The sequence below is a fragment of the Sorex araneus genome, chromosome 9 (genome assembly GCF_027595985.1).
Source record: "Sorex araneus isolate mSorAra2 chromosome 9, mSorAra2.pri, whole genome shotgun sequence".
NCBI classification, from domain to species: Eukaryota; Metazoa; Chordata; class Mammalia; order Eulipotyphla; family Soricidae; genus Sorex; species Sorex araneus.
Window position 1 is genome coordinate 17,976,515 of NC_073310.1, and position 64,730 is coordinate 18,041,244.

The 64,730-nt window shown below is 55.0% G+C and overlaps 3 protein-coding genes across 3 annotated transcripts; 2 read left to right on the top strand and 1 right to left on the bottom strand.

Moving 5' to 3' along the window:
- Positions 1 to 257: 257 nt before the first annotated feature.
- On the top strand, positions 258 to 23,553 carry SEC14L2 (SEC14 like lipid binding 2). Its single transcript, XM_055147214.1, has 12 exons — positions 258 to 416; positions 2,188 to 2,263; positions 6,916 to 6,959; positions 7,327 to 7,386; positions 7,588 to 7,776; positions 9,458 to 9,553; positions 9,726 to 9,786; positions 10,116 to 10,199; positions 14,097 to 14,203; positions 14,290 to 14,429; positions 14,581 to 14,750; positions 22,046 to 23,553. Exons 1-12 carry the CDS (start codon positions 363 to 365, stop codon positions 22,174 to 22,176), a joined length of 1,212 nt encoding a protein of 403 aa, XP_055003189.1. The 5' UTR covers positions 258 to 362; the 3' UTR covers positions 22,177 to 23,553.
- A 3,071-nt stretch (positions 23,554 to 26,624) lies between these two features.
- On the top strand, positions 26,625 to 29,810 carry MTFP1 (mitochondrial fission process 1). Its single transcript, XM_004615549.2, has 4 exons — positions 26,625 to 26,905; positions 27,713 to 27,840; positions 28,315 to 28,547; positions 29,601 to 29,810. The coding sequence occupies exons 1-4, from the start codon at positions 26,839 to 26,841 to the stop codon at positions 29,671 to 29,673; spliced, it is 501 nt and encodes a 166-aa protein (XP_004615606.1). The 5' UTR covers positions 26,625 to 26,838; the 3' UTR covers positions 29,674 to 29,810.
- A 21,619-nt stretch (positions 29,811 to 51,429) lies between these two features.
- Positions 51,430 to 61,841, bottom strand: LOC101557367 (SEC14-like protein 3). Its single transcript, XM_004615550.2, has 12 exons — positions 61,730 to 61,841; positions 60,685 to 60,760; positions 60,493 to 60,536; positions 60,317 to 60,376; positions 58,636 to 58,824; positions 57,355 to 57,450; positions 56,758 to 56,818; positions 55,500 to 55,583; positions 53,843 to 53,949; positions 53,216 to 53,355; positions 52,935 to 53,104; positions 51,430 to 52,207 (listed from the first exon to the last, which is right to left on the bottom strand). Exons 1-12 carry the CDS (start codon positions 61,781 to 61,783, stop codon positions 52,086 to 52,088), a joined length of 1,203 nt encoding a protein of 400 aa, XP_004615607.1. The 5' UTR covers positions 61,784 to 61,841; the 3' UTR covers positions 51,430 to 52,085.
- Positions 61,842 to 64,730: the final 2,889 nt, after the last annotated feature.

The following is a 64,730-nucleotide window of genomic DNA, read 5'->3' on the forward strand; positions in this document are numbered from 1 at the left end:
TCCCACGGCACCTAGCCGGGGGAAACTGAGTCCCGGAGCGTCGAGGCGCGGGAGCCCACGGTGGCGCCGCGAGCGACGACCGGTCCGTTCGGGATGAGGCGCCGCGCCGGCCCCGCGCTGGGTGGCCGGCGGCGGGGCGCACCCGGGGGCGCGGGCCGGGCCGGGAGCGCGCGCCGGGGGGTCCCCGCGTCGGAGCCGCGCGCCGCATCCCGCCCGCCCCGCCCCGCCCCGCCCCGCGGGATCCTTTAAAAGGCGGGGCTTGGCCGCCAGCCCCGCGGCCCGGCCAGACGCCGGTACTGGACTCCGGCGCCAGCCCGCCAGTCGCTGCTCCATCAGCCGCCGCGCCCCGAGCTCCGGCCACGATGAGCGGCAGAGTCGGCGACCTGAGCCCCAAGCAGCAGGAGGCGCTGACCAAGGTGAGCCCCGGCCGCCCCGGGCCCCGCGCGCCGGGCCGTGGCCCTCGGCCCCCGGGCGGCCGCGGCGGGGGCGAGGGCTGGGCCGGAGGAAGGGGTCCGAGCGGCAGGGGACAGCCCCCCGCCGCACCTGGCGGCCGGCGCCCCCCGGGACCCGCCTCTCCCCTGCCGCCGCCAGCCGCGGGGACCCCGGGGAAGTTTGGCCACCCCAGCCCTGGAGGAGCCCTGGGTGGTGCCACCTGGGAAGAAGTGGTTGCTTGGAAGCCCTCGGAGGCAGCCGAGGGCACAAAGGCGGCATTTATTCTCGGAACTGGCAGCCGGGCCCTGGGGGAGGTCGCGGGGCAGGGCCCCAGGTTTCCTCCCATTTCCGGGAGGTTTTCCTCCTGGCCGGGCTGGAGGGAGAAGGTCCAGGACAGACCTCTGGGGTTCCTGAGTCGCACTGGCCGCCTTCTGCCCTTTGCCCCTGGAGGAGATGAGATGGAGGTTGGACCCGCCTGTGTGGAAGGGGGATACCCGCAATTGTGAGGTCTCAGAGTCCCTCGGGTTCCTGGGAGCTGACACCAGCCCCTGTGTGGCCGGGGACTCTGGCGGAGGCTCTGCGGAACCCAGGACGTCGTCAGCCCGGCTTTGCCTACTGGCTCCTGGGCAGAGGACAAGAGCCCCGTTTGCTTTCCCTCTGTGGTACGGGCACCCGGGAAGGTGAGCGATTCTTGGAAACGGAGAGCTGATCGGGACCCAGTTTGCCAGCCCAGAAGGAAGGCAGCAAGTGTCCGTGCCTGGGGCAGAGAAGGGAGTCTGGGGGCAGTGTGGATGCCATCCTGCAGTCCCATGAGATCCCTGCAGCAGGCCGGGCCTCCCCCATGCCCCGAGACCGGATGGGGAGGTTCCAGGTTTTATGAAGGATCTGCAAGTTAGGCAGGCAAGGGATTAGGTGGTGATTAAAGTGGAACCCAGGGGCTGGGAAGGGTCCTTGGGAATAGGAGCCTCGCCCTGGAAGCGTGGTAGGTAGGTGGGTAGGTAGGTAGATAGGTAGGTAGGTAGGTAGGTAGGTAGGTAGGTAACTCCGGGGCTAGGGACGGGTCTGGGGGAGGGTACAGTCTGAATCCTTGACTGACCTAAGCCAGGGGCAGAGGTGGCCAGTCCATGTTGGTTTGTGCTGCCGAAGTCCCCCAGGTCAGTGACAGGGCAAGGGGAGGTGACTGGGGCAGGAGGCATGGGCAGGACACGTGGTCACAGAGTAGTGCATAGCCGGGAGTGGGCGCGGCCATCACTTGGGGTCACTGTCCACCTCCCTTGTTTGGCACGCCCCGTGCTTCCCCATCCCCTCCTCCCCTCTCCCTGCACCGCTTTCCCCCAGCCCAGTTCCAACGAGTCCAGTTTCCCCTCAGAAGTCACCCTCTCTTATCTCTGCCCCCTCCTCCTCCGGCACATGGCTCCCTTTCTGCTACTAAGACCCACCCCCATGCATCGTGGGAGGGCCTCACAGACCCAGTCTGCATCCCAGCCCTGCCTCTGAGAACCTGTTTGACCTTCGGCATGTGGCTTCTCTCTGACTCCAATTCCTCCATCTATAAAATGAGATAGGGGGACCGGAGGGCCTCCTCCCTGCCCGCCCTGTCCTTGCATCCACTGTGCGCTTCCCGGGCTCAGCCAGCATCATCGGCAGTGTTGGCTTGCCTTGAACACGGTCCAGCCCTGCTAGGGGGGTGTGGGGAGCCCAGGACAGAGGGCGGTCGGGGGGATTGAGCACTCATGCAGCTGCTTCTCCCCACAGTTTCGGGAGAACCTCCAGGATGTGCTGCCCTTGTTGCCGAACCCCGACGACTATTACCTGCTGCGCTGGCTGCGAGGTGAGGGAAGGCCGGGGCAAAGGGGGCTGTGCCATGGGAAGTGGGGGCCGAGGGCTTGTGGCAGGTCACACAGGGGCACCCTCTGGGAACCCTGCCCTGGTCGTGGCAGAGTCTGGAGTAATCACTTTTCCGCCCAAAGGCTCTTGGCCGTTCTCAGTGCTCCTTGTGGACAGGCGATGCCATCGAGGCGCAGAGAGGCCAGTCCCAGAGAATGCCCGGGGCCATCAGCAGTGTCCCGTGCCTGCTGATAAAGCTACACTCCTGAGGGCCACGTGGGTCGTTAGAGGCACAGTTAGGTCCAGACCCAGAATCCCGACCCCTGGGAGACGCCTGGCGGAGGGGCTGTCTGCAGCCTCACTCAGGCTGACAGGACTTCCCTCATTTCACCCCCGGCTCCGGAGCCCCCTGGTCCAAGCTCTGCTCCACTTGGCAGTGGCACTGGGGTCAGGGGTGAGCATGTGCCATGTGGGCTGCTGGCTGGGCGGGAGAGAAGCCGGGAGCCGGGCCCATCACTAGATCTGACAGGAAGCTTTGCCAGTGCTGAGGAGCCAAATACGTCCCTACCCGTGTCCTGATTCCCGACACCCTGGCCTTCCTGGCTCCTCCTGCGATTCCAGTCTGGTGCCAGACACTTATTACTGTTTTTTCTTTCTTTCTGGAAACACGTTTTCCCAGACACAGAAATAAGAAAGTCCTTTGGGCTAGATGAGCAGAGATGAAATTGGATTTTTTTGGGTTTTTTGTTTTGCTTTTTGGGTCAGGGGTAACTGACCCCTGCGATGCTCAGGGGTTACTCCTGGCTCTGCACTCAGGAAACACTCCGAGTGGTACTCAGGGGACCATATGGGATGCTGGGAATCGAACCCGGGTCAGCTGTGTGCAAGGCAAACGCCCTACCCGCTGTGCTATCGCTCCAGCCCCAGAGCAAAGATGAAATTGTGATGTAGACTCAGAGCCTGCAAGATTCGGATCCATCAGGCCCGAAGCATGGGTGACCTGGGTGAGGTGACTGGAGGTATTTTCTCTTCCTGTGCAGAAACGGAAGAGAGAGTGCTGGCCCACTTTCAAGGGGCTGCTGGCAAACACCGGGACACTGCCTCCAGGAGGTCCGCATAGGTCCTGTACACACCTCTGGAGGTGCCCCCAAAAGCTTCAGATGGTCACACTCCCCTCCCCTGTGACTGTCACCCACCCAGAAATGGGGGAGTCACTCCAGGGCCAGGAGACATTTTTTTTCTACTTGATTTTAAATTGAATCACCGTGAATGACAAAGATATTTATGATTGAGTTTCAGGTGTAGATTATTCCAACACCATCCTTCCCGAGTGCCCCCTACCCTCCACCACTGTCCTCAGTTTCCCTCCCAGCCCTGAGCCTGCCTCTGTGGCAGGCACTTTTCCCCTCCCCAAGGGGACATATATATTTTGTTTCATTTTGGGTTTGGGTATTGGGATGACACTGGGGCTACTGAGGGCTACTCCCTGCTCAGTACCTGGGACTGGGTAGGGGCAGGGGGTCACTCCAGAGGGTACAGGGAAACCACTGTCTCCCCACCCCTGTGCTGCTGCCTTAAAGGGCCAGCTGCAAGGTGATCCAACAGACCCCAGAGCTGCCATGAGGTGAAGTGTGGTCGCGGAGAACTGTTCAACAGAAAGCAACTCTCTTTTATCAAAGAGGCCATCAAGCCTGGACAGTTCACCAGGTCTAGTGACTGTCACCTGCTCATAGAAATCATCTGCCAGAGGGAAAAATAGGCCCAGAGAGGGAAGGACATTTACTTGCAGACACACAGCCGCTACAAAGCAGAACCAGGGCAGGAAGTTGGGGTTCCCTATTTCCTGGCCAGCAGCCTCACCAGCAGGCCCCTTTGTGCCCGTTATTTGTGCCTCACATTTCCCAGGCAGGAGCTCAGCCTGCTCACATTCCACTATGAATTTCAATGAGGGTTTTGGGTTCTTTTTCTGTTTTTAAAGATGTCTTTCCTCTTCCTCCTGCTGATTCTAAAGGAAACCTTTGCAAGGTGCCAGCTGATTGGCAGACCCTCTGTTTCTCACCTAGGTGTGAGTTAGGGCTGGGCTCCCCCCTGTTACCCCTGTGGACTCACATCTCCTCCACCCCGAGACAGCAGGTCCCCAAAACCCTCTGTGCTTCCCACTGCCTAGGGCTGAGCGCTGGGCACCCCAGCAAGGAGGGGCAGGTGAAGGCAAGATGAAACGAGGAATTGGTGGGGGTGGAGGGCCGAGGGGAAGGTGGAGCTGACCTGAGTCTCCATTTTCCAGGACTAGGAATTGGGGGGGGTGTTTGGACTATACCTGGTGGCGCTTAGGGGTTCTTCCCAATTCTGTGCTTAAGGATCGCCCCAGTGGTGCTCAGGAGCCCCTATGTGGGGCTGAGCCCGGGTCGCCCGCATGCAAGACGAGTGCCTTCTGTGAGGTCCGGTCTCTTCAGCCCAAGCCTGAGTCAGAGCAGCTGCCAGAACGGCTGCCCTGGCGGAGGCTGAGCTGCGCTTCGAGCTGCCCCTCACACAAGCAGCAGATGCCCTGACTCAGTGGACAGGGAGGCCTAGCTCAGTGACCGGCCAGGGGCAAGTGGCGACTGTGGACAGGCCCTTCCTGGAAGACTTGGGAGAGGGGGAAGGCTGACTGGAGATTGGAACTCACTGGCACGCCTGTTGCCAAGGAAGATGGTGGACCCCACTACAGACTGTGCCACCCATGGGAGTGTTCTGGGCGCCCCCGCCCCCACCCCCACCCCCGGCTTCCCTGTCATGAGAGGAGTTGGGTATCCACCGTCCAAGAGTCCCAGCTCATTAGGGGGTTCTGCCAGAGCTGTGCAGTTTCTTGCCAAGCAGAGAGAAGGGGGGCTGGCCAGGGGGCACTTCCCAAGAGCAAGCGAGGGCTTCTCGGATCTGCAGATATGTGATAAGGGCTCGAGCAGTAGTAGAACAGGTAAGGCACTTGCTAACCCCAGTTTGATTCCCGGGACCCCATAGGGTCCCCTGAGCACCACCAGGAGTGATCCTTGAGCACTGGGCACTGCCGGGTGTGGTGAAATCTCTTTTTTTTTTCGCCTTTTGGGTCATACCTGGCGATGCACAGGGGTTACTCCTGTCTCTGCACTCAGGAATTACTCCTGGTGGTGCTCAGCGGACCATATGGGATGATGGTAATTAAACCCGGGTTGGCCGTGTGCAAGGCAAATGCCCTTCCCCGCTGTGCTATTGCTCCAGCCCTGTGGTGAAATCTCTTGATGCATCTCCGTGTCCACCTACTCTCAGTGATAAAGGTACTGGGGAGAAAGGACTCTTGTCTGTCTGGCCCCAGTCCCAGACTGGCACCAGATCCACAGAGGACATAAGGCAGGTCTGTTCATAGGTCAGCATCTGGATCTCAGAAGTTTTGGGGGACTGGGGAGACGGTTTAATGGTTCCACGTGCTAGGCAGGTGGGAGGCCCAGTATCCAATCTTGGTACCCCATGGTCTGCCGAGCACTGCCAGGAGAGAACCCTGAGCATGGAGCCTGGAGTAGACCCCCCCGCCCCTACCTCCAGTGCCACCTGCTATGGCCCCAACCCCTCCCTTCCAAAAACTGTGTGAAGTATGAAATCAAGCTGAACTGTAGGGAGATGAAATGCAAGAGGGATGGCTCCCGAAAGCCGCCTGTCCACATGCGGAGGGCGGAGAGGGGGCTCAGCAGCAGTGCAGGTGAAAGGGATTTGGGGGTTTCAGTTGCCCGTAAGCTCCGCCCGAGTTGGTGGGGGGATGGTTGCCAAGGAAGTTCTTAGGCTTCATGGGAGAAGCGTGGACACAGGTGCGGTGCTCCAGACCGCACACGCAGAGCTGGAAAAGGGCCAAAGGGAAGTTGGTCAGATGGGCTTGAACCCAGCGGTGAGGCCCGAGGTGGGGGCGGCATGGGGAAGGACTGGGACGCCTGCCTCCCTCTGGGTGCTGGGACAGGTGGCGTCTCGGGCTACCTTGGAGCAGGTGGTTGTGTGTGGGGATGGGGTGGGGGAGGCAGTGAAGTCTTTGTGGTTAAGCCTGGACAGGACAACTCGGGCGGGCCTTTGCAGGTTCGATCTTGGACTTGGGCCATCATTAACTCTGAAACTCTCCATCCGTGCCCTGGGGCAGGGCGTTCTGTGGCCCCAGAGGGGCTGCCGATGGGCCAGGGCAGGCTGTTCATTCTTCCGGGGTGCCCTGTTGGCTCTAGCCTAGGTGTGGGGTAGCTCTGTTCATCTTTGAACCATGGTTCAGTGCTCCGGGATGTCAGACTCTGATGTGGAGATTAACCCGGTGCCAAAGGGAAGGTTCAGTGATAAGGGGGACCAGGGTTCGCTCTTCCGAAGAAGAGATTGATAAAAAAAAAAAAAAAAAAAAACACTCCCTTAACCTGATTTCACCTTCTCGGGTGAAACTCTTTCACCCCTGAAGTGACAGTGCTGTCCAGACTGGCCTGAACCTTGTCCCCTGCGGTTGCCGTCTCTGGAGCTGGCGCTGTGGGGTTGTACCCAGACGCCCTCAGTGACTAACTTCTGCCTGTGAGGTGGTCTGAGAGGCCACTGGGGTGTGGCTGCAAAGGAGCTCATCCCAGCGTGGATCTAGGGAGCTCTTTCCCTCCCCAGCCTGACCCTGCCTTGGTTTCCCTGTTACAGCAAGAAGCTTTGACCTGCAGAAGTCCGAGGCCATGCTCCGGAAGGTGAGGTCCGCTCGGCACTGAATCCCACCGATGCCTCAGGAAACTTAGGACTTTTGCCCACCCCCTGCCACCGCCCTGGGCTTGGGCTTGTCACATATGAGCCGACCACTGCTGCCTGATCCCTTGGGGACAGAGTGCACAAAGTGTGTTTCCCCAGAAGCATGGATATTTCACAATTCTGGGCGCCCAGGAATGATCCTCTGTTCTGCTGAACACCTTACATGGGGCTGTCCCTTCTGGTGACCCTTGTCACCCTTGGTCTGTCCTTGTCACCTTTTTCTAGAAACTGGTCAAGTGCTCTTCCCCTCCCCTCCCACCACTCCTGGGCCTTGTGTTCTTCAAGCCCTAATTAATTATGTGTTTGCAGCATGTGGAATTTCGGAAACAAAAGGACATTGAAAACGTCATGAGCTGGCAGCCTCCAGAGGTGAGGAGAAAAGTACCCCCGCGTCAGGCTGTTCCACCCCCATCTGTGCCCCGGGAGCCGCCCAAACACCCAGGGGGCCCTAATGGTCCTCTGAATGGGTGTTCATTGACAATCAGGGGAAGGCGGTCGGTCAAGGGAGAGATGGACAAACCCAGAGCCGGGGCCCCGGGTGGAACTCACCTGCCGCCCTTTCCCTGCCAGGTGATCCAGCTGTACATGTCAGGGGGCATGTGTGGCTATGACCTGGAAGGCTGCCCCATCTGGTATGACGTCATTGGGCCTCTGGACACCAAGGGGCTGCTCCTCTCAGCCACCAAACAGGACTTGCTCAAGACCAAGATGCGGGACTGTGAGATGCTCCAGCGTGAGTGTGCCAGCCAGACTCAAAAGGTGAGGACCCGGCAGGTGGCCTTGAGGGTGGGAGTGCGGGCATTAGCTGCAGGGACCCAGGTCTACCCCCCCGCAACTGATGGACCTGACACACTGCAAGGAGCCACCGCAGGCACTCGGCTTGGGCTAGCCCCTGAGCACCAAGGCATGTGTGGCCCCAAATCAAACCAGATAACCACCACCCACCCACCACCACCCTGAAAAAATCCCCAAAAACCCAAAAATAAAGTGAGTGAAGTACAGAGAAGCATGTGAGCGAAGCTGGGGGCAGAAGTATGGCTTCAGAACTGAGGCCCAGACGTTTGGATTTCAGAAACCAGTAAAATAACAGTTTGGGGAATAACACCCAATTCCAGTTTTTCCAAGTAAGGACTGACAGAATATCTACTGGGCTCTTATTGCTATGATTTAGCTCATGTAGGCTGGCATGATCTCAGAATAAAGGCAGGCCTTTAAATCAACTCACTTCAGCTTCATTTAAAAAAAAAAATGGGGCCGGAGTGATAGCACAGTGTGTAGGGCATTTGCTTTGCATGTGGCCGATCCAGGATCAATTTCCAGCATCCTATATGGTCCCCCGAGCACCGCCAGGAGTAATTCCTGAGTGCACGAGCCAGGAGTAACCCCTATGCATTGCCGAGCGTGACCCAAAAAAAAAGAAGAAAAAATGTGCCCAGGATCAGGGAGATTGTTCAGTTGACTGAGTACATGCTCTGTGTGCTGGAAGCCCAGATTCTAGCCCCAGTGAGTGAGAGTGAGCACAGGGCTAGGAGTAGTCCCTGATCACCACCAAGAATGACCCCCAAATCCCTCAATACTGGCACCAGAGAAACATTTGTCATGGGCCACCCCACCCTTGCGGAGTGTTTGGGCACCTGCAGAGTGGAGACCCTGGGACCCTGCTTCTCTGCGGTGTAGTCAGAGAGAAGGACAGCTGAGTCCTTGCCTGAGAGCAGGTTGGCCCAGCCTCCAGGGTCCTTCTGGCCTCCTCAGCAGTTGTAAAGATGCAGCCAGCTGGGGCCCAGAGATAGTACCGTGGGTTGGGTACTTGTCTTGCCCGCAGCTGACCCAGGTTCGATCCCCGGAATCCCATATGGTCCCCCAGAACACCACCAGGAGTAATCCCTGAGTGCAGAGCCAGGAGTAACCCCTGGGCACTGCTGGGTGTGACCCTAAAACAAACAAAACAAAAAAAGAAAAAGAAAGAGGCAGCCAAACAGTAGAATGGGTTTGGAACATTCCACACCCATACACACACACACACACACACACACACAGGAATACAGCGAAGAAGCATGAGATGAGGATGTGACCCAAGGGTTCAGGCTGTTCAGGCTCGGCTGGGAGTATCTGGGCCCGGGAGATGACAGGCAGCGAGTGAGCCTGACCCGAACAGGAGGCTTTCAGGTCAGAGCGCTGGAACAAAGAAGCTCAGACGTCAGCTCCATCCACCTGCCCAGTCCTTTACTGGGTGAGAACCCAGAGGCCTGGGCAGGAAGCGTGGCTTTCCTGGGCCCCAATTCTGGCCTGGGCTGGCGATCTCAATGTGGGAAGCCCGAGGTATGGCCCTACTCCGGGTCATGTTGTTAGAGGCCTGGCACCGGGGGCATTTGCTGGTAACTGGGGTGGGCTTCTGTGGTGGGGAGCCTCGTGTGACTCGCTGTTCCTCTGTTCCCTGCAGCTGGGGAAGAAGGTGGAGACCATCACCTTGATTTATGACTGTGAGGGGCTGGGCCTGAAGCACCTCTGGAAGCCGGCTGTGGAGGCCTACGGAGAGGTCAGAGGCAGGCTGGGGAGCTGGGGGAGGTGGCGGGGAGTGGGCCCCCTGGGCTAGGATGCCCGTGGGATGGGAGAGGTGACAGGGGCAGCATCTAGCCTGGAGGAAGTAGGGTCTTTCCCCCCGACACAGAGGGCTGAGCCCACGGGACTCAGTGCTTTTGTTTCCACAGTTTCTCTGCATGTTTGAGGAAAATTATCCTGAAACACTGAAGCATCTTTTTGTTATTAAAGGTAAGATGGGAACTACCTGTGATGAAACCCAAGGGAACAGAGGGGCCACCACTGTCACGGGCAGATTCAGGAGAGTCAACAGAGGAAGCTGAAGGGGGCTCGAAGGACTTGGTCAGGAGACCGGTCCTTCACACACACACACAGACCCTGTGCAAGTCACAAAGCCGGGGGTGTCCTGTAGTCCCGGCCACCCGGACTCCTGCCTGGGGCTGCCCTTGTGGGCTCCGGGGCACTGGGGCACGTGTGGCCTGACAGGGGGCTGTGGAGGACACTGTTAGGGACAGCGTGCCCCTTGCTCTCAGCCTCACATTGCCTACTCTCTGTTCCAGCCCCCAAACTGTTCCCTGTGGCCTACAACCTCGTCAAACCCTTCCTGAGCGAGGACACCCGCAAGAAGATCATGGTCCTGGGGGGTGAGTCGCCAGCTCTCTTCTCCACTCCTCCCCGGCTCTGTAGCCCCAACGGGTCAAAGGGTGTAGTGGGTGTGGTCAGGCTCCCCCTGCTGGTGTGGTGGCAGCAGAACCCATGAGCTGGACCCTACTTGGGGGGGTCTGCCTGTTCTGGTTTCAGAACTCCTTCTGGAACATTCTAGAAGAAAGTGCTGGGCCCTGGGCCTGGAGAAACAGTGCAGGGGTTAAGCTGCTTGTCTTGCATGCCTGTCAACCCTGGTTTGGTCCCAGTGCTCCATATGTTCCCCCAAATACCATCAGGAAGGACCCCTGAACACACAACCAGGAGTAAGTCCTGAGGACCACTGGGTGTTCTGGTTCCAACCAAAAAAAAAAAAAAAAAACAAACCCCAAAACAAGAAAGTGCTGGGCTTAGTTTTGTTTAAAGATGAATGAGATTCCCTAACGGAACTGATGGTGTCCAGGTAGAGAAAAGCTGATGGTGTCCAGGTAGAGAAAAGCTGTCAAGAAACGGGTGGAGTACAATAGTTAGGGTGCTTGTCTCTGTGTGCTGTCAATCTGGGTTCGATCCCCAGGATACCATATGGTTCCCCCTAGCACTGCCAGGGGTGATCCCTGAGCATAGCCAGTAGTAACCCCTGAGCATCATCAGGTGTGGCCCCCAAAAACCAAAACCAAACAAAAAAGCTAAGATATAAACCAGAAAAGGCACCGGAAGTGGTAGAGAGAGAGGCCTGGTGGTGGCTGGAGCAGAGGGTGCATTTGATTAGCACCTGTTCTAGACCGGGCCCCGGCCTCAGCGCCAGGTTGAAGGTGAGGAGGGCTGAATCCCCTGAGGAGCTCTGGTCTGGCGCCCATGTATGTCCTGGCTGTGGGCAATGCAGAGGCGGGACTGGCTCAGAAAAGGGTGCCCTGCCCGTGACCTAGGGAGGAGGTCCTGTGTCCCTCAGTCGAGCACTTGGGCATGATTAGGTGGCAGCCAGGTGAAGCAAGGCGGGAGCAGAATGGCCCCGAGCAGAATCCTCACACGCCAGGGCACAGACACTGGGTCAGAGTGTGAGGTGGGGGCGGAGCCAGGTCCCACGGAATGCGGGGGCACCCGGCTGAGAAGCGGGGACGGGACCGTACAGGCCACTACTGGCAAGACTGTGATGACCAGGTGCCCGCTGGACATCAGGACCATAGTTCACGCAGGAGGTGCCGTAGGCAGACGAGCTGGCACAGACACAGTCGGGCTAACAGGAGAGCAACTTCTTAGGAATAGCTCCAGCGATTAGATATTGGGAGTAAGGGAGAAAGGACAATCCGGAATGACTCCCAAGGTCCAGCCTGGGGGACTCAGTAGATGGAGGATGTTTTAGGCCAACTGGAGAATAAACTTGAAGTGGAGCTTCAGGAATGATGGGTTTTGTTTGTTTGTTTTTTCTTTTTGGGTCACACCCGGAGATGCACAGGGGTTACTCCTGGTTCATGTACTCAGGAATTACTCCTGGCGGTGCTCGGGGGACCCTATGGGATGCTGGGAATCGAACCTGGGTTGGCCACATGCAAAGCAAATGCCCTACCCACTGTGCTATCACTCCAGCCCCTGGTTTTGTATCTTTAGTGTTAGGCTACCTCTGGTGGGTGCTAGGGGCTACTCCAGGCTCCGTGTTTGGGGCATGGGACAGGGTTGCTACCCGTGGTACTCAGGAACCACTGAAGTTCCTTAACCCTTGTCCTCTCTCCGGTCCGAGCCTGTGGGACTCACTATCGTTGGGGAAACTTGAGTCTGGTGCTTAGCAGAACACTCCAGTCTGGAGATTTGGGAATTACCGAACGATCAATGAGGCTGGCAGAAGCTGACAAAGGCTGGGTATGCCGGGAAGGAGGGAGAACACAAGGGCAAGAAGGTAAAGACACGGAGGGCCAGAGGGAATCAAGTCAGCCCAGGACGGGCCCAAGTGGAGTTTGCTGGAACATTAAGTAGAATGGCAGGAGGAAAAGGCTAGAGAGCTTTATTGGTTTTTTTTTTGGGTCACACCGGGCGATGCACAGGGTACTCCTGGCTCTACACTCAGGAATTACTCCTGGCAGTGCTGGGGGACCATATGGGATGCTGGAAATCGAACCCGGGTTCACTGTGTGCAAGGCAAACGCCCTACCCGCTGTGCTATCACTCCAGCCCCGAGAGCTTTATTGGAACAGACTCCTGGAGGGCTTGTGGCTGACCTTGAAGAGAACTCGTGTTCCACATAAAGGCGCTACCTGAAAGTGGAGGTTCTGGACCGGAGTGAAAGGACAGGGGTTCAGGTGCTGCCAACTTTGGTTTGATCCCCAGTACAGCATATGGTCCAAGCACTGCCAGGAGTGATCCCTGAACACAAAGCCAGGCATAAGTCGTGAGCACTGAGCACTGTCCCTGCCAAGTGGGACCCTCCCAAAAAACCACCACCACCCCCACAAAACAAGTGGAAGCTTCTCCACTGCATTTGGGCAGGACCCTGAGGGTGAGGGGAAGCCCTGGGGTCTGTTGCTCGTTGCCTCAGTTTCTCTCTGTGTGTGATGGGAAGAATGCTCCTGGCCTTACCCAAACTCTCCAGCTGAGCTGGGAAACGAAACCCAAAATCTGGGCAAGGCTGTGGGGAGTTTGGGCGCTGTGGCTCCCCGGGAAGCTGGTTTCCTGGCAGCAGCGTGGAGGAGGCTCAATCTGTTCTCCCACCCACACCTGAAACTCTTTCAAGCGGCCCTGCCTCAGGCTGAGAAGGTTACAGGCTTCTCACAAGAGGGAAGACATTCCTGCTGGTCTGGTCACGGCACAGATGAAATCGCCATGAGGACAGATTTGGAACTCCCGAGGGGCGTGGGCTCAGGATAGCCCCCAGCAAGGCCCGGCGCATGGGGCGGCTCCCCACCCCCAGATTCTAGAGTCAGCATGGAAAGGCTGCCAGGACCTCAATATTGTACTTGGCGGGGACCGGGGTTGGCGTCTGCAATGAAGTGGTTCTCAGCAGGGGTCGTGCGGGAGCCTACCTCTCCTGCTGTTGCAGGGGAAAAGGGCGTCCCGACTGGGGACCCTGGGCTGGATGTGGCCCTGAGCACCAGGCCCACGCTGGCCACCACCACTGGGCATGGCCTGGCTCTCTGGGAAAAAAAAAAGCCAAATCACTGGCAGCTGGAGAGCCTGAAACTGAAGTGAAACTGCGGCTGGGGTCAACCCACTTGGGAGTCACTGAGTGATACAGTCGCTCCCGGGGTGGGGGGCCCAAAGCTGGGTCCAGAGGCACACTCGTGCCTTGGTAGAGTTCAGTCGACTGGGACCAGATTGTCTGGACTTAGAGCCTTTCACCGGCTGCCGTGATGTCCTCTGGCCCGGTGTCCTCCCGCCCTTCCTTCCTAAGGTCGGCCTCACCTTCCTAGTGTGACACTCATTCACACGGGGCACTTTATAGTTTGTTTGGTTTCGGTTTGGGGGCCACACCCAGTGGGGTTCAGGGGTTACTCCTGGCTCTGCATTCAGGGATCACTGCTGGTAGAACTTGGGGGACCAAACAGGATCCAGGAGATGAAACCGGGGTTGGCCTCATGCAAGAAACTCCCCCTCCCCCACTGTGCCATTGCCCGGGCCCTCAGCGGATAGTTTAAAACACCCTCTCAAGTGCTGAGCTCCCCTCCCTCTGCCTGGCCCCTCCAGGGCTGGAGAAGCACAGCAGGGAAGCAACGGGCTCAGCACTAGAGGCAGCGGGATAGGATTCCGGGTCTCTTGATACCGGGCCCGGGGCCGGGCCATCTCTGGGATGACACCTCTTCCTCCAGAGGTGGGCACACCCCTGGTACGTGCCTGCATGTATGTTCTGCTGCTTTTGTGTCCACTGCTCGGGCCATAATCTTTCTTCCTCCTTCCTTCCCTCTCCCTGCCAGCAAACTGGAAGGAGATTTTGTTGAAACACGTCAGTCCTGACCAGTTACCCGTGGAGTACGGGGGCACCATGACCGACCCTGATGGGAACCCCAAGTGCAAATCCAAGGTAAGGCTGCCAGGGGCTGGTGCCGACCCAGGGGAGCCCAGCTCAAAGGTACCCTGTAGCTCACCCCATGCTCTGTCGGCTTCCAGATCAACTACGGCGGGGACATCCCCAAGAAGTATCATGTGCGCGACCAGGTGAAGCAGCAGTACGAGCACAGCGTGCAGATCTCCCGGGGCTCGTCCCACCAAGTGGAGTACGAGATCCTCTTCCCCGGCTGTGTGCTCAGGTAGGGGCCCGGGCTCTGGGCCTTGCAGCAGGCCAGACTGATGGGGGCTGGGCAGAGGTGTGAGATCCCTGCGGGACGAGCTGCCTGGCAGGGCAGAGGCACACGGAAACATGACTGAGTGGCGGGGCCGGGGGGGTCCTGTTCTCTGTAGGTGGCAGTTTGCATCCGATGGGGCCGACATCGGCTTCGGGATTTTCCTAAAGACCAAGATGGGGGAGCGGCAGCGGGCCGGGGAGATGACGGAGGTGCTGGCCAACCAGAGGTACAACGCCCACCTGGTTCCCGAGGATGGCACCTTCACCTGCAATGATCCTGGCATCTGTGAGTATCCTGGCCGTGCTTTCGCGTCCCTGCCCCACTTCCTGCCCACACCGCCCATCTTTCGCCATAGCGGAAGCTCTGGGCCATTGAGGTGAAGAGGCAGTGCTCTCTCGTGCAGCCTCTCCTTGCGTGGAAGAGGAAACCGAGGCTAGGAGAGGTCAGGGTGAGTCAGTGCCGGGGGATCTCAGTTCAGCACATCTGCCACTTGCTCCAGCCCAGCTGGGTCTGGGACTGACCGGAACCAGACACCGGCGGTGTTGCTTTTCCAGATGGAACAGAGGTGGGTAGGTGTCGGGATCATTGAATGTGCAGTGTGAGGTGGGGAAAAGCCCCACCTGGACTTCTGAGAGCCACTCAGCTCCAGAGTGACCCCCCAGAATGGGGCGATCTAAAACACATGTGAAGAGGAAGTTTACTCAAGAGGATTAAGAATGGCAAATAGGGGTCCAGAGAGATAGTACAGTGGGTAGGGCACTTTCCTTGCACCCGGTGGACTTAGGTTCAATTCCCAGTATCCCATAGGGTGCCCTGTGCACCTTCAGGAGTATTTACCGAGTGCAGAGCCAGGAATAACCCCTGAGCATTGCCAGGTGTGACCCAAAAAAGGAAAAAAGAAAAAAAAATGGCAAATAGGCATCTAAAAGGGAGTGGAGCTGTGTTCTATTTCAAAACAGCCAAATTCCCTTTGATGCAGCCACTCTCCTGGAAATTCATCCTACAGATATTTACACTAATATTGGAAGATATAATGCTCATCCTAAGCCTGGGAAATGCCCATAAACAAAAGTGGCTCTCACCTTGTTAAATAAATTATGATCCATCTATGCAATGGAACAGAATGTGTTTATTACAGACAGTAGCCTGACATGGAAAATATCTTATATACATCAACAAAAAATAAAGCCTGAAACAGCATCCACGGTGTCTGTTCACCGGTTAAGAGCAAAGTGTATACATAGAAAGGAATTCTGGAAAACCTACATTAACTAATTGTGATTATCTCTGGCGCAGCAGGAAACAGAGAGCACTTTCAAATTTGATGCCAGTCCTGCAAATACAGTTTATTTTATAGTGACTGTGTGAAAAAACATGTCAGCACACAAGTAATATCCCCATCAAACCTCCAGTTTCCTTTCAACTGGCGACACAGAAAAATCCGTGAAAGCAAGGGCTTGGCCACCGAGCCAAGTTGGACTTGCTGCTGACCGGTCCCAAGGGGAGCCACAGCCTCCCTGAGTTTCAGTTTCCTGAGGGCTACACCAGGGATCCAATTGTCTACCTCCTGGGACTCACGAGAGATGTGCTGAGGCTGTACAGCAGTTTGCAGTGCACGTAGCGTACCGCCTGCACATCCCCACTTAGCACCGCTCATTTATTATTATTAGGGCGAGGCTGGGAAAAGGACCTCTGGACACGGTGCCGGAGAGTGGAGGAGCCCCGGCTCGCACTTTTTTTAGGGCAATAACCACAGGAGATCTTAATTTAACTAGTTCAGCCTCTGTGGTCCTCCATAGTACCACCCCAACTTCAGAGGGCGCTGTCATCCTCCCCACCCCCATCCCAGGCAACCTTTAGCCTCTGCCACCCGCGCTTCACAGATGCTCAGTGGAATGGCTCCCCAGGGGGGAGGAATATGCTTGTGAGCATCAGCAGGAGCAGCAGTGAGAACAAGGCTTAGCGCAAGACTCTGCGCATATACAGGTTTGCTTCATTTTCTGTCATAGGCAGGGAAACTGAGGGACAGAGAAGGGGCTCTCCGACGAAGTAGCCTGCACAGCACCCACAAAGACAGAAGACATGAGAGCATTTTACAGTCTTGTTTGCTTTGAGGGGCCACACTCAATGGGGCTCAGGGCTTAATCCTGGCTCTGTGCTCAAGAGTCACGCCTGGCAGGGCTCCTGTTACCATATGTAGTGCCAGGAATCGAACTGGGATCAGCGGTGTGTATATCAAGTACCTAAGCCCTATCTTATCTCTTAGGCAAGGAACTTTGGGACCACAGTACCCTAGAGGCGATCAGGTCTGCCTGTGATAATGATGCAGTGGTGGGGCAGGGGGAAGAGGTGGGCGAAGGGGAGAGAGAGATAGGAGGGGGGGGGCGGTCCCAGACTCCAAACCAGGAAAGTAACTCACCTGCAATCAAGGTGAGTAACATGGCCCATCCCCCCGCCCCCCCGTCGTATCCGAATAACAGCCTGAGAAAGGACCATAAAGTTCTGATATAATCAGGCTTAAGTCTTCAAATCCCATATTTATTTTAGATCCCCTTGAATAAAGTTCCGGATGGAGTGGTTATCTGGCCCCGGGGGCCAGAGCGGAAGCCGCTTTTTGTCCATTTCTCTGAATAGAGGCCAGTCTCGGCATCTGTAACCCCTCACCAGGTGCGAGGACAATGAGGGGGGATCAGCTGGTGCGTAGGGCCAGGGCCCAGGTGAGATGGGAGCCCAGAGGGAACCTGGTCTTAGGTTACAGGCTTACCTGGTGGGGAAAGCCCTCAAGGAACTAGGCGACCCCCCTGCCCTGCACAGTGAAACATAATCAGCCAGTGGAGCAACGAAAGCTGTGAGCCAAAGGCAGAAAAAGGACATTCGTCCTCCCCAGGCTGCTGGGGTCCCAGCCCAAGCCAGGAGAACCAAAGTGTGACTTTCTCTTTCTTCACACAACTGCCACTGCGTCAGGGCCACCAGACTGTAGGAAAGAGAAAGCACGCAGAAAGAACCCTCTGGACTTTGCCAACCGTGCAGAGTGATCTAGTTCCTCTTAGTTCCTGCTTCTCAAACAGTGGGGTGCCACCCCATAGGGGGGCAGGTAACTGAAGTAGGGGGCAGTGTGCTAAAAATATCACAGCATTAAATGGCTTCTGAAAGTGCCAATATCAAAAATTAAGTTTTGGATGGACCGGAGAGATAATACAGCAGTAAGGTGCCTGCCTTGGGATTTGATACACAGATGGTCCCCCGAGCACAGAGCCAGGAGTAAGCCCTGAGGACCACCAGGTATTGTCTGCCCCCCAAAAAAGAAATGAAGTGAGAGATGAGGGCTTGAGCAGAACTTATAGGAGGGATTCTTATTTTTGAAAGTTGTGCCGGGGATCAAACACAGGCCCTTCCACATGTAAGGCATGAGTTTTACCACAAGTTTTTGGGTTTTTTTTCCAAGTTTTACCACCTAGAGCAGGTGACTTTTTGTGGGGTCGGGGGGGAGACCACAGCCAGTGGCGCTCAGGAGGTCCATATAGTGGTAGGGTTGGAACCCTGGCATGCAGGGCAAGAGCCTTTACCCCTGGACTCTAGCTTCAGCCCAGAGCCAATCTTAACTGGGGGTTCTATTAATCCCCAGAGTTATAGCTAACTAGGCACCTACTTTCTTCTGTTCTGCTGTCTGCTGTGAAATGCACAGATGAAATGATCCACCTACAGGGTCAGACAGATAGTTGGATGCTTGCTTTAGATGCGGGTGACTTGGGTTTAATCCCTGGCACCCCCTATGGTCCTGAACCTGCCAGGAGTGATCTCTGAGTACAAAGCCAGGAGTGAGCCCTGTGCATCACGAGGTGTGTCCCCCAAAAGAAATAACCCACCTACACATAGACTTTCAAAAAAAATCAATAAAATCTATCTGTAATAGGAAGTTGTTTGCTCCATAAATGAAGGCAGGGGCACCCAACCCCTTTCTCCTCCTTTGGAAAGGCTCCCTTGCCCCTGGCCACCACTACCCAGGGTCCAGAATAGGCGCCAGATCTGAGCGACAGTCCCGTGGGCAGGCATTTGTCTTGCCTGCAGAAGACCTGTGTTCCATCCCTGGCACCCTGTGCAGTCTCCCAAGACCCCCAGGAGTGATTTCTGAGTACGGAGCCTGGAATCAGCATTGAGCACAGCTGGGTGTGGCTGCCCCCCAAACAAAAGCAGATCTGAAATTGTGACCTCGTGTGGTCACCTGAAAAACCAAAAAGCAGATCTGAAATTGTGACCTTCCATCAGATTTCCAAGGGACACTCAGTTCTGCAGAACTGAAGGAGCCCCAGCCTGGTGGCTCTCTGGGGACACTGTAAGCCAGAGCATGGGTAGGTGGCAAAGCGAGCCACACCACCCAGCACTTCCCCGGCAGGCCCCTGAGGGACCCCTTTCCTGACTTTTAGGCTAGACTGTCGTGCAGGGCTGAGCCCTCTTCATTTTGTCCCAGGTGCTCAGTCTCCTTAGTAACTGTCTGTTTTGTGGGTTGCCTGGCAATTTTTTTTAGCTAACTGTAATGATAAAAGGGAGCATTCATCTATTCCAAATCATACCTAGTTGCATGCATGTTTTAAAAACAAAGCTTGCTCAATCTGCCTGCAGTGATGGATGCAAAAACATCATATGCCAAAACCCAAAGAAACAAAAAAGTATTTTGCAACTTTGTATTTTGCAACTTGTATCACTAATGCATGGTTGTAATATGTAATCTTTTTTTTTAAAAAAAAAAAAGCTTGTCATCTTCCAGAGCAGAGGACGTCCTTTCCCAGGACGACAGGTCCTGGGGGAACTCTGCACGGAGGAAAGCGGTAACTAACTCCTTCCACACTGGGAAGGGTGGCTGGTCTGTCTCCCCGCAGTCTAATCTATGCATTCTATCCAGGGCAGGAAAGGAGGGGGTGATTCATTCTTGGGATTAAATATGCAGGTGTTTTTTGTCGCTTTGTTTGTTGGCTGGGAAGTAGAGACGAAAGGAACAGTGCTGCTGCCCTTGTTTTCACATTCTCTTTTGTGTGTGGTTCGGTTTTTCGTTTCCCCTTTTGGTTTTGGGGCTAATAACTGGCATTGCTCAGAGGCTAATCTGGGCACAGTTGCTTAGGGAGTTGCTTCTGGCAGTACTGAGGGTGACAACTGGTGCCAAGGATCAAACCCAGGACTCCAGCATACAAAGCCTGCACTCAGCCTATTGGGCTGTTTACCCCACATCCTTCTCCTGTGAGGGTGTGTGATGGATACAGGCTTCTTATCTACATCAATTCTCTGTTTCATATGTTAATACAGAACAAATAAATACAGAGTTTGAAAGAGAAGGAAAGAAAATTGATTTTGCTTTCAATTATAAGCAGCCTGTCTGTTCCTAGCCCAAGGCTTGAAAGCTTTTGCCACCAAGTGCATGTCCATTTTCTCTCCCTAAAGGAAACCAATGCTATCAGATCTTATCTAGTAACTTATCAAATATTCTCCATCCCTTCACACTGTTTCCAAATATACTACGCTGTCATACAGTGCAGTACGTATCACACACACACACACACACACACACACACACACACACACTCACAGGAATTCTGTTTCTTTCTTCAGTATTGACGGGAGTTTGAGAAAACTGAAATTTTGAGAAAAACTTTAGGGTAAGAATCTGGTTATTATCACCAAAGAGAATTTAGACACTGAGTCAAGCCAATTATTATTATCATTATTTTGCTTTTTGGGTCATACCTGGCGATGCTCAGGGATTACTCCTGGCTCTGCATTGAGTACTCTTGGCAGTGCTCGGGGGACCATGTGGAATGGGGTGCTGGGGATGGAACCCGGGTCAGCTGTGTGGAAGGCAAACGCCTTAGCTGCTGTACTACTGTTCCAGTCTCAAGCCAAAATTTTCTACAAATAAATATTTTTTAATGTTATGAACTATAACTATCCAAAATCTCGCATGGCAGAGCCTGGCAAGCTACCCGTGGCATATTTGATATGCCAAAAATAGTGACAATAATGGGATTCATTCCCCTGACCCTGAACTCGACAGGGATGAATGGAGATGTTACTGACACCCGCTTGAGCAAATTGATAAGCAACGGGACAACAGTGATGCAATGATGAACGATATACAGATTACTCCAGTGCTGGCTTTTCTGGCCTGTGGATGTACTGTGGACAGCTTCCCCAGCCACACAGTAATGAATCTCTTTCTCTTCTCACATCAGAATAGTATTTCATTACACGGATCCCAGGAGAAACTGCTTAAACTGTCTATATTTATTTATTAAAAAAAAATTTTTTTTAAACTGTCTTCTGTTAAACCTTTGAATTTTCCCCAATTGTTTATTACTGCAAACAAGTATGCAATGAGCATCTTTTACATTTATCTTTCTGCAGGGTAAGTTTTTGGCTTGAAGAGTGTAACCATGTTGCATTTTGTCAGAAACTGACCAGGACCAGGCTTCCTGAATCAGAAGCAGTGGGAATCACCTCCTTACAGTGTGACAGCCTCTCCTTACACAGAAGAGGCTGAAGGGGCTCTGTCTCTCAGTGGGAGAGATAAAACAGCAGGGAGGGCAACCCTGGTTCAAGCCCTGGACCCACACGTGGTCCCCTGAGCCCCACCACGAGTGAGCCCTGAGCACTGCCAGATGTGGCCCCCAAAGTAAAAACAAGGGCAAGGCTCAATGCGGGACTGTTATTCTGAGGAATAGTGAAAGAACAGAAATTGATGAGTAATAGCCTAGAGGCACCTAAATCCATTGTTTCCATCATCATCATCACTAATACTTGACTACAAATTCTACTCCCCCCTGAAAGACTCATTCCAGTTTCTTCTTTCTTTTTTTAAATCAATTTATTTGGTTTTGGAGTCATACCTGATAGTGCCCAGGGGCTACTTCTGGTTCCTGGAGTCATGCTTGGACATGCACTGGGGATCAAACCTCAGCTTTTGGCATGCAAACATGTATTTGCTCCCACTGAGCTATCTCTCCAACCCCGCCCCCCCCCACTCCCCACCCCCTCTCCAGTTCAGGTTCTGATTCCTCTAAAAAGTCTTTCATAGGGCCAGTTGGGTAGGCACTTGCCTCGCATGCAGCCAACCCAGGTTCAATTCCCAGCATCCCATATGGTCCCGCAAGCACCACCAGGAATAATTCCTGAGTGCAGACCAGGAGTGACCCCTGAGCATCACCAGGTGTGGCCCCAGAACAAAAACAAACGAGTTTTTCACACTATTTCAATCAAAGGATTTTCCTTTTAAGCTGTTACAGATGTCTTTTTTTCTGACTAGGGACAGGGGGGATATTTAGGCCCTAACGAATGCTACCTGGGGGCTACTCTTGGCAGTGCTCCAGAGAACCCAGGCTGGCTGCTTGGAAGGCAAGCACCTTAACCTTTGTACTGTCTCTCTGGACATTTTCTTTCCTGTGAAGGTCAATCCAGTGGAACTGTTTCAAAGGCGAAGCAGCCACTGCTTATACCACCTCATGCCCATTCATGACCAGCCAACAAACTCAGCTGGCTGTTCATAAGCTCCTGAGCAGAAGCGCCTAACTGTCTGGTTTTCTGTCTCCTTTCAGATGTCCTGCGGTTTGACAACACCTATAGTTTTCTTCATGCCAAGAAAGTCAGTTTTACGGTGGAGGTCCTGCTTCCAGACAAAGCCTCAGAAGAGAGGTTGAACCAGCTGGGGGTAGTCAACCCCAAGTAACACCTCCTCCCACAGCAGGCCTGGCTCCCTCGGTGTCTCCCTGTCCATTTCTATTCCTTGTAGCAGTCATTCTCCCAGCATCTTGAAAGCCCCCCCAAACCAGAAAGACCTCAGGCTGGATCTGGGGACAGTTCATTTCCAAAAGCGGAAGAGAGAAGGTAGCAGGGGGTGGGGCTTCTTGCCTACAATTACGAGGAGTGCCCAGGGACTGGGCATCACGATAGGACCTAGCTATCTTTCCTGTGAGCTGTGCCAATGCCACCTGTCCAGTGACAACTGAGACGGGGAGGGGAAGGGGGGGTGCCTTGGCAGGGTGGAGAAAGGGAGATTAGAAAATGGGGGAACAGACTGAGCCCTAACACTTCAGAGAGCTGCAGGGGAGGAACTTGCTCTCAAACGAGCACGTTGCAAGTCTAGGTCGTAATGGGGAGTAGCAAGGTAGCCTTATGGTGGAGGTCAGCGGTGCTCCAAAACTTTCTTTTAGTGGGGCTGGGATCATAGAGCCGGGGTCCCCTAGGTCTCAGGAGGTGGCCCAAGTTCTTCCAGGCTACTTGGAGATATAGCCTGGCCATCACTTTGAGAACCTCAGTAACTCTTCCTGGGTCATTCCAATGATTGTCAGTGACTCAAGAATTTCTGGGACGGTGAGCTGGAGCCCTCTGTCCCAATCTCCAAGCAAAGCCCAGGGAAATTACCTCCCCAGGCAGAACTCCATGAAGGGTTCCCTCCTGGAGGGAGGCTGAACTTAGTAGCGAGGCTTCCACCCTCCTTTTCAGGGGTGCCAACATCTCACCCCAAAAAACGCACTCTAGGAGGGCTCCAGACAAAATGATAAGACGAATGCACTCAGCGGGGCATTTTCCTTTCCCAGGGAGCCCATCGCAGGGCTTCGTCCGCCAACCGTCCCCCACCCGATCAGAGTCTCTGAGAAGTGGGAGGCAGTAGCTTCCTCACGCCCAAGGGTTGGCTGCACTGCCGGGGTGCAAAGCTCTGCCATCATGTGGCAGAGCCAGGAGCTAAGGGCAGCCCCAGAAACCCTCGCAGGCCGCCAGCCACGACCCTGGGGGAGCCGCTCTGCAGGCAAGCACGGCACACGGAAAGGCGGCCTGACCTGGGCCCTCGCAGAAACTCCTTTCCCGCAGATCCAGGTCCTGATCCAGCCCGGGGGTTTGGGGGAGCTGGTCTCGTGAAAATGTGGGAGCAGGAGTAGGCACTGGGCTGACGCCTATGCGACAGGGCCCGACAGGGTCCGCAGCTGCAGGGGGGCCCGAAGGTCGCACGGACCCCAGCAGGACCCCGCTGGAGGATATCCCAACCTTGGTTACAACGCTCTGTTAGGAAAATTAACCAACGAATAAAGCAACGTTCAGTGCGCAAGGTGTGGAAATCAGTGCATACCGCCTCGCTCCTCGCCGCCCCTCCTTCAGCGCCCCAACTTTCTGCCTGGGAAAACACAGGGCCAGCCAGCGGCAATAAGTTGGGCGCATGCGCGAAAGCCGAACTCCACCCCCCCCTTTCTCTTCTCGCGTTAACTTTCCCGTGGGACGTCAACTTGCCTCCTGATTGGCTCAGCGAGGGCACTACCTCCCGCCATCTTTGCTAAGGGCATTGAGGGTGCTGTTGGCCGCCTTCCACGTCAGGGCAGAGCTTCCGCCGCACTTGCACTTCAAAGCGCTGACCGGTGAGGCCAAAGCTCACCGGGTCGTGCGAGTCCCGCGCCCGAGGTGGGCCCAGAGTTGGAGGGAGGCTCTCGAGTGACGATCACGCGGTGTTAGGGACCGTCCCCTAATTCCTCGCTAGCACTGCCGGCCTTTCAGGGTCTGGAGATCAATTTGCGCTAGCTCAGCTTCCTTCCTGGTGTTTGCTGACAGGTCTGCCCAATGTGACCCTGCAGTGACAGAGACGTCCAGGGCTGAAACGGAGGCTTTCAGGAAGGAAGTCAGGGCTCCTCATTCTCCCATCTCTTTTGGATCATAATGAAAACCAATTCCTTAATGAATGTTCCTGAGGTACTAATAACAGCCCCGTGTTTTTCGTGGGAACTGGGGATCAAGGGCTGACAGCTAACCCTGGCAGGCCCAATTGCACAGTTGGATTTTTTGTTTGTTTGGTTTTTGGTTTTGGGCAACACCCTGCAATGCTCAGGGTTACTCCTGGCTCTGCACTAGGAATCTCTCCTGGCCGGGTTTTGGGGACCATTTTTTTGTGGGTTTGTTTTTTTTTTCCTTTTGGGTCACATCCGGCGATGCACAGGGATTGCTCCTGGCTCTGCACTCAGGAATTACCCCTGACGGTGGGATGCTGGGAATCGAACCCAAGTCGGCCACGTGCAAGGCAAACACCCTACCCACTGTCATTCCAGCCCCTTGGGGGACCATTTGTGATGCTGGGGATCAAACCCTGAGCACAAGGTAAATGCCCTACCCACTGTACTATCATCTCAGCCCTCATAATTGGAATTTGAGCGCAAGGTGTGGGAATCAGTGCATACCGCCTCGCTGCCCCTCCTTCAGCGCCCCAACTTTCTGCCTGGGAAAACACAGGGCCAGACAGCGGCAATAGGTTGGGCGCATGCGCGAAAGCCGAGCCGAACTCCCCCCCCCCCCCACTTTCTCTTCTCGCATGAGCGCAGTCTCGAATGGTGTTGTTTCTGCCTTGTTGATACCTACCTCCACTCCCTCTCATACTCCTCCTCACCCCCACACCCCCAAAAGGATTCACAGAGCTTTAGTGAATTGTACATATAGGTAAACTGAAGTCCAGTATGTGAGTGGTTCTTTCCTCAGTTGGAATCCCCAACTCCCAACTCCCCTGATTCTCTTCTGTTCATTTCTCTGATAACTTGTAACCCAGTCCTGTTTTCCTTCACCTCATTCATTCATTCATTCATTCATTCAACACCCTGCCCACAAGAATCTGAGTGAGACCAGGGGCAGATAGATCAGTTAGACTCCAGTGTTTGCTGGATTACTACCTGCTTGGAAGGGAGTCAAAGCCCATCCACTATCCACCAAGCACTGATTCGAGCACCAAGGGTGCTACCGATCACTCCCCCAGACTCCTTTCCTGATATGGCCTTGGGGATGCTGGGGTTTGGGGCCCCACTACCTTTATACAAACCCTGCTTCACCACTTAGCAGCTGGATGGCCTGGTAAAGTGATTTCCCATTTCCTCAACTATAAATTGAGGGTCCCAGGCTGGTGGGGAAAGCAATCTCTCTGGAGACTAAGGAACATTCCAGAGGACAGTGAGTTCAGAGCATGCATGCTGGGCCAGGGTGCTGCCCGGTTGTGCAGCATGTGCACACAAAGGGAACATGTTTGGGCCTGAGAGTGCAGTGGGCTGGAGTGCGTGCTTTGCCTGTAGGAGGCTGGGGTTAGATTCCTGGCACTCCTTGGTTCCCAAACACTGCCAGGAGTGCAGGTACAATTTCTGAGCACTGACTGGGGAGCTCCCTGAGCACCTCTGTGCTAAAATTTTGATTTATTTATTTTGTTTTGAGGGCCACACCTAGCAGTGCCTGGGGCTTACTCCTGGCTCTGCTTAGGGATTACTCCTGACAGGGCTCAGTGGACCGTATGTGGTGCTGGAGATCGAAGACCCTGGTCAGTTGTGTGCCAGGCAGGCACTCTACCCCCTGTGCTATCTCTCCAACCCCTGTGGCCCCAAATTTTTAATTAAACATCCCCTCACCCTTCAACCCTCCCCCCCAATTCCTGCTCTTTCAAGCCCATGTTCTTCCTTGAACACATCTCTGTCTCTCTGTCTCTGTCTCTCTGTCTCTCTCTCTGTCTCTCTGTCTCTCTGTCTCTCTCTCTCTCTCTCTCTCTCTCTCTCTCTCTCTCTCTCTCTCTCTCTCTCTCAGCTTTTCTCATTCTGGAGAAGCCCCTGGTCACTCTTGAATACATATTCCTGACTTTATTCTCTCCCTTAACATCTTTTTAAGTAAATTTCATTAAATACAAAAGATTTTGCAGGCTGGAGTGATAGCACAGCGGGTAGGGCATTTGCTTAGCACGCAGCTGACCCGGGTTCTATTCCCAGCATCCCATGTGGTCCCACGAGCACCGCCAGGAGGAATTCCTGAGTGCAGAGCCAGGAGTGCATCGCCGGGTGTGACCCAAAAAGCAAAGCAAAAAAAAAAAAAAAAAAAAGATCTTGCTTAATTAAAAAAAAAAAACCAACAAAACATCCCCCCTCCTTACACGCACAAACAGGTAAAATCGTGCTGACAGTCCTAACGGGTCCTCACACGGAGTGGACTGTCCCAGGGTGTTTCTGTTTTAACAAAATGAATAAATAAGATGGAAAAGAGAAAAAAAAAAAAAAAGACCGGCTCAGAGGCTCGGACCCGCGGTCTCGCAGCTGGGCAGAGCCGCGTACCCGTTTGCACCCAGCCTCATTGGCTGCAGAACTCGCGGCTCCGGGCGAGGATTGCGCCAATCGCGGCGCCCCGGGGAAACGTGAAGACAAGCCCGCCTTGCAGCCTCCCGGGCGGAGGGGCTTCGAGCGCCGGGGGAATTTGCAGACGCTCCCTGCTGGTGGGGACAGAGTGACCGGTGTCCTTCAGTCGGGCCGCGGCGCTCGGGAGCTCGCGTGGACGCCGAGGTGGCCGCGGGGCGCCGCGGGCTGCGGGGGTCGGCGGGGACGGCGGCCCAGCCATGTCCGAGCCGGCCCCGGGCGCGGCCGAGCGCGACCTTTTCCGCGACACGTGGGTGCGATACCTGGGTGAGCGCGTGGCCAATGGCCCGGCGACCCCCCTTTCACGTGGCTGGGACCGCGGCGGTCGCGCCACGCTCGGGGGCTGGGAGGAGGTGGAGCTTCGTGCATTTTCGCCGGGGCTGGAGACTGGGCTCTTCTCGGCCTGGGGACTTGCCCAAGGTCACATGGCTCGCCCGGGTCACCGCTCCGGGGGCGACTCTGCAGCCTGCTGGGAGGAACCGGGCAGGGGGTGCTCCTGGCTCTGGCATTCCCGGGCTAGGGGCCGCGGACCTGGGGCACCTGCAACGGCTTCAGGGCTCCCCACTCCCTGTGTTGAGCTCAGCTCCCTCCACCAGAAGGTTTGGGGTGGTGGCTCCGCGGGCTGGTGCCATGCTTTGCTTGTGGGAGGCCCAGGTGGATGCTGGCACCACATACTGTGCCCCTCACGCCACAGGATGTGGCCCCAAGCCCGTGAGAAAGGAAGAAGGGGTTTGGAGCCTAGGGGTAGGGCTAGAAGGAAATGAAGGGCTGATCGGCCTGGCACCTGCTGGGTGTCCCCTGGCTGGGCTGCCCCTCACTCCCGGTCTTTTTTTCTGTTGTTTCGCTGCTGCTTCCTCCCTCAGCACACATGCATCTAGAACCCTGGCTGAGAATGGTGCCCACTCCGTGGTCCCTCACTGGGTGCCTCCCGGTGAATGGGCTGGTAAATGGAGGCTCAGAGAGGTCAAGTCACTTAGCTCAGGCTGCGATTAGCCCCAGGGGGACAGGCTGCGATTAGCCCCAGGGGGACACACCCCACGGTGCTCTGGCTGAAATGATTCCTTCCCCCTCCAGGCTATGCCAATGAAGTGGGGGAGGCGTTCCGCTCCCTGGTGCCAGCAGCTGTGGTGTGGCTGAGTTACGGGGTGTCCAGCTCCTATGTGCTGGCTGACGCCATTGACAAGGGCAAGAAGGCGGGAGAGGTGAGTGTTAGCCTGTCCTTAGCCCCCCGGAGCCCCAGGCCTCTCCCTCAGTCTGGCCCGGGATGCCGTTGTGGAGATAGCTGAAGCTCTGCCCCCTTTCCTGGACGCTTCGTATCTCCACAGGTTTGATTATTTGTTTGTTTGTTTGGTTTGGTTTTGGGCTTTTTTGATCACACCTGGCGATGCACAGGGGTTACTCCTGGCTCTGCACTCAGAAATCACTCCTGGCGGTGCTCAGGGGACCATATGGGATGCTGGGAATCGAACCCGGGTCGACCGCGTGCAAGGCAAATACCCTACCCGCTGTACTATCGCTCCAGTCCTCTCTGTCGGTTTGAGAATCCAGACCCCGCCCCCAGCCCTGCGTGTGACACTGGCCCAGTCTGAGTCCAGACCCCAACACTCGCATGGTTGTGTCCTCCCTCCCCCCCACTGGCCAGCCTCCTGCCCCATCGGACCTCTTGTGCCTCACAGGTGCCAAGCCCCGAAGCAGGCCGGAGCACCCGGGTGACTGTGGCCGTGGTGGACACGCTTGTGTGGCAGGCTCTGGCCTCGGTGGCCCTCCCCGGCTTCACCATCAACCGAGTATGTGCTGCCTCTCTCTACCTCCTGGGCACGGCCACCCGCTGGCCCCTGGCGGTCCGTAAGTGGACCACGACCACACTAGGGCTGTTGACCATCCCCATCATTATCCACCCCATTGACAGGTGAGTGCCCTTCCCTGGGACCAGGTACCCCGCAGGTGGGGGTGTCCTCTGGGGGGGAGGAGTTTTGCTTTGTACTGAACACTGGTGGCCGAGGTCAGGCTGACTCAGGACCCCCCGCTAGACTGTAGGAGAGACAGTCTGTGCCCCATTGTAGAATCTGGCAGACGCGTTGGCTGTGAAGGTAGGGAGTGCCCGAAGGGTATGGGACACAGGACACGTAAATTTCCCTAGAAGTCGGTGTTACAAAACACCAGAGGCAAGTGAGAGCATGCGTACCAAGAGGAGATGGTTTTGGAGCAGTTTTGGTGACAGAACTCCAGGAGAAACTGGATTATGTAAAATAGGCATGAATTGTTCTGTGAATCTGAAAAAAAAGTCCGTGCTTTCAGGCATGGCTAGATCTGGGCATCATTAGAGAGGTTACCCTTCTCCCCGACTGCCACCTCATGGGAACAGAGGTGGTCCCTGTGGCTCCCATCTTCTCTCTGACCAACTTAGCAAGGCCCATAGGAATAGCAAAAATTCTGAGGGGGCCAGAGAGATAGTACAGCCAGTAAGGCTCTTACCTTGCACCCAGCTGACCCAGGTTGGATACCCCATATGATCCCTGGAGCCTGCCAGGAGTGATCTCCGTATACAGAGCTAGGAGTAAGCTCTGAGCACTCTCAGGTGTGGCCCAAACCTCTACGTCCCCCACTCCCCCAAAAATAATATCCCAAGGAAGGCTGTCATTGGTCCATCTGGACAGAGGGGCCCACCCCTGAGTGTTTCCCTTTTCTGATTGGCCAGGTTTGGATTCTGGCCCTGATCTTAGAACCAGAGATAGAGTCAACCAATCAGACTCTTCACAGAGTGGGAGGTAGCGTCTCCCCCCCAGGGAAAATTACTGATCTGTGGGTCCTGAGCGAGGCTGGGTCTAGTTTCCCAAATGAATAAGGCAGAGCCTGGTGGCCGCCCCATAGCTGACGGCCAGACGCCCTTCCCCTCGCTTTCACTTTCTGCCTTCCAGTCCCGCCCCTGGGTTGCCCACTTGCCCCCTTCACTGCCTTCCAGGTCCGTGGACTTCCTCCTGGACTCCAGCCTGCGCAAGCTCTACCCCTCCGTGGAGAAGCCCAGCTCTTCCTGAGCCCTTCGTGCCCGACCTGTGGGTTGGCTCCCCCCCCCCCCCCCGCCCCTGTGTCATCTGCCTCCCACCAGCGGATGCGGTTTGTGACCCTGGCCCCGAGTGGGGTTTTGCTGCTTGCACACGGAGAGGCTGCGGGCGCAGCGCCTCAGGGCTGAGATGGGACCTGAGCCCCGTCTGTTCCTGCGGACTCGAGATACTGAAGCGAGTGGGGGTGGAGGGGCCAGCCCTGTCTTTTGATCGGCGAGGAACAGCCTCCTGTGAGTGATAAAGGAGGTGGCGGCTCAGAGAGGGCAAGGCCGCTTGTCACGCTGGGATCTGAGGGTTCCCGGCGCCTGGCAGCGGGTGGCAGCCGGCACTTGGAGACACGCGGGAGCTCAGGCATCCGGTCCTGGGGACTGATTCCCTGGCCTCGACTACAGGGAATGGGTGCGAGGCTGGACAGCCTGGAGCAGCCACTGGCCACTCCCTCCCCCCTGCCCAATAAATAAATCAAGAAGTCGAGTCTGCTTTGCCTTTTCTGCGGAGCGAGCGGGAATGAGGGGGAGCGCAGAGTTGGTTCTCCCAGCGGGAGCCGCCCACCCCCGCTCAGCGCTCACCTGCAGGTGCCCGCCCCCTCCCCCCCTCAGATTCTAGGGCAGGCCTTGCCTCCCTTCTGCACCCCTGCAGATTCTCCTGCCTCAGGGTGCAGAGATGGAAACAGCCCTGGGGAGAGGGGGTGGCAGCGCAGTACAGTCCTGGCCCCTCCCTTTCTGCCCCGCCCTGCCCCGCCCTTGGCTCTTGGCTGGAGGCGGGGCTTTCAGGGGATCTAGAAACTGGAGGGGACATTTGGGGTCCGGCTGCTCTGCAGCTGCCAGGGGAGCAGATGGCCTGTCTTAGAGTCGGGCGTTCACTTAGGGGAGTTTTCTCTAAATTTTCTCATCCCGCACTGCTGGGGGTCCCTTTCCCAACCCCCTCCCCCCCATGACCTCAGCCTCTAACTCCCAATGGTGCTCTAGGCACCCCTCCCCCACGCTCCCCAGTTTTCTCCTGTCTCCTGTTCCAGGACGCCGACCCTCCCACCTCCCCAGGACCACTCCCACACCCTGCATCTGTAGCATCTGGGTGTGCCACCGATGCTCGCCCGAGAGTCAGGTGCTCGCCCGAGTCAGGTGCTCGTGGGCAGGACTCTGAGCCTTCGCCCGCCCCCACCTTGTGACCTGCCCATCACCTGCCCCGAGCCTCCTCCCTCCCTCACTTAGCTGGAAGCAGCTTTCCTCTGCCAACCCCTCCCGGCAGCCCCAGAACCCCTCCTGCCCTGAGCCCTCAGCCCCTCACCGCTGTGCTCCCTCGGGTCAAGGGGGTCCTGCCTTGGAAAGAGCTAATGGGCGCTCGTTAGCAGGTGCATATACAAGAAGCTCCTATGAGGAGCTTGCCACGGTAGCGTTGAGGTCTGTGGAGCCTGCCCTGAGGGGCGGGTGGGGAGAGCCCCCATCCAGCACACACCTTCCCCTGCACCATCGGAGTTGCAGCGGTTACCTCGGGGTGACGTCTGCGCGGTCACTGCCCCTGCTCTGTCCTCACTGAGGCTGCTCTCGGCCACGCCAGCCTGGGTCTGACCCGGGGAGGGAACGGCCTGCAGGAAGGTCACTGGACAGACGTTCACATGATGGAGAGGAGGGTCCCCAGCTTGACGCCGAACCCTGGGCCTGGGCAATCGCATCCCCTTCTTAGACCCTCCCCCCCTCCGCCAATTATGGCTCCACAGTACAGGGGTTAAGGCTTTCCTTGCACGCAGACAACCCTGGCTCCAATCCCCAGCAGCACAGCTGATGCCCGAGCACCACCAGAAGTCACTCCTGAGCACTGGGCCAGGAGTAGCCCCTGAGCATGCAGGTTGTGGCTCCACTGCACCCCCCATTTAAAAAATCCCATTTAAAAATAAAGTTTGTGCCTTTATCTGACTGGTGAGACTCACGGGACAGGACTACACTGCCAGGAGCCGCTTGGGAAACGGGGACCTGGGAGAGCAGGGGTGGAGGTGGGGGGTCTGGACTGGGGAAAAGGATAAAACTGACGCAAGCTGGGTGTGGGCATGACCTCGCCAGGCAAGCAGCTGCCTGCCCTGAAGGAAACTGAAGCCTGGGTTGCAGCAGCATTGGGAGGCGGGGTCCGTGCACGCATGGTGCTCAACATCTGAATACTCATTCCCGGCAGCCTCCATAGTCCTGGGAGGAGGCAGGACTATATACACCCATTTCCCAGATAAGGAAACTGAGGTTCACGAAGCAAAGGCCCCATTATCAACTACCAGATGGAATAAGACCCAGAGGGTGGGGCCAAGCTGCACCAGTTTGAGCAATCTCTCTCTCTCTCTCTCTCTCTCTCTCTCTCTCTCTCTCTCTCTCTCTCTCTCTCTGGTTTTGCCCCACAGTTTAGGGACCACTTTAGGGATCACTACTGGTGGGGCTCAGGAAAACCATATGTGGTGCCAGGGATTGAACCTGGGTCGGCCAAGTGCAAGGCGGTTGCCTAACCCACTGCACTATCACTCCAGGCCAAGACATCACCTTTTTCTGGTAAGCAGGAGGAGTTTGGGGTCGCACCTTTCTAGGCTCAGGGCCTATTTCAGACTCTGTACTCAGGGATCCCGCAGGCCCTGGAGGACCACGTGGGGTGCTGGGCATTGAGCGGGGGTGGCTGCGTGTAGGGAAAGTGCCTTACTCTCTTACCCTGTGTTGCTCTCTTGCCAGTTCTGAATCATCCCCCTCCCCCACTAACTGACTTGGGGGTACTCCTGGCAGTGCTGGGTTGGGAGAGAATGAGCAGCAGTGCTGGGCGTTGAACCAGGCGAGGCTGTGCCCCGTGCCTGGTGCTCAGACTTCCCAACAAACCCTGGGGTGTGGTTCTGATGAGCCAGGACTGGGATGGGCTTGTTTTCTGGGCCCCACTGAGCAGGCCTGGGCCATTTGCCACTCACAGCCTTGGTGGAGGCTGCCGTGGGCCTCCTGAGCTCCCGCCACCCGCTGTGGCCCCTGGGTCAGGAGGCCCCAGGAGGGACTCACTTTCCAAACCATCTCAGAATCCCTGCTCCGGGCAAGCCCGGACAAACCCCTTCTCTCTCTCTGGCCTCTCTTTACCCAAGTGTGAAACAAAAGCTTCGTTGGTTTGTCAGGGCTGGAGAGGGCGGCTCGTGGGCTGAGCGCAGTCTCCACACGCAACAGGCTCGAGTCTGATCCCCCAGGCAGATCCCGGCAACCCCCTTAATGTGAGGATGACCCCTGAGCACAGAGCCAGGAGTAACCCCGGAGCACTTCTGGGCGTGGCCCTCATACAAAAACACAAGCAAAAGTGTGGTTTGCTGCTTTATTTATTATTTTCTTTTTGGGGCCAGAGAAGCCCAGGATTAGACCTACGGCTCCCACACGCAAACCTGACCCTTCGGGCCTTCTCCCTGGCTCTGCTGACCGGTTATTATGATTCTGATGATTTTGGTTTTGGGTTACCTGTTGGTACTGAGGGGGAAGCTCAGTACTTGGGGTCACTCTCCGCAGTGTTTGGGGGATCATGTGGTGTTGGGGTCAAACCCAGAGCTCCCATGTGCAAAGCGATGGTTTGCCACTTTTGAGATCCTTTTTTTCTCTAGGGAAGGGGCTACATACACCCAGTGGTGCTCAGGGCTTATTCCTGGCTGTGCATAAGGATAATTCCTGGGGGATTTGAGGAGCAAATGGGGGGCCAGGGGTTGAACCCAGGCGGGTGCCCTCCCGGCTGTCCTATCTCTCCGCCCCTGAGGCCTTTCTTAAACAGATACTCAGAGACCTGTTCATCTCCTCCCCCTGCCGTGTGCCTCTGTCCAAGTTTCAGAGGAGAGAGGTCGCTGACCTCACAGTGCCAAGAGTCCCGTCTGCCCTCTAACTTGGCTTCGGGGTGCAGTTCCAGGAAGGCCAGAAGATCAGGTTCAAGGGCGGGGAGCAGAAGGCTTCCTGGAGGAGGGCTGTGTCTCACCCACGCTGCATTGCTCATAAGGGCTCCCTTGTCATTCGTCCCCCCGGGGGACAGGTCAAGACAACCCCATCCTCCTGATCACCTTGCTGACTCCTCCCAGCAATCCCACGCGGTAGATGCAATCCGTCCTATTTCGTAGATAGATGAGGAAACCAGAGGTGACCTGCGCCCAAGTCCTCTCCAGCTTCCGCCAGCCTCTGCCTCTCCCACCAGGAAGCCTCCCCAAGTTACAGCTGCTGCTCGGGGCCTTGGGTTTGATGCCCATCCCGGGCATGGACTTCCAGCATCTCCCACTTCCACCACCCTCTCGGCACCTCGAGCACCACAGCACATCCAGCTGTAGGCCTGAGCAGAGGGATCTGCCAGGCCCACTAGAATGTTCCAATAGGCACATCTTTTTTTTTTTTTTTTTGCTTTTTTGGGTCACACACAGCAGTGCACAGGGGTTACTCCTGGCTCTGCACTCAGTAATCACTCCTGGCAGTGCTGGGGGACAATAATGGGTGCTGGGAATCGAACCTGGGTCGGCCTCGTGCAAGGCAAACGCCCTACCCGCTGTGCTATCGCTCCAGCCCCTCCAATAGGCACATCTTCATGGATCACTCACGCATCTGCCGAGGGAGGATGAGGACCAACCCCCAGGACAGGGGCGAGCGGGTGTGTGTGGGGTTTCCTGGGAGGCAATGCCCGGTCACAGCCATGTGTGGGCGTGGGCATGAGTCTGGAGAGCGGGTGTCTGATTCCTCCAGGGCTGTGGCCTGCCTCAGGCACTGCACCTCTCCCACGTGCTCCTAGGCCAGAGGTCGGCCCATCTGAGGTCACGCCATACCTCCTACCGCGTGGGCCTGTCAGGAGACTGAGCTCCTCGTTAACCTTGCAGGAATGCTGTGTGCTCCTTGTTAAACGTCATTATTAGGGATTGTGAAACCCCAGAGAAAATGATGTAGACTGGATTTAAATATATTCAAACAAAGGGAGAGACTGTTAGCAATCAGTTATTTTAGTAGGCTCCTAGTGTGTGTGTCTGTGCATGGGTGTATGTGTACACGTGACTGTGCGTATGTGAGAGTATGTGTGTGAGAGAGTATGCATGCGTGAGTGTGTGTGCATGCATGAAAGTGTGCATGTGTGTGCATGCGTGACTGTGGTATGTATGGATGTGTGCATGCATGTATGCATGAGAGTGCATTAATGCACACAGGAGCATATGTGTGTGAGAGAATGTGTGTGTGTGAGTGTGTGCGTGTGTGTATGCATGTGTGTGGCATACATGAGTGTGTGTATGTGTGTGCATGAGCGTGTCATGCATAAATGTGTGTGCGCATGAGTGTATATGTATGTGAGACAGTGTGCATTCGAGTGCGTGTATCAGAGTGTGTGCATTTGTGTATGTGAGTGCATGCCTGACTGTGTGCACGTGTGAGTGCTTGTGTGAGTGTGTATGAGTGCGTGCCTGAGTGTGTGTGTGTGCATGTATGAGAATACATATGTGTGAGTGTGCATGCAGTGTAGGGGTGGACCAGGGTCTCACACACACAAGCCAATGCTCTACCAGTGAGCAGCAGCCTGGGCTGTTTGGTGGGACCCCACAGGGCATGCTGCTGGGCACCCCCTCTCGGACACTCAGCTGCATCACTTGGTGCCCTGAACACAACTGGGAAGGGAGCATTCACACCAGCGAGAGCAGTTGATCAAGCTCCTGACCCTGGGGAGCTCCCCACTGCTCTGGCTCTCCTGCTGACCAAGACTCACATGCTCAGGGTCAGAGAGGGCAATGGACCTGGCACCATTGGACCCAGAGCCCTGCAATAACAGCGGCAACCTGGGGAGGCTTCCTGGTGGAAGAGGCAGAAGCTGGCAGAGCCTGGAGAGGTCTCGAGTCCAGGTGACCTCTGGTTTCTTCAACTATGAAATAGGATGGACTGTTTTTACTGCATGGGATTGCTGGGAAGATTCAAGGAGGTTATCAGGAGACAGGAAGAGGCAGGCAGGGGAAGGAGAAGGCAGGAAGGCGGCTCCCGGGGCCCTGCCTGCCTGAGGCCCCGCTGCTTTCTCCCTCTGCGTCTCTTCAGGTCCTTCTTTGCCTGGCTGCCGCCACTCCCATGCCTGTCCCCACTCTCTGTCACATTTCTCTGTGCTCTGCTGGTTTGTGGGAAGGAGGCAGCATCCCTTTCCCTGCCCTCCCAACCCTTCTTTCTCTATGGCATACCAATTCTTTCTGGTTTGGGGGCCACACCCGGAAGTGCTGAGGGGCCATTTCCATCTCTGTGTTCCATGATCTCTTCCTGCAGTGCTCTGGGTGGGGCGGGAGCATTAGGTAGTATAGCGGGCACACCGTTTGCCTTGCATGCAGCTGTAGCTGACCCAAATTCAATCCCCAGCATCCTATATGGTCCCCTGAGCACCACCAGGAGTAACCCTTGAGCACCACTGGCTGTGGCCCCCAAAACAAAACAAACCAACCAGCCAGCACTGAGGAGGAAACCATGCATGCCGTCCTGGGGGTCTAACCTGGAGCCACCAGCAGGCAGAACATGAACTTAGTCTTTGAGCACCTCTCTGGGTCTGGCTTGCCAATTTTTGGGGGGTGGGGGTGAAAGGGAGGCAGCACCCAGAGATGCTCAGGGGTTACTCCTAGCTCTGCACTCAGAAATCACTCCTGGTGGTACCTTGTGTGACTGGGGCCATGTGTGGAGTTTGAATACCTTCCCCGAACATCCAGCCGAGGTGAGAACACTGGGTCACTCTTTCCTGCCTACCTTTTAAATGTTAACTTTTACTTATTTATCTTGGTTTGGGGGGCCACACCTGGTGATGCTCAGGGGTTACTCCTAGTTTTGTGTTCAGGGATCACTCCTGGCAGGGCTCAGGGAACCATATGGGATGCCAGGGATTGAACTCAGATTGGCTGCATGCAAGGTAAGTGCCTTACCTACTGTTCTCTCTCTCTAGCCTCTATTTTAAAATTATTTATTTAGTTGTTTTGCCATACACTGCAAGACTGGAGCAATAGCACAGCGGGTAGGGCGTTTGCCTTGCGCACGGCCAACCTGGGTTCGATTCCTCCGTCCCTCTCAGAGAGCCTGGCAAGCTACTGAGAGTATCTCGCCCGTACAGCAGAGCCTGGCAAGCTCCCTGTGGCATATTCAATATGCCAAAAACAGTAACAAGAAGTCTCACCATGGAGATGTTACTGGTGCCTGCTCGAGCAAATCGATGAACAACGGGATGACAGTGCTACAGTGCTACAGTGCCATACACTGTGGTGCATACCTAGGGATCATTCCTGGCAGGCTCAGGGGAACACATGGGGTGCCAGGGATTGAACTTGGGTCAGCTGCATGCACAGTCAGTGCCAGCCCGCAGAACTATTGCTCTGGCCCCTCTACCCCCCACTTTCCTGGGACAGGGTCAGGGACCAATTCCCAGTACTGCCTGTTGTGTGCTAACTTGATTGACAGTGCAGAGATTAACCAGACAAAAAGCGGCAGAGACTGGCTGAGATGGGGAGTCCCTTTCTTAGAGGACCTGGTACACCCATGTTGGCACTGGTGTCTTGGCTCCATGCAACACTCAGCACCACCACAAGGAGGCAGCACTTCCTAAGGTGCCCACCTGGCTGGTAACAGGCCGCAGAGGTTATGGAGAGCAGTGTTTATTGGTGAAACCCTCCCGCACTCACCAGATCCTAAACAAAACACTTCCCAGGATGTAGCTCATTGACACATTGCTCATTTATTTTGATTTTGTGTTCAGGGATCACTCCTGGCAAGGCTCAGGAGACCATATGGGATACCAGCGACTCTACTTGGGTCAGCCACCTGCAAGGCAAGTGCCCTACCCTGTCTCTCTGGTCCCTTAGTTACACTATTTTTTTTTTGGCTTTTTGGGTCACACCCAGCGATGCTCAGGGGTTACTTCTGGCTCTGCACTCAGGAATTACTCCTGGCGGTGCTCGGGGGGCCATATGGGATGGCGGGGATGGAATCTGGGTTGTACACATGCAAGGCAAACACCCTCCCCACTGGACTATCACTCCTGCCCCCTCATTTACGCTTTAAACCACATGCTGTTACCTGGAGTCGGAGTCGGTTTCCTCCTGAGCTGCCATGGGGAGTCCGCATCGAACGCCCGGGTGAGGCTCACGGAAAGCACCACAAGTAACAAGTGAGGGGCAGTGACGGAACCATTCCATGGGCTGGTTGACCCAGAGAGGAAGCGCGCTGAGTACATGGTCCAGGGACCATCCAGTTTGGGGATGATTTTGAGGGTCTAAGTGGACGGCTGTCCAGAGACGTGCCTCGTGCTCTTATTTGTAGGAAAACTTGACATGCCTTAAATGCCCAGCAAACAAAGGAACTCACTCTGTCCATGATTGGTGGCTGGATTCTTCTCTTCTGGCATCTTCCATGACCTCTGCTGCCCCCCACTCCAGGATCCACTATGAGCCCCAGTCTAGCATTCAGAAGCTCCAGGCTATGCCTGACAGTGCTCAAAGGCTACACTCTGCTCAGTGCTCAGGGTTCATTCCTAGGGTACTTCGGGGACCATGTGATACCTGGGGTCAAACTTAGGCCTCTTGTGTACAAAGCCTTCGTGCTCGGCCTGTGGCTCTCTCTGCAGGTCCACCCAGCAGTCTGGACTCTCCTCGACTCTCACCCAATACATGCCCTCACTGCGTTGCACGAGTAACAAACAGTTTGCTATAAAAAAGATACTGGGGGGCGGGGGGGAGCTGGAGCAATAGCACAGCAGGTAGGGCATTTGCCTCGCATGCGGCCGACCCAGGTTCGATTCCCAGCATCCCATATGGTCCCCCTGAGCACTGGCAGGAGTGATTCCTGAGTGCAGAGCCAGGAGTAACCCCTGTGCATCACTGGGTGTGGCCCAAAAAGAAAAAAAAAAGATACCGGGTTAGGAGGCCAGAGTGACAGTACAGCAGGTAGAGAGAGCACTTGCCTTGCAACCTGCTGACCCAGGTACAATCCCTAGCACTCATCAAGAGTCATTTCTCAGCACAGAGCCAGAAATAAATTTGTGGTGCCAAATTTAAAAAAAAATTTTTTTAAGAAATATACCAGGTTAGTCCTCATTAGCAACTAGATCTACTTGGTGATTAAAAGTCATGAGTGGGCCACTATGCTCAAGGCCGCTCCCCACACGCTCGGGCTGAGCCACAGGCACAAGTGAACGTATTCTTGGACCATCCTGGACCTAGGACCTTTTCCCTGTCCATTCTCCAAGAATACCACACCACATTTGATGGGGTTCAAATAGTAGGCAACCAATCATAGAGAAAAAAATATATATGCATATATATGCACACATAGATACATATTTTCACAGAAACAAAGGAAGGAAGGGACCCAGGGTGTGTTGCATTGGAATGTGTGACCCTTGAACCTTGATCCTTTTTTACACAGTTACTCCCTAGTTGTGGCTGAGACCCAGAGTCAACAGCCTGGTGATGGGACTTTGCATTCTTCTGTTTTTTTTTTTTCCTCCAGCTTTTTGAGCCACACCTGACAATGCTCAGGGGTTACTCCTGGCTCTGCACTCAGGAATGACTCCCGGTGGTGCTCAGGAAACCATATGGGATCGAACCCGGATCAGCAGCGTGCTAGGCAAACGCCTTCCCTGCTGTACTATCGCTCCACCTTGGTCACATTCGTTTAGCCTTGATGCGTGCACACACGCTTCCCTTCCTGGGTTTGGATTCTCGGGCGGCTACTCGCAGGTGCGCTCACATAACAGCCATGGCCAGGCAGTGCTCACACCCATTCTGCTGCCCCCAGGGGTCCCAGATGGCAGATCTAAGCATGTCCACAGCACCAGGGCTCTTGTTTGCGAAACAAATGCTTTTCCTATTATTTGTTTTTATTTGGGGGCCACACCTGGTGGTGTTCAGGGCCAAGTCCTGGCTCTGCACTCAGGAATACTCTTGGTGGTGCTTGGAGAACTATATAGGATACCAGGGATCAAACTCAGGCCGTCCAAGACCCTCCGCATCCCAGACCTTACCTACTGTCCCCTTTGATTTCCACTTTTAATCCAAGTTCTTCACTTATCTTTTTATGGAGGTAGCATAGTCTACGGGCTGGAGTGATAGCACAGGGGTAGGACATTAACCTTGTATGCAGCCGCCCCAGGTTCGATTCCTCTGTCCCTCTCGGAGAGCCTGGCAAGCTACCAAGAATATCTCTCCTGCATGGCAGAGCCTGGCAAGCTACCCGTGGTGTATTCAATGTGCCAAAAACAGTAACAAAAGCCTCACAATGGAGACGTTACTGGTGCCCGCTGGAGCAAATCCATGAGTAACGGGATGACAGTGATACAGTAACATATTTTCAGCTTTTTACAAAAGTTCACATCACTCAACCTTTAACATGTTACTGATATCCTAAAGAATGTCTTAATGGTCCCTGCCAAAGTAGAACAATCGTCACACTGTTTCCTCGATGGATACTTTTTTGTAGCACTTTCAGTGTTTTTTCATAACAGATAATACAAAATATATTATTTCGGTTGTGCTTTGGGACAGGGATTGAGGCTTGGGATGGAAACATCCCCAATATGATGGTGGGAAGGTATAATGGTGGTGGGATTGGTGTTTGAATATTAAAAATAATCAAATATTGTGAACTACCTTATACAATTTTAAAAAACTAACTAAATAAAATAAAAAAGAGTCTCAACATAAAAAAAAAAGTCAAGGGTGACAAAGAAATAGTACAGCAGGTTAAAGTACTGGCCTTGCTTGCAACTGATTCACGTTTGATCCCCGGCACCCCACCTGAGCACTCCTGGTGAGCTCAGGGGACCATGTGATGCCAGGCACCGAACTCAGGGCCTCCTGCGTGCAGAGGGAGAGCGTCTCCAGCTCTCTCTGGCTCTGGATGGCTGGTCCAGGGCCAGCCCCCACCTCCACCATCCTTCAGACGAGCAGATCACGCCCATTTGAACTTCGGCTGGCACAAGCTCTTACCATCCTCCTTCAGGCCCAATCAGTCGGGGAGACATTGCTGGCAGGTGTGAGCGGTGGATGGGCCCTGTCTGAGGCCCAGCTTTGAGCTCCACGTGGGGCTTGTTCCTTAGGCAGCCTCCCCTGCGTCCATTTAAGGGTAAGGGGGTGGCAGGGGGCCAGGTTGAGGTTCCTTTACATGATGGCACTCGCCAGGGGGCTTCTGCTGCTTCTGCTGGTGCTGCTGGTTGGTAAGGACTGAGCAAGGGGCTGGGGGTCCTGTGGGAGAGGGTGGTGAGTGGGGGCTTACTGTCTGCCCCTCCATACCAGCTGTGCACCTGGGAAGCCCCCTGGAGCGTGATGCGTCCCACCCCACCCAGCCAGGGCAGCAGCAGGAGCTGGATTTACCATCCTGGGGACACCCGGAGGAGGAGCCTTCCTTCCTGGTGGCCTGTGAGTCACTGGCAGGTCCCCCAGGGGTCTTATGCCTCGGGTTTTTTGTTTCCCCCTAACCCTGAAATATCAGGATTCGGGGTTACCCTCTTTGTTTCTCCCAGCCTTCCCTCTGCATCCGGGGAGTCTCATCCCAGGCTAAGGGGCCCCTCCAGGGGTGAAGGGTGCTCCTGCCTCTCAAGCCTGGAGCTCCCTAGCCCAGGCCTAGAGGTGTGCCCTACCTTCTCCTGTGCCTGTATAGCTATGAGCACCTTCCAGCACCTTCCATCTGCCCAAACTCCTCTGCCCTCGGGATGGAGATAATCAAAAGAAAGGCGAGGGCTGTGGTTCAGAGCTAGAGCTGCCAGCCTTGTATGGGTGCAGCCCCGGGTTCGATCCCCGGCACTTCAAACACCAACAAATGAAATGAGAAGGGCTGGGGCAGCTCCACGGGAAGTGCTCATGGTCTGCTCACTGGAAGCCTGGGCACTGTCCCTGGCACTGCATGAGCCCCCGTAAGCCTTACCAGGAGTGAGCACTGAGCCGGGAGGAGCCCTGAGCCCCTCTGGATGTGGCACAAAAACAAAAAGGGATAAAGTGGGGCGGGGAGGGCACACACAGGGGTGAGTTGTCCCCCACACAGGCCAGAAGGGGAAACTCAGCGTTATCCGAGCACTGTTGGCTACACCTGCATCTTGTGGAAGCCTCAGCACGGAGCTCCCCGTGGGTCCGGGTGCCCTTGCGTGAGGGTCTGAAGCCACCTTTGGTGGCCCTTCCCTGCACAGAAGCAGGGGTGGGTGTACGACCTCCCAGCTGTGATCAGTCACACAAGCTGATCTGAGCCTCTGTCCTCCCACTCTTGGTCAGGGGTCGAAGGGGCTGTTGGACCTGTCTTGACCTCAGCCCCTTTGCCTGTGCAGCCCCCCCGCCCCGGCTGCTCCTCGGGCAGGGGGCAAACAGCTCTGCCTCCTCTGCGCCCACCTGGCTCCTGCTGGGCCCTCCAGACGATGTATCCTGGGAGCCCGAGTCTCCCACCCAACTCCCTCTCCCAGTGACTCTCCAGGTGCTGCCCGGTGAGTCTTGGCTGCTGCCCGTGACAGGGTGAGGAGGGGAGGGAGCACTGATCCCTGAGGGCTGCACCCCTAAGGATCATCTAGGCAGAATGGGGGTCCCAGGAGACTCCTCAGTCTCCCACCCCTGGAGCAGCCCTCGGGCAGCTGAGACCCAGGTAAGAGAAGCGTGCTTCCACCAGGTTTCGGCGCCTCCATCAACCCATCTGCAGAATGGGCACAACAAACTTCTCGGGCCACAGGGCCTTGAGGGCGTTGCGGCTGGGTCCTCACGTGGCTGATGTTTGTTAGAGGGGGTGGTGTGGCTGCGTCCCAGAGCACAGAGCACCCCTCTCCCCACTCCTCCCACAGATGCCTCTCAGTCGCCCTATGAAGAAGGGTCCCTGCTGACACTGGAGGCGCGTGTCCTGCCACCGCTGCCCGGGGCCATGAAGCTCTATGTTGACGCATGCGTGGGCTCCCAGGGCCCGTCCCTGAGCCACTCTCAGAGGGCGTTCACCCTCGTCTTCAACCAGGGGTGGGTGGGGCCTTGGAAGGCGGAGGAGGGTGGGGGGGCACATCCCTATCCCAGGTCCTGCTTGCTCGGGTTATTGACATGGCTTGGGGGAGAGGCCTGTGTTGTTGTATTTGGCTACTGGGGATCAAGCTTTGAGTTTGGTGGGTCTGGTGCCACCTCCGGAAGTGTGTGGGGGCTACTCCCTGCTCTGTGCTCAGAGCGGGCTTCTAGCTGCATGGAGAACCATAAGTGATGCTCCAAAAGATTGAACCAGGGGGACTGGAGCAATAGCACAGCAGGTAGGGCATTTTCTTTGCATGTGGCTGACCCGGGTTCGATCACCAGCATCCCATATTGTCCCAGGAGTAATTTATGAGTGCAGATCCAGGAGTAACCCCTGTGCATTGCTGGGTATGACCCAAAAAAACAAACAAAAAAAGATTGAGGGGGCTGGAGTGATAGCACAGCGGGTAGGGCGTTTGCCTTGCACACGGCCGACCCGGGTTCGATTCCCAGCATCCCATATGGTCCCCTGAGCACCGCCAGGGGTAATTCCTGAGTGCAGAGCCAGGAGTGACCCTTGTGCATCGCCAGGTGTGACCCAAAAAGCAAAAAAAAAAAAAAAAAAAAAAAAAAAAGATTGAACCAGGGTCAGCTGATGCTGATGCCAGGCAAGCCCCTTGACCCCTGTGCTGTGTCACCAGCCTCGAACCACTCATGCGCGTGTCTGCTCTGCACTGGGGTGTGGGGCCGCCCCTAGGCTGAGCATTTTGCTGGGCACTGTCTGTCCTTCCCAGCCGGCGAGCAGGCTCTGGGCTGGACACAGTGGCTTTAGAGTCTTGTCTTTCCTGGCTGACTGTGTGACTTCCCTCTTGGGCTCAGGCTTAGCGATCCATCCCCAAGTGTTCACAATGACATGGGCACGTGGCACGTGGCTGTCAGGAGCAAGATCCCACAGTGCTGGTGTCTGTGTGGCCTCCCAGGAGAGACGTGTCCTGGCCACGCTCAGAGCTGAGAGGCCCCTCTGCCCCCATGCCTGTCTCCCAGGTGTCTCTCCATAGGCCCCACGTCTGGCAGGTGGTCCCGGCAGGCCAACGAGAGTCTGCAGTTCCAGGCGGTGGCCTTCATGCTCAGGGATGACGTGGACGAGGACGAGGTGAGCCCTGTGTTTCCCACCCCAGCGGCGGGGGGGGGGGGCGCTGGGTGTTCTCCCTGTCACCCTGATTCCCCTCCCAGGAGCATTTTGGACAGAGCTAGGAGTAGGCCCAGGAAAGGGATGTTGGTTCTCACGAATCCTCTGGGTTTTGCAAATTAAAAGTACCTGGGTTGGGCCAGAGAGATAGTAGAGGGGTTAAGGTGCTTGCCTTGCATGTGGTCCACCCCAGTTAGATGCCCGACACCATATGGCTCCTGCCAGGAGTAATCTCTGAGCACTGAGCCAGGAGTAAAGCCTCAGCATTGCCAGATGTGGTCCACATTTCCTCCACCCCTAAAAATTGACATGAGATGGGGAGATGACTCAGAGGGCTGAATCTCACGCTTTACATGTTGGAGCCCCGGGTTTGATTCCCCAAGCACTGAACCAGGGCTTTTTACCTGGAACATCCCAGTGGGGGGAAATGAGACTAAATGTAACGCCAGCTGGGTGGCTGTCAGGGGTCCTGAGTGTGAGGGGAAACCCTCTCCTCTCCAGCGGAGTCGGGGATGGGTCCCAGGTTCTTTAGTTCGTCCTTCCAGGTATACATCACCTGCTGGGTGAGACTCTGGGGTTGGAGGAGACCCTTCGAGCCTGGCCGGAAATCCTGTTTTTTCAACACCACCTCAGACAGGTAGGTAAGAGAAGCAGGAAACTGGGAAAACTCCTTCCCTTTGAATATGGAAGCCCCACTTTGGAGATAATAATGGCTCAAAGTGGCTGGAGTGACAGCACAGTGGGTAGGATGTTTGCCTTGCATGCAGCTGACCCGGGTTTGATTCCCAGCATCCTATATCATCCCCAGACACTGCCAGGAGTAATTTGAGTGCCGAGCCAGGAGTAACCCTTGTGCATCACTGGGTGTGACCCCAAAAAGCAAAAAAAAAAAAAAGCTCAAAACTTGGGATCTGGAAGGTTCTGGAAGGTTACGGAAGGTGGGCAATGGATAGAGGTGGAGGGTCTCAGCTCACGCTGGAGGGTGTTGCTTTCCCTGGCCCATGAGAACTCCTGAGCCTGGAAAGGCAGCCACTCCCTCTTCAGACCAACAGGGAGAGCAGAGGAGAAGTTGCTGTTAGTAGGGTTGGAATTCAGGGCAGCGCCTGCCCCTGGGTCATCTCCCTGTCCCCTGACTGGGCAGCTGGCAGCTTTCAGAGGATGCAGCGAAGAGCCAGGTGTGTGAGTGCTGTGACTTCGGCTGTTACTATCCAACAGTTGAGCAGCATGGTAAGGTGGGGCGCGCCATTTCAGGGCATGGCCAGGGACCTTGGCTTGGGGAGTGTGGATGTCCCTCAATCTGTCATGGGAATCAGATCTGGGCTGGGGCTGGATAAGATGGTGAGTGGGGGGTGCTGGGGATAGTGCAGAGATCATGGCTTGAGGAGGATTAGCTGTGGCCTGGCCAGTGACCAGCAGCTCCTGCCTCTGTCCCATGGGCACTTTGAGGAAGAGATTCAGGTGCTCTGTGGCAGGTCCCATGTGGGGGGTATGGATATCTCCTCCCCCAGGCAAATAAAAGAAGCAAATTAGAGCTCTAGATGCTTCAGAAAGCCTCCCACTGAGACCTGCCTAATACACACTTAACTATAACGGCCATGTCCTTGTGATCTGGAACACGGTTCCAGAACATTCTGTAGGCCTTGGATCTGCAGGACCTCTCCCACATTTATGAGGTTGTCATCCTATGTGGCTAGAGTTCGAGCAGCACCACATGACTGATATTGGTCTGTGGTTATTTTCTCTCAAGCCACATAAAGCGTGACCATCCTGACCCCTTTAGTGGACAAACACTGACCTGCTTTCAAGGGGAGGGAGCGAGCTGTTCGGGTAGGGAGGAAGATGTGGATTCAGCGACCTGTCCTTCACAGAGTTTCCGGAGGAGGGGGAGCCCTATATGGTGGTCGTGGGGCCCCTGAGGGTCAGGAAGCCTCCAGAGCCGTGGTTTAAGGGTAGGTACAGGTTGGGAGGTGAATGGGCCCGGAAGGGTGGGTCCTACACTGCAAGTTTTAGGGGTTGTTTCTTTTCCTTTCCTTTCCTTTCCTTTCCTTCCTTTTTTCCTTCCTTCTTTTTTTCCTTTCTTTCTTCCTTCCTTCTTTCTTTCTTTCTTTCTTTCTTTCTTTCTTTCTTTCTTTCTTTCTTTCTTTCTTTCTTTCTTTCTTTCCTTCTTCCTTTCCTTCCTTCTTTTTTCCTTTCTTTCTTTCCTTCCTTCTTTTTTCCTTCCTTTCTTTTTTCCTTTCTTTCTTTTTTCCTTCCTTCCTTCCTTCCTTCCTTCCTTCCTTCCTTCCTTCCTTCCTTCCTTCCTTCCTTTCTTTCTTTCTTTCTTTCTTTCTTTCTTTCTTTCTTTCTTTCTTTCTTTCTTTCTTTCTTTCTTTCTTTCCTTTTTGGGTCACACCCAGCAATGCTCAGGGATTACTCCTGGCTCATGCACTCAGGGATTACTCCTGGCAGTGCTTGGGGGATCATATGGGATGCTGGGAATCGAACCCGGGTCGGCCACGTGCAAGGCAAATGCCCTACCTGCTATAGTATCACTCCAGCCCCTAGGGGTTGTTTCTTTTTCTTCATGTTGGGCCACAACTGCTGGTCCTCAGGAATCACTCCTGGTGGCACTCAGGGAACCCTATGGGACGCCGGGAATCGAACCTGGGTTGGCCACATGCGAGGCCATTGCCCTGCTGCTGTGCTATCATTCCGGGCCCCGGGTTCAGGGATTGATGTTCATCCTCTTCCATCACACCCAGCTGCACCTTGCTTCTTCCAAGAGCTCCTAGCTCTTCCCCCCCCCACACCACCACCCCAGCCTCAGATGGTCAGCTCTAGATGGCCTCTGGTCTATCCCGAGTAATCCCTTGCTCTCCTTCCCAGCCCCCTGCCGGAGGCTGAAGGACTTGCTTCTGGTGGGCCTGGCCTTCAGCGGCGTCACGGTGCTGCTCATCATCCTCCTGTTGATTTTCGTCCTGCTCAGCCTGAGGCAGGGTTGCCGCCTGGGCTTCCTGAGCAGCAGGCTGAGGTGGGCACTGGACATGCTGGAGCTGCAGGAGATGGAGCCGGTGGTAATGAGGAGATTCTCTTCCCAAGAGTTGGACGATGGGGTACCCCACCCAAACGTCGAGGAAAATGAGGAGGCAGTAGACCCCTCAGAAGATAACTGAATCCCCCTTTCACGCATGTGTAATAAAGTCTCTTTCTCTAGTGCTCTGGTGTTGCCTGAGCTCTCTCTGATAACCGTGTCAGGTAGAAACTTTTCTTCTCTTCTCTCCTCTCCCCTCCCTTCCTTCCATCCTTCCCTCCCTCTTCCCCTCTCCCTTTCTTTTCTTCTCCCGTCTCCCTTTCCTTCCCCTTCTTCCTTCCTTCCTTTTTTTTTTTTTTGCTTTTTAGGTCAGACCCAGCGATGCTCAGGGGTCATTCCTGGCTCTGCACTCAGGAATTATTCCTGGTGGTTCTCAGGGGACCATATGGGATGCCGGGGATTGAACCTGGGTCGGCTGCTTACAAGGCAAACACCCTACCCTCTGTGCTATTGCTCTGGAACCCTCCCTTTCTTTCTTATCCCCTTTCCTTCTACCGCTTCTTCTCTCCTGTCTTGTTTTTTGGGCCACACCCAACAAGTGTTCAGGGGTTACTCCTAGCTCTGCACTCAGGAATTACTCCTGCTGGTGCTCGGGGGACCATGACAGACGCGGGGGATTGAACCTGGGTCAGGTGTGTGCAAGGCAAAAGCCCCACCTGCTGTACTATCGATCCGGCCCCCTTCTCCCTCCTCTTTTTCCTTCCTGTGTGCCAAGAATCGAAATCAGGGCCTCACACATCCCAGACAGGAGCTCTTCCACTGAGCAACGTTCCGGCACACTGATTTTGTAATTGAAGAGGGGTCGGTCCTTGTGACGTTTGTCTGGGAGGTGCAGTGTTTGGGCTCAGCAGTGCCTGGGGACCACCCAGGCCACTCCTGGCAGTGGTTGGGGAGTTATGTGGTGCAGAGATTAAATTTGTGCTTTGTCCTTGCTGGGCTCAACCACTTGCACTCTCTTCCCAGTGCACAAACCTGACTCTTGGGGGTCACACCTGGAGGGATGGTGCTCCATGACTACTCCTGGCTTACTACTTGGGGTTGTTCCCGGAAGTGCTTAGTGTGTCATTAGCGATCCAGGCCTCTCGCACGTGGACCATACACTCAGCCTTCTGAGCTACCTCCCCTGACTATTTCCTCCTTTTTTCTTTGTGAGTCACACCCAGCAATACTCAGGGGCTGCTCCTGGCACTGCACTCAGAAATTACTCTTGGCAGTGCTTGGGGGGACCATATGGGATGCCGGGGATCGAACCCGGGTCGGCCGCATGCAAGGTAAACACCCTTCCCGTTGTGCTATCAGTCTGGCCCCAGCCCCAACTATTTTCTAAAACCATTTTTATTGAGGTACTAGGACCCTGACTGAACTACACGAGGTGGGCATGGCTTCCCAAGCGAGACCTTGGCACGGTGGAGTGGGAGACGGGGGCCTGTGTAGCACCCTCAGAGTCCATTTTTCTGCATGTGGGTTGCCTTGGCCTGGGGTCTGCCAGGTGAGTGGCTCTAGTTTTGGGTCCCAGTTGTCCATTTGACTTTCTCCTCGCAGGAAAACAGCCCAGGCACCCCCTTTGCCTCCTGAGGACAGTTGAGGCCATCCCTGGCCCTTCCCAAGTGTCTTTGAGCCTTCAGAGGCAGAGCCTAACTCCCGTCCTCATGCCGGGGGTCTCCCAGCTTTGGTCTTCCTACCCAGACTCTGTTTGCTGATCACAGCAGGAATGGGTGTGCCCATCAGTCAAGGGTACTAAGTGGGGTCTCGGGGGCCAGAGAAAGGACTCAAGGGACTGAACCTTCACATGCAGGAGGCCGGGGCTCCCTTCCTGACACAGCCTGGTGCCTGAGCACCACGAGGTGTGGACCCCAAATGAAAAATCAGATTAAAAAAATAAAGTGGGGGTCCCTGTTCTCCTCGCAGGCCTGCTCCTGGACATTCCTATTTGGATCAGGTACCTGGCCCTGAGTGAGGAGACTCGGGGTGGGAGACAGCTTCCCAGGGGTGGGAGATGGAGGAGCTGCTTGGCCTTGGTGGAGGCAGATGCTCCAGGGCATGCCTTGGCTCACAGGTCCCTGACCTGGGCCCCTGCGCTGTGGTGTGTGGCTGTGAGCTGCCGGCACCGAGCTCAGAGGAGTGAAGTGTCCAGGCCACGGCGTCATTTGGCTCAGGTCAGTTTGTTTGCTTGCTTTGGACCGTGCTGCAGCTGGGGTCCTTTCCCTTGGGCCGGGGAAGCAAAGGGAGCGCCCACCCGACCACCCCCGCCCCCCGCCGGCACCCCTGGGCTCTGCACCGCTGCCGCTGGGCTGTCTTCTCCCCCAGAGCCTTGGCCCCAAGCTCTTGAGTCAAGAGAGCGAACACAGCAAGAAGGCCTTGCGCATGGTCAATTTGGGCTCGATCCCCAGCACCCCATATGGTCCCCTGAGCATTGCCAGTAATAACCCCTGAACACAGAGTCACAGTAAGCCCTGAGCACCAGTGGGTATGCCCCCCAAACAAAAGCCCCTCTTCTTTGTTTCACCCATTGCTCTCTTCTGCCCCACCCCTCATCTGTCAGGGGGCCCAGAGAAAATACAGGTGCCCCGTTCATTTCAGATAAACAAGTTTTAAATGTGTCCCAAATACTGCTTCCTCCCCTAAATCTGTCAGCCCGTTCTCTGGCTCTCCGCTTCCCTCCACCCACATCCCCAGGCCAGTCTGGTCCTGTTCTGGCAAGTTGCTACAGTAACCAGAATAAGTGATGGGAGTGAGCAGGTGTGCGGGGGTGGAGTTAGCCCAGTCCAACTTCTGCCTCCCACCGACTGAGGGAAACGAGGCTGGTGCCATTAGGGAGCCTGGTTTCCCACCTATAAAGGGAGAGAAGGGGCCCCGGAGATGACCCAAAGGACTGAACATCTGCGTCACACGTGAGGGGCTGGGTTCAAGCTGGCTCTGTGCTCAGGGATCACTCCTAGCAAGGTCAGTGGGTCATACGAGGTGCCAGGGATTGAACCAGGCTCCGCTGTGTGCAAGGCAAGTGCCCTTCCTGCTGTACTATCTCTCCAGCCCCTGTTTTTGCCATGGAGGTCGGGTCCAAGCCCAAGCATTGCATGGTTCCAGAGCAGCAGCAGATGTGGCCCTGTGGCACCACAGGCCTTTGGTTATTAGGTCAAGGATCATTGTGAGTGGCCCCCTCAGGCTCCCAAGAACTCTTTTAGGAATGCTCCACTCTCCAGTATTTTCTTCTTTTGAGCCACACCCAGCCATGCTCAGGACTTAACTGTTGACTCAATGCTCAGGGATCACTCCTGGTGGGACTGGGAGGATCATATGGGGTGCCAGGGATCGAACCCAGCTTGGATGTATGAAAGGCAATATTCCTACCTGCTGTGCTATCTTTCTTGCCCCTCCCTAACATTATTTTTTGTGGTTGTTTTTTGGGTCCCACCTGGTGGTGCCCAGAGATTACTCCTGGCTCTGTGCTCAGAGATCACTCCTAGCAGGGGTCAGTGGGCCATATAAGGTGCCAGAGATTGAACCAGACTCTTCTGGGTGCAAAGCAAGTGCCCTTTCTGCTGTACTATCTCTCCAGCCCCCATTTCTGCCGGAGGTAAGACCCTATGGCCATGAAAGCAGCAGACAGTGACAGCCACTACTGGCGTGGATGTGGATGTCTGAGTCAGGCACATCTTCTGCTTATGTGGGGACTCCTACCCCATCCCCGCCTCTTCCCAGGAGCCTCTCAGGGCAGCAGCCAAGTCCTGTGGTCCCACCTGCCCATCCTCCCAGTTAGCGAGCTTCTCCTGCTGAGAGCCATGAGGATCCAGGAGTTGTCACGAGTGTGCCAACATCTCCAGGCCCCTGACTTGGAGCAGGATGCCCAAAAGCAAACTCAAACTCTGGATCTCTAGCCCATCCCCTAGAACCCCTAGGGTTGTGTGTGTGTATATGTGTGAATATGTGTGTGTGCATGAGCGTGCATATGCACGTGTATATGCTTTCCAGATTTTTGAGCTGAGACCAGGGTGCTGGGCTTTGGAGCATAATCATTAGTCTGTTCTGATGTGAGATTCCTTGGACAGACACAGTGCAATGATGCATTGTGGGTCACCGTTGTACCTGCTGCCTATGAGCATAAGACATCCCCCCTCCTGCTCCTACCCACTCCCCAACGCTGGTTGTGGAAGGTGACACCAGCATGCTTCTCCTGGCAGACCAAGGACCAACACTTCACGCCTTCTTATTTGTCTGAGGAGGTGGTAATAGAAGGGCAATTAAGGCAATGTCTTCTGAAGACACAAAGAACCTGGGTCTTGGATTTGTCACTTAAAAGAGGTGACTGCTAGTGGGTGAGGGACCTTACTGTCCCGAGTCCTAGTTTCCCTCTGCACAATTAGTGGCCTTGGGGGAGGCGTGAGCGAGAAGGGCCACACGAGTGACAGCTGAGGGGTACACAGACAGCGCCACCCCGCGAGAGCTGTGATTGCTTTATTATCATCGCCAGGTGGCAGCCAGAGCCAGAGTGCCTGCCTTTTGCTTCCTGGAAATGTTCCTTGAATTGTTCAAAATGTGAGCCGTGAGTTGCAAAGCAAGGGCCTGGGTGAGGATGCTGGGTTGGGGAAGCCGTCTGCTCTGAGTGAAAGGCTGGCGTAGGCATTTACTGCTCGCCGAAGGGGGCAGTCATGGCCAGAAGTCTGGGAGCTGATCCTCTGGGGCTCTGGGCAAGCCCTTCCTCGCCAAGGCGCTGTCCCTGTCCGCGGTGCTGAAACCTGCCTATGGGGCTCGTTAGCCTGCCCACCCGAGACCACCTGCCTCCCACGTCCCCTCAACTCCACAAGTACAAAGTGACCATCGACTAGCTAAGGAGCTGAAGTAATAGGGATTTAGATGCATTTCCAACTCCTGTTGCTCCGGGTTCATTGCAGGGAGGGACTCCAACATAAACACACGCTTTTTAGGAGTGAGGACAGACTCCAGCACTTCTGATTGCTCTTTCTAGGGGTTCAGAGTGACAGTTGCGTCTTGCTACTCTGCCTGCCCACCAGCCCCCTTCAACAGCATCCTCAGGGCCATGCCTCTCACCCCTTTCCTGATCTGGCCACAGTCTAATCTCCCACAAAAGTTCTTCCTCTATTCTTGTCACAACGTCAAGAGGGCATATAATGATCTGTGTCTGGGGTGGGGAGGGGAGAAAGAGAGATAGAGTGCAGAGGGTCTCAGGTCTCTGAGAAGCGGCGGAGCGCCTACACCGGGGTGTACTCCTTGTCGTACTTCTGCATGCCCTCGTCCGGGAGCAGGACCTCCACCGTGAAACTGACCTTCTTGGCATGGACAAAGCTATAGGTGTTGTCGAAGCGCAGGACATCTGGGGGGCACAGAGAGATACAAGGGCAGCTGGGCCTGGCTTCACATCCTCCACACCACGTTCCCAGGGCCACGTTCTCAGGCCGTGTCCCCACTTAGTCTTCCAGGCTGGACTGAGTTCCCACCACTCCCCCAGGAACTGTCAGCCCTGGGCAGAGCCTGTACACAGACAACTAGCCTCCTGGCACAGGGCCAGCCCTGGCTTTCTCTGCAGCAACTGGCAATGGGTACAATGGCCACAGCATCCCATTGTGTCCAACTGCATGCTCATCCTTTTGTGAGGTGGGGAGCTGGGCCAGAGCTGTTCATAGCTCCTGCCTCCTTAAATGACCACCCAGTGAGGCAGATTTGGGACCTCATTGAGGTCCAACTCCCTAGACTCTGGGTAGGTCTCTGCAGCAACACTGAGATTGGGCTGGGACCCTGACACCACCCTTAGCTGTACTAGACACACCTCTTGACTTCTTAATGTGACCCCTGGGGAAAGTGGCACCTGAACAGTTGTTCCTCATCTGTGTCCTGTGGCCCCCAGGACCCCCCACCTTTCAAACCATGTGCCTTTCTAACTCTCAGAGCCTGGCCAGCCGTCGTTAGTGTGGAGCCAAAGGCCAACTGTGGAGATGGACATACTAACTGAGGCTGTGTGACCCCCACAGCCCCCCTTGGCCACTGCTCCCCTTCCCTCCTCTAAGCCTTCTGGTTCTGGAGCCCAGGCAGGGCGGACTTACACACGCCGGCCTCCGCACAGGTGAGGCTCCCATCCTCGGGTACCATGTGGGCATTGTAGCGCTGGCTGGTCAGCACCTCTGTCATCTCCCCGGCCCGCTGCCGCTCCCCCATCTTGGTCTTCAGGAAAACCCCAAAACCGATGTCGGCCCCATCCGACATGAACTGCCACCTGGATGCAGTGTGGGGGAGGGGGATGAAGACCGGCAGCTGCTCGGTGCTCGGTCTGACGGGTCCCAGGAGAGCTAGGGTCCACCCAGAGATGGGTGGTGTCTGCCCCTACCTGAGGACACAGCCTGGAAACAGGATCTCGTATTCCACCTGGTGTGAGGAGCCGCGGCTGATCTGGACCGAGTGCTCGTACTGTGTTTTCACCTGGTCCCGCACGTACATGGACTTGGGGATCTCCCCGCCATAGTTGATCTGTGACCAGACAAGGGGGAGCTCAGTCCTCTTTCAACCCTTTCTCACACAGTACCCTCTGCCTGTCCCCAGTTCCTGCACATCTCCTGCTCACCGCTGTCTCCTATGGGAGAAGCCTGACCTTTTGGGCTAAGTCAGTTCTCTGGAAACTTTCTCTCCCACCTCATCTCTCTGTATCCAAAGAGTCTCCCTTCAGGGGGCCCGAGAGTGTAGGGGTTAAGGCGCTTGCTTTGAATGCAGCCCACTCCAACTCGATACCCGACACTGCAGCATGGTTCCCGGAGCACTGTCAGGAGGGATTCCCGAGCACAGAGCCAGGAGTACCCCCCAAGCACCGCCAGGTGTGCCCCCTCCCCCGCAGCATTCTCATTCCTTACTTGCCTGCATGCCCTCTGAGAGTCCTGAGCGGGTGGGCTGGGACCCTGTAATTCCTAGGGCTTCTTGAGCCCTATGTGTGTCTCCCCTCCTTTCCCAGGGCCCTCCATACCTTAGTTAAACACTTGGGGTTCCCATCAGGGTCAGTCATGGTCCCTCCAAACTGAGCAGGCAGTTCCTCAGGACTGATGAGTTTCAGCAAGCCTTCCTTCCAGTTGGCTGAGGACAGAGGAGTGGAGGGGAAGTTATCAGCCTTCAGGGGACCCGTGAATCCTCCTATCCCCCCCAGGAGGGCCCGAGCCTGGGGTGAAGTTCTACAAGAGTCAAGCTGACAGGGCCCTTACCCCCAGCCTCCCAAACGCTGGGTGCAGGAAACACCTCCAGGCACCTTATTGCCATGGAAATGTGCTGCCCACAGGCCAACAAGCTCATGCATTTGCGACGTTCTCCCAGTCCAAGAGTGAAGTGTTGTCTGTTTCATGAACACTTTGAAACCCAGTGAAGTCAAGGGCCTTGCTGGGGCCCAACAGTGAGGCAGTAGCATTTCCAGGTCTAAACTAACCCCTAGGAGGCAACTCTGGGCTTTTGGAAGGACCCCACTCTCCTCCCAAGCATATGCCCATTATTTAATTCTCATGCTTTACACAGATTCCTCAGGATTCCTCAGTATCATCATGGCCCCGGACCTATAACCAAGCCAGGCTATTCCACTGCTTCTCCACCATGACACTTCCTGGATGGGTGCAAAGGCACCTGGTACACCAGGGCCAAACACAGTGTCATGCACCACTTGGGAAGAATTAGAACTGTCTGCAGTGACAATAACCCACACTCCCACAGAGTTTGGGGTCTACCTTGTAACCCATCATCTCCAGATCCTAATGGAAGTGGACAGAGGCAGACTCGAGTCTCAGGAAGGAGGGAAAGCAGGGCTCTCTCAGACCCCTCAGAGTCTCAGATCTCCTCATTCGGGGAGCCAACCATGCTGTTTGTGAGATGTTATCCTCCTAGCTCAGGGTCATTGGTTAGTTTCAAAGCTATTTCTCTTCCTCCTTCCCTCCCTCCCTCTCTCCTTCCTCCCTTCATCCCCCTCTCACTCCTTCATTTCTCCCTCCCTCTTGCCTTACTTCCTTCCATATCACTTGAAAAAATATTGATTTTCCTGCTTATAAAGCAATGTTTTTGTCATAGAGTTTGAAAAAAATCCATAAAAATCCCCTAAATAAGAAGCCAATTGGCATTGTGTTGCATTTCTTTCTAGAGTTTCATCTTTTATTTTTTTTACCAAAATAAGATCATACTATAGGCTACTTTTAAAAAACTTAATGAATTTTCTCTGTCATGAATTTTTTGCTGCCCAATAATTCATAAAATCTACGTATTGTTAATGTACTGCTCTAGTCACTTCTTGTTTTCTTACTGATTTCTCATAGAATTTTGCTTCTTCTTTCTGTCACTTGTCTTCATCATCTTTAGCCTAGGTTGCCTTTAGAAGCACTGAGGTAATAAATATTAATAGAAAACTGAGGTCCATAATCCAGAGGTTATTAGTAATCAAACCAATCAATCAGGAGAAAGTTATGGAGGCATTAGTCACCAATGACAGAAAATAAGGCTAAGATAACTCACATCCTATTGTCTAAGATGCACCTCACTTTGTGGAGGCACAATCTTTGACTCTGACATTTTGATCTCTGAATGGGATGATGGACAAACATCACTTCAAAATTCATGCACAGGATTCAAGAAAGTTAATCAGAGCTACTTACTTCCCAGTACTACAATTTTTCTGCGAGTGTCCTCACTCAGAAAGGGCTTCATAAGGTTGTAGCCCACAGGAAACAGTTTGGTGGCTAGAGAGATACAAACAAGAAAAATGGGAGAATATAACATTTTATATTCTACTTCTATTCATTCCATACTACTCATACTCAACAATATGAAGAGGTATCAACAGATTTTGGAAGTTCCAAATGCCTACACTTGACAAGCTACTCAAACAACTAGTCACCCAGTCAACAAACATCCACCTGACCAATCATCTATTCAACCATCCAATCTATCAACCAACCAACAGTCAACAAATCATCAACCAATTCACATTCCAACCAGTTCATTAATTAGTTTACCAAGCAATCAACCAACCGCCCAACAGTCAAGCAGCCAATCAACACTTCAGTCAATGTTTCGATTGAACATGAAACACATTCCCCAACTACATTCCCTCATTAGTAAGTCACAGATTCATGTCACTAACCAGCCAACCATTCAAAAACCCTGAGTTATCTTACCCAATGAGCCAAGATCTAGACAAATAACAAAGTGGCTAATCAACTAACTGATTTGTCAAACCACCACTCACTCACCCAACAAGTCAAAATGCCAAATTGTTAATCTAACCAACCAAGCTATCATCTAGCCCAGCACCACAACTAGCTAGCCAACTAAATGAACAGTAAACTAAGCGACCAACCAAGCAACCAATTACTTAACCAACAAGTCAATCATTATACATACTTCACACTTCCATCCTTCTATCCACCCAACCACCCAAACAGATACCCAAATACTCCTTGGTTATCTACATGGTCGCAGTTCTGATGACTATAGATATAATGGAAATAGAAAATCAGATGCTTTGTCTTCACGGAACAGAAAACTCATCAAGGAAAATAGTTGTCTTTAGCACACACAAGACAACTGGAGGCCTCTGTAGACAAGAAAGAACAGATTGGGCTGTGTCATCTTCCAGTGCCAAAGGTGATTTGGGGAGGGAGATATCAAACTGGGCAGGAAGAGTGGGGTGAGTGTTCCTGGAGAGTTGTGGTTGAAACTGCCTCCTCTTGCAGTAAGGTCAAGCACAGGAGGTACCATTTACTTAACACTTTCTCTGTTTCAGTCACTACATGCTGTGCATGAAGATAAGCAACCAGCCTGCTTCCCTGCGCCTCTGGGTTGAGGGAGCTATTAGCATCCCCAGGGACAGTGAAGAAAAAGAGACAGGAAAGTGAGCCACTTGTCACACACCTTTCACAATGAGCATGAACTTCAGCCTCTCTGGGTAATTTTCTTCAAGGAGACCAAAGAACTGTGGAACCAAGAAAGACCCCGTTAGAGCCCCTGTCTCCCATTCTACTGCTGTCACCCTTGCAATCTCCCCTCTGCAGGGTGCTGGGGCTGGGAAGGATTTTCCTTCTTTCCAACACTGGTTCCTGGTAATAATTACATGCTAGCAATTATTTTTAGAACAAATGTTACCATAATGGGAATCTAGTAGTCATAAAGGCTCCTGCTGGTTAAAATGTTCCTTGTTTGCCAAGGATGTGCGTACAGTTCATAGGTCAATGCACAGGTTTCCCTACATCTCTTTGGGATGCAGGCTCTCATCCCCATTCTGCAATTGAGGAAATCAAACACAGGGGAGGGGCAAAGTGATCTGTCTCAGAACTAGGGGTGACGGGGCTGCAGGAGGCTTGGCAGAAACTGGCCTGATGGTCTCTGCAAAGAAGAGTCCTTGACGCCAATTCTGCAGAATCTCTTCAGAGACCTGTGAGGGTTTCCTGAGTCTCAGCCATCTGATCTGATCATTAGAGTAAACAGGGGCTCCTGGGCACCTCTCCTCACCTCCTGATAAACTTCCACCAGAGGCTTCCAGAAGTGCTTCAGTCCCAGGCCCTCGCAGTCAAATATCATCACAATGGTCTCGATCTTTTTCCCCAGCTGTAAGGATAAGAGCAAAGACTGGTTCTGTGACTCAAGGTTCTGGGTATAGAGACAGAAGCCTAGTCTGTGACCCCTCAGAGGAGAGAGGGGACAAAGCAGTGAATGCATGTACATACTCAACCACCATTCATTTATTCCCCACCCATTATCCATCAATTTATCATCCATGCATCCATCTACACCCGCATCGATTGTGTATCATCTAGCCATTCATTGACACCCCCCCAACATCAATTCACTGCTCCATTCATCTATACTGCCAATTGACTTATCCAGCTTGTCATGCAATTTGTCCAGTGGAGACTTATTAAGCATCTATATTGTGTCAGACACTGAGAATGTCATGTTTTAGCCACAGTAATGCATACATCTTGTCCTCAAACATTCACAGTCAGGGGCTCGAGCAATAGCACAGCAGGTAGTACATTTGCCTTGCACATGGCCAACCCGGGTTCAATTCCCAGCATCCCATATGGTCCTCCAAGCATTGCCAGGAGTAATTCATGAGTGCAAAGCCAGGAGGAACCCCTGTGCATTGCCGGGTGTGACCCAAAGAGCAAAAAGGCTCTGAGAGAAGGGAACTTCCCAAAGCCCTTGGCTCTGGCTCAGGAAAGAGTGAGAGGAAGGGTCAGGGACAAGTTCATATGAGTTATACCCTGGTCAACACTGGACTAGCCAGGACCAAGGAAAAGACAGCCAACACAGAAGCCAGGGGCCAGTTCCTAGATAGACAAGTCCTTGTCCTCAACATTTGCAACTTACACCTTCATTCATTCATTCATTTAGTGCGACTTGAGCACCTGCAGTGTGGAAACATGTAAATAAAACAAATAAAGATGCTGCTTTCTTTTGCTTTTTTTTTTTTTTAAAATGACATCCCTGGGGCTGGAGTGATAGCATAGCGGGTAGGGCGTTTGCCTTGCACGCGGCCGACCCGGGTTCAAATCCCAGCATCCCATATGGTCCCCTGAGCACGGCCAGGAGTAATTCCTGAGTGCAGATCCAGGAGTAACCCCTGTGCATCGCCAGGTGTGACCCAAAAAAGAAAAAAAAAATGACATCCCTCCTGTCTGCCGGGATCAGACAGGAGGGGGCAGGAGTGGTGTGTGTTGGGAGGGGGGAGAGTGAAGGGGTGCTCCTGGGCCCCTGTCCCACTCTCGCAGCTCCTCTGCTGGGTCTCACCCGCTCGGTCTGCAGGTCACACTCGTGCAGGATGCGCTCACAGTCCCGCATCTTGGTCTTGAGCAGGTCCTGCTTGGTGACGGAGAAGAGCAGGCCCTTGGGGTCGAGCGGCCCGATGATGTCGTACCACACCGGGCAGCCATCGCGGTCGTAGCCACACAGGCCGCCGGGCATGTACTTCTGGATCACCTGGGAGCGAAGAGACACATGGAACTTGGCCCTTGACACCTTCCCAGAGACCTCCAGAGCGGGGGACACCTGTGACGCCTTCCCAGGTTGTGCGGGTGAGAATATCAAGGGGCGTGCAGGGGAGAGCCTGTCTCAGAGCAGGACCGTCAAAGGCACGTCTCTGCTGAACTGACTTGAAGGTGCTAATTGTTTTTTTTTATAAAAACCGAATTAATTGGGGCTGGAGCGATAGCACAGCGGGTAGGGCGTTTGCCTTGCACGCAGCCGACCCGGGTTCGATTCCCAGCATCCCATATGGTCCCCTAAGCACCGCCAGGGATAACTCCTGAGTGCAGAGCCAGGAGTAACCCCTGTGCAGAGCCAGGTGTGACCCAAAAAAGAAAAAAAAACCGAATTAATTAATTTTGAAGGTGTGTTTTTAAGAAGGTGTTCACCTGGCAGTGCCCGAGGGACCATATGCAGTGGTGGGATTCACACCCATTCACTGACTAGAGCTACGTGCTCGGCACGTGCCTTCACCTTTGCACTCTCTCCAGCCCTCCTATTTTTATTTTTTCACATCTGGTTATGCTCAGGGCTTACTTCTGGCTCTGTGCTTGTGGATCACTCCTGGCAGCGCTCAGGGGACAATATGTGTACTGGGTTTCAACAAATGAAATACTGGATCCTTTGATTGTTTTGGTTTGGGGGCCAGCCCCAGCAGTGCCGAGACATACTCCTGGCTCAGGGTTTGGGGATTGTTCCTGGCAGTGCTCAGGGGACTATGAGGGACTCAGATCAACCAAGAATGAGACCCAGAGCACTTGCTACACAAATTACGATGGCAATTATTCTTTGACTGAGACACCAGTGGTGGGGAGACCTTCCCCCAGCCCTGGGAAGACGGTGATGGAGTCTCAGGGGTGTGGGGACCGGGCATAGGCTGGCTGTGGTGATCCTGATCTGGGGCTTGGGGCACTGAGAGGCCTGGGCTCAGCTGCCCTGTGCACTGTGGAAGCTTGGGGGAAACTCTGTCCCCTATACTGGGCCTCGACGTCCTCATCTGAGACATGGGGCCAATAGTGTGATTCATAGACTGCATGCAATCAAGTTTGTTTGTTTGTTTGTTTGGGGGGGTGACCTCTGTAGGGACCATTCCCATGACACTTGACCCAGTGCTGCTGAGTCTGACAGTTCTCTGCTGCTGCAGCTCAGGCCCAGTAGTGGTGCCAAGGGCCACACACCTGGTGCTCGGGGGCCAGGTGGTGCTGGGAATCAAACCCAGAGCTTTGCACAGCCCTGGCATGTGCCCCAGCTCTTCTGAGCTCGGCTGCGCAGACAGTCTAAGCACAGGTCTGAATCTCAGAGGACCCAGCACCGGAAACTCGACACACCGCGTGCCCAGGTCTCTCAGGGACATGCCATTTGTGCATCACTTATGTCACCCCCCACCCTACCCCCTGGCTGCTTGGGGGTGACGTCTGTGCCTCTGGGGTGGGGGTTGTCGACTCACCTCTGGGGGCTGCCAGTCCAGAATGTGTTCAATGTCCATCGTCTTCCGGAACTCCATGTACTGAAAGGGACAGCAGGGGTTGGACCCCACCCGACTCCCAGCACCCCAGAGACGGGAGGGAAGAAGGAGGGGCTGGAGAGCTACTCCCCCAATGCCTCGGGTGGGAAGGGTCTCACCTTGCGAAGCATCGCCTCTGATTTCTGCAGGTCGAAATTGCGAGCTGTGGGCAGGTGGAAGGAGGAAGATGGGCTGGAGGCAGCCGATTCTGTTGCCGGACTCGGAGTGCTCAAGGAGGCCCGGGGGACCTGGGTGGGACCCTCCTTCCCTGCCCCTGCCTCTTTCCCAGCCTCCCCCACCTCTGCCCTCACCTCGGAGCCAGCGCAGGAGAAAGTAGTCGTCAGGGTTGGGCAGGGCGGACAGTGCATCCTTGACGTTTTCCCGGAACTGGGAAGAGAGACACTGGCTGAGGGGACCTTTCCTTGAGCCCTGGCACCCCGTTCATTGCCTGCTTGACCGCCCCCAGCCTGACTGGTCCTCGTGGTGGCTGGAGGGCTGGGCGGATGACTGCAAGGAGGAGGCTCTTTGGCTGGAACCATGGAGAAGCCAGTGAGTAGCGGACTGGAAGGAAGGTGAGATGGGGAGCAAGTAGAGGGACAGAGGATGGGGATGAGTGGGTAGAAGGAGAGATGGCTAGATCATGGCATGTGGGCAAAGGCATGGAACGTAGATAGGGTCTGGGTTCTTTCCAGCTCAGCCTGCATAAGCTTCTGCCTTTTAGAATCCCATTTTTCTCTAAAAAAACCCAACATGGCTAATACATTATTATTATTATTGTTATTGTTGTTGTTGTTGTTATTGTTGTTTTGGGCCACACTCGGTAGTACTCAGGGCTTACTCCTTACTGTGCTCAGGGATCACTCCTGCCAGGTCTTGGGGGACCATATGGGGTGCCGGGGATTGAACCAGGTCAGCTGCAGGAAAGACAGTACAAGCCCTACCCACTGTGCTATCCATCAGCCCCAAACACGGCTACTACTTCTGCCGTCCTCTTCTCCATTCACCACAAGGATGAGGATGATAACACGTCCTGCTCGCTGGCTCAAACAAGGGAACAGAACCATCATCTAAGTCACCCCCTCTCCTGGCAGGTAGCGAGTGGGGACCTGCTGACAGAGAAAGTTCTCGGCTTCGGGTCCTGGATGAGAAGTCTGGCTCCATCTGATAGCCCCGTGTCTGCCTGGACGTGGGACTGTTTCCCAGCCCCTGCCCTGACAGCACTGATGTCCCCCCCCCAGGGCCCCGGGGGGGGCAAACCCTGGGAGACACAACAGCAGAGACCACGGCAAGGACAAGTTGAGTGAGCAGAGCGAGGACGGGCTTTGAGGGTCACTCTCCAGGGCAATCAGCGCTCACCTTGGCCAGAGTCTCCGCTTGCTTAGGGCTCAGGTCTCCGACGCGGCCGCTCATGGTGCTGCAGGAGGCTGAGGCGGGGTCTGCGCCCTGAGACAGAGGTGTTGTGGTGGAGGCTGAGCCGGGTCTGGGGCTCTGACCCGCTCAGGCCTTTTGCCCCTGCTCCTGGGCGTGGCCCAGGCCCTGCCTCCTTGGCCAACTGTTGGATTGCACATTACATAATCGGGATTAAGTGCGGGCTCGTGTGTTTGGCGGCGGGACAGGTCTGCGGTGGGGGGCAGGCAGAGAGGATGGGCCACAAGGCTCCTGCCAGGTGGTGGCGGCTGGGAGGAAAGAGGCTGGCATGGGTGTGTCCGGGCAGAGTGCAGAGCGGCCCCAGAGTTCTAGACCCCCGCAGGAGCCTGGGCCCTGGAGACGGGCTCTCCACACGAGGTGTTTGCACTTCGCTGCCAAAGAGACCCCACACCTAGGGGTCTCCAAAGGTCATTTTTTCCTGCTGCCCTGACAGGACAGGGGTCTGAGCCTGGGTGGGTCCAGGAATCACTTTGCCAAGGTGGGAGGCTCATATCCTTCTTTTGCAACAAGCATTAAGAAGAAAACTTAAGGGGGCTGGAGTGAGAGTATAGCAGGCAGGGTGCTTGCCTTGTACATGGCCCTCCCGGGTTGGATCCTTGCTGAGCATCAAGTGTGGTACACAAAGACTTATTTGAGGTTGGGGGCACTTGGAGTCACATCGTTGGTGCTCAGGGATCACTCCTGGTGGACTTGGGGTACCAGGTGCGTTGCTGGCGAACAAACCCAGGCTGGCCACATGCAAGGCAAGTGCCTTCCTTGCTGTCCCATCTCCCTAGCCCGAGACGCTGAGCACTCGGAAGCATCCCTGTCAAAGGTTTGCTGCTCCCCTTGCAGGTGCCTTCCACATCCGACCATGGGGTATGGGCCCTGAAGATGTCTAACCTGGGAAGAGCTGCACAGCGCCATCCCCATCTCTAAGGTCCTGCAGACATGAGGGGCCCTGCCCAGGACCCCCCATTCCCTGTGCCCGCAGGAAGAAGTGGGGCACTGAGATCGTTTCTTGGGATTTAAGGACCCAATCAGTGAGGGGTGCCCATGGCTGTGTGTGTGTGTGGGGAGGGCGGGGAAAGCCTGGAAATTTCCATTGCCCCTGCAGTACTGCCATGCTGCCTGGTGCCCCGACTTCCCTTCTAGGATGGCGCCTCTGTCACTTGCGTCCTTCTATTTTTATTAGGGAATGGGGTGTTTGGCCATACCTGGCAGGGCTCAGAGACTGCTCCTGGATCTGTGCTCAGGAGTAACCCCTGGCAGGCTCGGGGGACCATATGGGGTGCTGGGGATCAAACCCGGGTAGGCTGCAAGCCAGGCAAGCTCCCTGCCCACTGTTCTATCTCTCGGTCCCTCACCTCACCGTACAGTGGGACTATCTGCGCCTGCGCAGTCCTTCCGCAGTCAGGCGGGAGGATGGAGACAAATGGGCGGAGGTCGCGCATGGCAGAGGGGTTTCAAGATGGCACATCTGTCCGGCACCCCAGGACAGCCATCCTGTCACCTCTTCTGAGCTTGCAGGGACCCTGGGCCAGCATTGGTTGCAAGGGCTGCGCTGGCTCACGCGTCCCTGTCCAGAAGTCTACCGCCTGGGTTTACTCAGGGGCTCTTTCGGGGTCTCCCGCCCGGATGTTGTGGGTTAGGGCTGTGGACCTCTTCCCGCTCAGGTCCCTGCTAGAATGGGGTCCAGCAGGAGACACGGAGGCCATCTCCTACCGTCTGGGGTGCCACCAGAGCAGGCTGGGGAGCAGTTAGGTAACGCTCCACGCCCAGCCCTGCCTCACTTCACATTCCTGCCTCCTTCTGCCAAGCCCCGGCTGCGTCTCCACCCACTCCCCACCAGGCCAGATTGGGTTCCTCTTCTCCCTTCTCAGGAGCGCCTAATCCTGTCCGTTTCTCACCAGTCTCCTTTCTCGCCCTAATCCTTTCACTGTGGGGCACCCCACTTCTGGGGACATCAGAGTTTGGCAGGGAGTGCCAGGAGGAGGGGTTGGGGTCCTCCCAGTGGCCCGGAGCCTTTTCAGAGACACCTTTAAGTATTTTCCTAGCTAAGCACCCAAATCACAAAGAGATATAGAGTATCTAGTCCCACCGGTGGGCACGCGCCAACACGGAAGAGAGGGAAAGAACTCTGACAGAATGTTCTGGTCGGGGCTGTCCACCTGGGACACGCCGTGAGACTGGAGAGCTTGGTTTCTGTAGTCCAGTTGAAATTTGATTAATTTTACTTAAAGTGTCCCATATGACTTCTGACGACCATAGTGGATCGCACCGGTGGAGGCGGGTTACATGCCCATCGTGACTGAGCCCATTTTATTTTACTTTTTTGGGGTTTGGGGTCACACCCAGCAGTGCTCAAGGGTTACTCCTGGCTCTGCACTCAGAAATTACTCCTGGTTGTGCTTGGGGCAGCATATGGGATTACAGGGAATAAACCCAGGTTGGCCACTTGCAAGCAAGCGCCCTACCCGCTGCACTCTCTTCAGCCCCCATAAACCCATTTTACAGACCAGCAAACTTCGGGGTTGAAAACAGTTAAACCACTCAGCTGCAGTGCCACCAGACTACCTCTGAGCTCCATCAGAGAGGACCCAGACTGAGAAGTCATCCCCCAAGGAAAACACGTGGCATCTGGCTTAAGGGAGGATGTTGTTCAGTGGAGGCTGGAGAAGAGGCAAGAACTTTCTTTGTGCTTGTTTGCTTTTACTTTTGGCTTTCTGACCAGACCTAGCAGTGCTCAGGGACTGTTCCCAGCTCCATGCTAAGGGGTTATTTCTGGGTGGTCCTCAAGAGTCCGTGCTGTGCATTCATTCTGAGCTTCCCACAGCAAAATGTGTCCTGCTGGAGCACCAGGGTAAGAACATTTTAAGAGGAAGAGGTGACTTGGCCAGAGGTGTGGGTGTGGGAAATGAAAAGCACATAAAGGGGGCTGGAGAGACAG

What these genes read in the sequence shown, in the direction of transcription:
- MTFP1 (XM_004615549.2), top strand. Translation starts at nt 26,839, where the DNA reads ATGTCCGAGCCGGCCCCGGGCGCGGCCGAGCGCGACCTTTTCCGCGAC. An exon ending in CACGTGGGTGCGATACCTGG is followed by an intron (nt 26,906 to 27,712) that starts GTGAGCGCGTGG and finishes TTCCCCCTCCAG; the next exon opens with GCTATGCCAATGAAGTGGGG. An exon ending in AGGGCAAGAAGGCGGGAGAG is followed by an intron (nt 27,841 to 28,314) that starts GTGAGTGTTAGC and finishes TGTGCCTCACAG; the next exon opens with GTGCCAAGCCCCGAAGCAGG.
- LOC101557367 (XM_004615550.2), bottom strand. Translation starts at nt 61,783, where the DNA reads ATGAGCGGCCGCGTCGGAGACCTGAGCCCTAAGCAAGCGGAGACTCTG. An exon ending in AAGCGGAGACTCTGGCCAAG is followed by an intron (nt 60,761 to 61,729) that starts GTGAGCGCTGAT and finishes CTCTCTTCCCAG; the next exon opens with TTCCGGGAAAACGTCAAGGA. An exon ending in GTGACCTGCAGACCGAGCGG is followed by an intron (nt 57,451 to 58,635) that starts GTGAGACCCAGC and finishes TTATCCTTACAG; the next exon opens with CTGGGGAAAAAGATCGAGAC.
- SEC14L2 (XM_055147214.1), top strand. Translation starts at nt 363, where the DNA reads ATGAGCGGCAGAGTCGGCGACCTGAGCCCCAAGCAGCAGGAGGCGCTG. An exon ending in CCTGCTGCGCTGGCTGCGAG is followed by an intron (nt 2,264 to 6,915) that starts GTGAGGGAAGGC and finishes TCCCTGTTACAG; the next exon opens with CAAGAAGCTTTGACCTGCAG. An exon ending in GAAGATCATGGTCCTGGGGG is followed by an intron (nt 10,200 to 14,096) that starts GTGAGTCGCCAG and finishes TCTCCCTGCCAG; the next exon opens with CAAACTGGAAGGAGATTTTG.